The sequence below is a fragment of the Lampetra fluviatilis genome, chromosome 25 (assembly GCF_964198595.1).
Source record: "Lampetra fluviatilis chromosome 25, kcLamFluv1.1, whole genome shotgun sequence".
Classification (NCBI taxonomy): Eukaryota; Metazoa; Chordata; class Hyperoartia; order Petromyzontiformes; family Petromyzontidae; genus Lampetra; species Lampetra fluviatilis.
The window spans coordinates 9,840,142-9,908,284 of record NC_136299.1 but is presented as its reverse complement, the minus strand read 5'-3'; the positions used below and the strand labels follow the sequence as shown (position 1 = coordinate 9,908,284).

At 50.5% G+C, this 68,143-nt stretch overlaps 2 protein-coding genes across 3 annotated transcripts in view; one reads left to right on the top strand and one right to left on the bottom strand.

Annotated features, from left to right (window-relative positions):
- The first annotated feature begins 8,123 nt into the window (after window positions 1–8,123).
- DDX24 (DEAD-box helicase 24) lies at window positions 8,124–23,739 on the top strand. 2 transcript variants are annotated; one of them, XM_078868233.1, is made up of 12 exons: window positions 8,124–8,268; window positions 10,520–11,281; window positions 11,665–11,907; window positions 12,235–12,357; window positions 12,696–13,037; window positions 14,082–14,235; window positions 14,799–15,055; window positions 16,704–16,980; window positions 17,842–17,917; window positions 19,469–19,657; window positions 20,473–20,602; window positions 21,679–23,739. In XM_078868233.1, exons 2-12 carry the CDS (start codon window positions 10,525–10,527, stop codon window positions 21,999–22,001), a joined length of 2,871 nt encoding a protein of 956 aa, XP_078724359.1. In that variant the 5' UTR covers window positions 8,124–8,268; window positions 10,520–10,524; the 3' UTR covers window positions 22,002–23,739. The 2 variants fall into 2 exon arrangements, with proteins under 2 accessions (XP_078724359.1, XP_078724358.1); XM_078868232.1 differs by having other exon boundaries at window positions 12,693–13,037.
- Window positions 23,740–45,916: 22,177 nt separating this feature from the next.
- The window catches only part of CFAP70 (cilia and flagella associated protein 70), a 36,037-nt gene continuing 13,810 nt past the window's right edge, over window positions 45,917–68,143 (bottom strand). The window contains 11 exon segments of the mRNA XM_078868231.1: window positions 45,917–46,986; window positions 53,751–53,798; window positions 58,430–58,531; window positions 59,354–59,443; window positions 62,059–62,220; window positions 62,774–62,926; window positions 64,607–64,830; window positions 65,453–65,701; window positions 66,226–66,420; window positions 67,246–67,361; window positions 68,052–68,143. The exon segment at window positions 68,052–68,143 is cut by the window's right edge and continues 42 nt beyond it. Of these exon segments, the coding sequence (XP_078724357.1) occupies window positions 46,906–46,986; window positions 53,751–53,798; window positions 58,430–58,531; window positions 59,354–59,443; window positions 62,059–62,220; window positions 62,774–62,926; window positions 64,607–64,830; window positions 65,453–65,701; window positions 66,226–66,420; window positions 67,246–67,361; window positions 68,052–68,143 (1,512 nt within the window). The 3' untranslated portion in view covers window positions 45,917–46,905.

Genomic DNA, 68,143 nt, shown 5'->3' with positions numbered 1-68,143 from the left:
GCTAATTTTGAGGCTGAGTCGACCTAGGGGGGGGCATGAGTGAGGATGAAATTCCAGATAGGAATGTAGAATTGCAGCCACGGACATTCAAGTGCTGCCAAAACGTTCCGAGTAGAGTTGCCAACAGACCTAGAACAATAACAATAATCATCATGATGATGACACATGATACATAATTTATTATGGAACGGATGAGTGAGTGGAACACGCGATTTGCTTGCGTTAACTTACGGAATAATAAACATATTTGGTGCCAACGCCCAACAGGGACACGGCCAAGGGCGTGCAGGTGCCAGGCCTCAGTGAGGACGGTACAGACTGTGACCGTACAGAGGTTGTGTTGCCTGTACAAGCCCTGTGTCTGTGACCGTGGGTGTCTGTGTGTGTGTCTGTGTGTGTGTGTCTGGGCGTGGTGCTGGCCACCCACCCCCTCGTTCCTGTACCGTTCCGGCCTTCATAGGTGCTCGCTAACAGCACTTGCCCCTACAGTCTATTAAGGCTATACGGGGGGTCTTTGTCTTGTGTCTGGGGAGCGGTAGTGTAGCGGTTAGCGCGCTGCACTACGAACCTGGCTACCCGGGTTCGATTCCCGCTCACGGCAAACACCAGTGACGATTACCTAAAGCGGTTCCTGAGCCTCCCCTAGGTCGACTCAGCCTCAAATGAGTACCTGGTGTGATGTGTAAACATCAGCACTGGGGAGACAAAGGCGGTCCGGTCGTGGTGTTGGCCACTCGCCCACCCCCCACTTTTGGCCTTCATAGGCGCACGTGAAAGCTATATATGGCGGGCGAGGAGGGGGGGTGGAATCTTCATCTTTGCCTTTTGTAAACGTGAATGCGTCTCTCTCTCTCTCTGGCGTGACCATCCACTCGTCTACGCACGCAGCTCTCACCACTCGTCCGTGATTCTATCCGGGCCAATTCACCGCGTCCTCTGCGCGGACAAAGCGCGTCCCTCGCTAATGCGACTGTGTCCTAAGCGCCCGCGCGTGTAATCCCATAAGCGGCGCCACGGGGAAAGAAATCCGCGGAAGCTCCGTTCCGTTTTGTTTTTATTCTTTACTTAGTCAAACTATTTATTTTCATGACGTACGTGCAGTTCTTTCATGCGTCGATGTTTCTTGATGTCGAGTGAGGCTCGAACGACGCGTCGATCCATATCGATAAAGATCGATGGTTAGGCTCAGGGTACGTGCATCGAATCAACTGCGTAACATTGTGGCCGGTGCTCGTTATCAATCAACTGCTGGATATTCCGGCGGCTTCGGTCAAAGCCCAGATCACATCGCGTAAGACGCTATGAGTATTGCTGTATCCACAGTACCTACCTTTGCGTGCAATATGACAACATCCAGCCGCTGGAGGCCGCTACAATATTCGCAATGTAATGACACAAACATCGATTCTCAACAAACGAAAAAGTCGCGACCCCAAATTCCCGACAATCCCATTGATTCGCAAGGAGGGGATGGGCGCGAAACGTCACGCACTAAGCAAACGTGAGCGGAGAAACAGCACGAAATGAACTCGGATTTAATTTCCGGTCGCTAAGCCCCTTTTCATTCTGTGTTGTGTTCGTGTAAGTTGATCATGCGTCCATAGCACCTCAATTGCAAACTTTGCCATTGTCAACTTCATCCGTAACTTGATTCAATCTCGATTGAAAACTCATTTCTTTATAACTGAGTTCGTTGTCCTTCCCCCGCACCTCCGGCTCGCACGCATGGCTACGTACGGTGCGAAAGAAGTTCAACGTACAGATATACCCAGGTGCTTCCCACGGGCCCACAGTGTGATCTAACATCTGCAGTGCTTAAAATGACCCAGGTCCAGCTTGTAAGAGACACGTGATGCCTCAACGGGGTCTCTCCTGGTGAAGTATAACCTACTGGACTGTACGACGCGTAGAGGAAGGCTCCCTCCGATACCGGCATTAATTCAAGCAACTCTGAGTCTGCTGATGAGACACTGCATGTCGAAACCAGCTCCGACCTGTACGATCCGCAGTTCGCCAGCATTGATTCCAGCAACCCTGGCGCTGCTGATGAGACACCGCATTACAAAACTCGTTCGGGGTTTTGCTTATTTTGAAATCAATGCTGTTGATATGATACACTCCCAGAGGGCCGCGCGGCTGATCTGTTGTGTCAGGAATACTTTTTTGCATGTGAAGAGACGGTGATGTGAATACGACGAATTGTTGATTATTTTGAGTTTCTGCTACACTGTACATGTTTTTTTTTTAACCAGGGATGGCTCATGACTAAGTTGGTGGGATTAACAAAAATGTGATAAATATAATCCCAATAAATAATGCGTCTTTGGTCAATACAGCAGTGGGAGGAGGAGGGGGCGTCCATTGACCATACTTCACCACGCTAGTCAATGCGGGTTGGTGAAAGGTGAATTTAGCGGAGACCCAGGGCTGGTACAGATGATATTACTCGCCACTGATGTCAACACTCGTGTTGTAGTCGGGAATTGAACTCGGGCCGCCGAGTTCATGGAGCAGGGCGCTAACCACCGCACCGGCACTCGCTCCATCCCTCAAACCAGGCGCGTGCTTTGCTGTGCTGATGCATTCCCGTACCAACAATGCGTGCAATTAAATAAACATCCATGTATCGTTCGATGCACAAACCCATCCAGTGTCCTAACTCAAATCACAGACCTGGTGACTCTCGCCTGTGACCACGCCACCATGCGTCGCAGGTGCTATAGGCTCTGCTCCGAAGCAATGCTGTTGGGCAGCAGAAGAAAGCCATCGTTGTACTGTATCCTCAGACAGCTATGCTCCCCGGCGTTCACCAACCCGCACTGACCAGCGTGGTGAAGTATGGTCAGGGATTAATTTCTCATTTAATTTTTTTCTGCCCCCCCCCCACCACCACCACCCCATAACCATACGGACCACGCATCTTTGATAACAGTTGTTATAATGGAGGTCAAGATTCTGATGTATTTTTCCAGAGCTCAGTCCCGGACAGCTCCAGCTGATATTACATTCAAATAGACCCCCTCGCTCCCCACCCCTGACCTGCACTGTGTGGGGAGCCCCCCCCCCTCATCCAGCAGTGCAATGAGAAAGGCCTGCACATGCACACGTGGTACCGTATTCTGAACCACGTTCTTAAAAAAAAGTAATTCCACGTGGCCAAATATATTGAGTTTGGGACAAACAGCCAGACAGCATCATCATCAGCAGCAGCACCAGAGACACAAAACGTGGCCAGGTGGCATCGGCTCAGAGGGGAGCGAAATCCGCGGAAGTTTCGATCACAGCGCCGCGTGCACTGCAGCATAGTACGAGGGTGCTTCGAAAAGACATGTTCACACTTCTGCTGAGAATTTGCAACAATACCACAGATGATGTGCTGCCGCTGGGCTCTGGAGACCACCTGGAGAAGAATCCAGGCACGTGTTGACAATGATGGCGAATAAGTGTAGACTTCTTTGACTTTTTGAAGCTGTTAACATTACACTTGTTATCATCTTGACTTAAAGCTTTCGTGACTGCAGGAATTCATATTCTTTGGGTCTTTAGGTAAAAGTCACGTAGATAGGTTCAAAGAATATAAACAAAAATAAAAACTACAACGTTTCGATCGCAACACAAGCGTCCATCATCGGGAAGAAAAAAGAGGAACGCTTGTGTTGCGATCGAAACGTCGTCGTTTTTTTGTTATTTTCTTTGAACCTATCTACGTGACTTTACCGAAAGACCAAAACAAATATTTGTTATCATGTTACAGTGTGTTATTCGTTATTTTTCCATTAAAACAATAATCCCCATGTAAGTGTTAACATTTTTTGGAAGCGCCCTGTCTTCATTTGTCGAATTATTAAGATTGTAAGACCACTGCGGAAAGTTAAATGCTGCCCGAAGTCGTTTGCCGGTTTCAATAAAGTCATACAAATCTGGTTTCTCTCTCTCTGTCGAACACACACACCTGATTATAAGACGCGCCCCCAACTTTTGCTTTAAAATTTGGGGGGGGGGGGTGGTGGGGGGAGGAAGGTGCGTGATCAGTTGGAGAGTACGGTATAGAGAAATGCAACTCGGAGGCACCCATGCAAGTTGGTCTCCCCACGCCGTGGAGGTAGTGGAGGTTGTCTGAACTATACTTGGCCACGCTGGTCACCGCGGGTTGTTGAATAGCGAATGGGTGTTGGGAGGTGCATGGGAGGGTGGCCTTCATCCAGCAGCGGAGTGAGAATGGACGCCGGTTAATGTGGAATCGGCCTGAACTGGCCTGACCCGGATCTCGCCCGACCTTGTCGCTTTCGCGAAAGCTCAGCAGGTTTGAGCCCGGGAGAAGTGATTGCCCAACGCCGTTGCCGTTCTGCACAGGCTGATGCGCGGCCTCTGCAATGCCCCGCGTGTCACAAGTGCGATACGGTACAGAAACACATCCGCTGTTGTCCTAACGCGAAACTGTGCCCCCACGTCCCTGCCTCCTCCTCCTGTCTTCCCCAACCCCGCGCTGACCAGCGTGATGGGAGGTACGGTCAAACAACCCCCCACCCACCCACCCACGGCTGACTGACGTACGGCGCGAAAGAAGTTCAACGGTGCAGTGCGTACGACCGAGAGCGGCGTGGTGAGGTGCGCTCCGATCCAGCAGCGGGACGAACCAAAGGGGGTCGCTGTCCATTCCATCCTCATCATTCGCGACGTCTCAGTGATCGCGATGATGATGACGATGCACTTCATGGATTTTATTGTGGGAACGGCTTAATGAGCGCCTCCGAACGCAAACACAGCTCCTAATCAAGATGCGCGTGTTTACGCGAAACCCCCTACCCTACATTGACCGCGCCCACGAGTCGTGGAAGATGATGATGATGATGGGTTTGATACGGACGTGTGCAGTTTGTTTAATGCAAACTCCCGAGTGGGCAGGGTCCTGGGCTTGTCGGGACGGGCAAGGGTCACGGGGCAGCTGGCGTGGCGGTGCCAATGCACCCGGGGCAGGCACGGTGTGGGTGACTCTACAATATTTCTAGATTTGAAGCTTTCGTGACTGCAAGGATTCATACTCTTAGTTCTTTCGGTAAAGTCACGTAGGTAAAAAATGAAATTAAAATTTATAAAAAATAAAACAATAAAAATCAGTGTTATTGTTTTATTTTTTATCAATTTTAATTTCGTTTTTTACCTACGTGACTTTACCGAAAGAACTAAGAGTATGACTCTACAATAGTCCCACCAATCATTACACTGGTCAACACACTTTTTCTGACATAAGGTATTCCAACGGATTTAATGTAATTTTGGGGTGCTGATTCCAAATCTGGCATCAGTTGTTACCTATCACATCAGGTTTTTGAGATATCAAATATTGCATTTTCAATAAAAACTGCAGAAGAAAAATATTAAATAAATGTGAATATCTACATAAAATGATATTATAAACACACTATCCTAAAAATACAGCACCATATTTTAACACTAAAGCAGTCACTGACTCGCAACAACTTGCAATTTCGGGTAAAATCAATGAAAATGGGGTATGCCCGATAGCATAAATCAGCACCCTGAAATTAGTCTAAAATAGCTGCAAAAGTCCAGGCCAGAAAAAAATGTTTTTTTTGTTGACCAGTGTTATTATTATGGTATAAACAAAGCAATAACCCCCCCTCCCCACCCACAGAGTGATTTGACAGTACCCAACAATCTCAAGATCTGAATGGGAAACTCATCTGGCAACCATGCAAAATTTGTATCACACGCCCGCGCTCTGCTGATGTGACCCAGAAGGTCTGAAACCAGCCCAGAGTTTGCTTGCTTAAGCGAACCCGAGTGGATAATATTGGTCTGGGAAGCCAATACGCCGATGGACGACATTATTTTAACATTCCATTCCTATGTGGAGACAGAAGATAATTTTGCTTCTATCGGACTATAAAATGCACTTTTTTTAACCTCGTGCTTAACATAAAAAGTCGAGGCTGCGTCTTATAATCCGGTATGTGTGTACGCGTTACCCGATCTGTATATTTTTTATTCCATTTATGTGGAGACAGAAGGGATTTATGCTTCTATCGGACTATAAGACGCACCTTTACCCTCGTGCTTAACAGAAGCAGTTGGGGTTGCGTCTTATAATCCGGTCGGCGTGCACGCGTTACCCGATCTGTATAATCATATTGACGCCGGGAACAAGCTTTCGGGTGCGTCTTACTTTCCGGAGCGTCTTATAATCCGGTCGAATACAACATTTGTTTTTTTTTCCTTCGTCTTCTTCATGGACAACAACACATCTCCATTGTTCAATAACAATAATCCTCAGGAATGCAGTGGCAGCACGAGTCGCGGTTTTATGTTTACAACATTCATAGCAGAGCTCGTAAAGAACAATGCCTCGCTGCAGGTTGGCAGCCTAGCCGAAGGGGAAGTTGCACGCAGTCCCAACCTTGAGCTCCACTGCAATGCGTCTCTTCTCCTCCCAAGGTCCCTCCTGCCGTGCTACAGCCGCTTATGTAACACGGCCCTCGGCGCTGTTTCATGCGATACGACACCACGGATCAAATACACAAAGACAAAGATTAACCCCATCCCGCCCTCCAACAGCCGTATAGCCGGTAACAGACTTTGACTTAAAAATTTCGTGACCGCAGGAATTCATATTCTTTGGTTCTTTCGGTAAAGTCACGTAGATAGAAACATTGTTTTATTATAATAATTAAAACTAATAATTGTTATTATAAAGATTGTTTTCTAATAATAAAGTCACGTAGATAGAAAAAATATAGAGAAAAGTATTAAAACAATTCTATATACGTGACTTTACCGAAAGAACCAAAGAATACGGTAACAGACTGTTAGGGGCAAGTGCTGTTAGCCAGTAGCAGCACCTATGAAGGCCGGAACTGTGGAACACGAGTTGGGCTGGGTTGTGCCACCACGCATGACCGCCTTTGTCTCCCCAGTGGCGATGTTTACACACCGCACCAGGTACTCATTTGAGGCTGAGTCGACTTAGGGGAGGGGCAGCACCGGTTCAGATAATCGTCATCGGTGTTGGTGGCCGTGGGCGGGAATCGAACTCGGGTCGCCGGGTTCGGAGCGCAGCGCCCTAACCGCTCCACCACCGCTCCCCAACCCCCCACCACCACACTCATGACCCCCCCCCCAATTCCCTCTCCACTCATCCCCTTCCCCCCAACTTCCTCTCCCTCCTCCTTCCCCTCTCACCCCCTTTATTGTTGAAGGTTTTTATTTGTCTAAAAACAAAATATTGCATTTTTAACTCTTGTCTTTTAAGCTATTTCAACCAATTATTAAAATGACATTTATGTATCAATTAAATCAATTGTTTTAATTACCACGTATATTTATTTATCAATTAAAACAATTTTTTGTCGCGTGTAGAGCGGTCCGGTATGCCCTAGTGCAAGGGTGGGGGGGGGGGGCACCCGAAGTAAACATAAGTAATATTTAAAAATACTTTTTAAAAAACACGCTTTAATGGAATGTACCGCATGAGTAATGGCAGAACTCCACGACTTCAGAAAGTGGCCCAGAGGCTTGCCACAACGTAAGGGGCCATGGTCATTTACAGCCAACGTCATTTGAGCGTGGACAATTAGACCCAAGCCGAAACATAACATATAAAAAATTATGTTTACAAATATATATTTAATTTTTAATGATAGAATATAGTATTGTCATCAGTATGCCATAAGTCTACCAAGTTTGCAGTCGATACCACATTGGGAAGTGGGTTAAAATTGAGTTACAATATTTGAGGATACGACAAACAACAACAGAGTGAGTTAATAGAAAGCGTGTTAAAAGATTGATAAAATATTTTTTTTAATTTTAATGATAGAATATAGTATTGTCATCAGTAAGACATAAGTATACGAAGTGGGGTTGTAGCGGGTTCGCGAGGGTTTGTTTGACCATACTTCACTATTCTGGTCACATACCAAATGCACTGGGCGTGCCCCTAGTGACTCAGCCTCACCCCACGATATCCAAACCACGCCTACCTCACTCGAGTGACGTCAGTTACGCCGACCAATCGGAAGCGAGCTAAGATCCTCGGCCGGGTCGGACCACGCGGGCGCACGTCTCGACCAATGAGGCGCGTCGTCTTTGGCTAAGCCCGCCCACTGTCATGGCTGCGCGCAGGGCAACACGTGTGCGTCTCGTGTAGCCTTTGCTCGGCAGACGCGTTTCTCATTTAAACGTTGCGTTTGAGTCCCTTTATTATTATTATTATATACCCGACTTCCCGACCTCCAACCTCCTACCAAGGTAAGGTTCACCGCGAAGGTACGATGCTGGGGAACACAACTCACGCGCCCGCAAGCTTTGGGGTCGCGTGTACACCTATACACGTGCAGCTCAGAGGAGAGCTGAGCCTAATGAGAACCGGGTACAGTGTGGGGGAACTTGCATTTTGTACAGCCGAGAGGTGGACATAACGAGAAGCCGCGCGCGTGTGTGTGACCATAGTGGTGAATGTAATATGTATCGGTGGTCAAGTTCATTTCGGACCCGGGGCACTACGCGAACCGGTATTGGTACACCTCGCACGAGGGGATAAACTCCTGTTAACAGGGGGCGGTGTTTGAACTTTTACAGCTCGGAAGTGAGTCTACCCAGAACCCAGGGCAGTATGCGAGCCTATAACTCTAAAGATCAGCGGTTAACCTCCTTGGAAGTTGGGATGTGTGAACTTATTTCCGTACATCTTAGCGGCGAATCTAACGGGAATCGGAGTCAGTAGGTGAATTGTGAACTTCACCTAGACCAGGGGTCGGCAACCAAAATAACAAGAAGAGCCATTTTTTTCCAATTCGGTACAAAATTCAGTATTTCAAGAGCCGCAATGCATCTGAGTACATACTGTACATACGTACATATCGTCAAGAAGCAGCCCATAAAGAGCCGCATGCGGCTCCGGAGCCGTAGGTTGCCGACCCCTGACCTATACGGTACTTTTACAATATAATAGGACCTGGGAAGGTGGGTGAACCTATAAGCTACAGCTCAAGTGAAATTGTCTCCATGATCAAGCGAGTATTGGTGGGGGCGCTTATCCCCATTGACGATGGAAGCTCCACATTGCCATGGCCGAGACCAGGATATACGTCGAACGAACACGTCGTGATGTAGCCAAGCGGGTTTAATCGATAAGAGTCGTGTGTGCGATTAGTGGTTGTAACCTATAAGCCCGTGGTTAGCAAATTGTTAAGTGTGAAGCATTGTGTTCGAACGAGAGCTCTAGGTGGTGCTTATAATGTGATTTATTTATCGAGTTATTCAGAAGGGCCCTGCAGCGCAGGCGGAGTTTTACTTCCACAACTAACAAATTAATTACATTTATCTGAATTGTAAACTACAGAAAATGCATTTATAAAGTTTTACAGTTTGTCCATGGCTCTGCTGCATTGGGATGTTTGACCAATTCCATTCATCTGTGTTTGGCATCGGTGTGGGGAGAAAACCCCTAGACCAGGGGTCGGCAACCAAAATAACAAGAAGAGCCATTTCTTTCCAATTCGGTACAAAATTCAGTATTTCAAGAGCCGCAATGCATCTGAGTACATACTGTACACACGTACATATCGTCAAGAAGCAGCCCGCAAAGAGCCGCATGCGGCTCCGGAGCCGTAGGTTGCCGACCCCTGCCCTAGACCAATATCAGGGGTTACCTACTCAAAGCTCCTCACAGATACATGCATTAATCCATAACACAGTTTATGAATTCTGAACTAGAACACCTAATATGAGGTTTCAAATCGGAACATAAAAAAACAGAGATGCAAGTCGTAGAGTTAAAAATAACCCACAACATTTCCAATACCTCTAATAAGGCCGTCTCTTGAGTTGTTGATGTTACGGTCCTGTAGAAGTGACGGCGGTACATTAAAATTTCTCAATGCAGTAAGAGCGACATCCCCACAATGCAACTTTACATTTAACACGCAGCATACTGCACGCACCTGATTGGTGAAGATGTTTATCTGAGATTGTCGTAACTGAAAGTTCGAGAAACAACTAGGATTACCACGTGTGATTTTTTTTTAAAGCAGTGTCGCCACTACCACAGTCACTTTCCACGAACTAATTCCTCCACCCACGTTGAGGCTGACTGTTTCCTCATCCACGCTGCGTTCCACCCACCAGCAACACTGCAGCTCACAACAACACGCTCAAGCACACAGCTACCCACTCATTCATCCACTAATCAACCTACTCACACGCTCACCCACGCACACTAACCTACTCGCCACACTGCAGGTGATGACACTTCTCTACCGCCTCTGCCCTTGCTCTTCTCCACTTTCAACTTCCCTCCCGTGATTCTTTTTTCCAAAATTCCCCCAACCTCGCTCAATTCGACAAACGTATTAACTCTCGACTATTTACACCTCTGGCGGTGCTGTTTGTCGTTAGCTGTGTGGCGTTATCGGCCTTGGGCCTGCGCTTGGCGACCGCGATTACAAAAAAATATATATAAATTGACGGGTGCCGCTCACTCTGCTCGTCCGTTCCCCAGGCGCGATGAGGGGCGGTGGCGGCCGTGGCGGCCGTGGCGGGGGTGGCGGCCGCGGCGGAAGAGGCGGCCGCGGTGGACGAGGAGGAGGAGGCGGCGGCCTCTTCCGCGGACAGAGCCGCGGCGTGCGCGTCGTCGGGCAGTGGCAGCAAGTGACCCTTGACCCCGAGTTCCTGGCGAGCGGCGACCTGGACGGCTTCGTGTGCATGGAGGAGCTGCACGACTACACGATGGTGCGGCCCGAGGCGATCGAGAAGGAGGACCAGAGGAACAAGCGCAAGGCGGCGGCGGAGGCGGCGGCGGCAGGTGCTGCGGCCCGACCGAGCCCGGCTAAGAAACCGAGAAAGGACACGGACTCTGAGCCGGCCGAATCGGCGGATGATGACGGCACCGCCGGCGGCGGCGACGACGACGCCGACGCCGCCGCGATTCGTAAAGAGGCCAGGAAGAAGAAGAATAAGAAGGAGGAGGAGGGGAACAAAAAGACGAAGAAATCGAGTAAGAAAAAAAAGAAGTGGATGGAGTTGGAAGCCGCTTTGGAGAAGGAGGCGGCCGAGTCCGGCGTGGACGTTGGGTACGACGCGGGCGACGACGATGAGGGCAACGACGGTGATGAGGCCATCGAGGAGATGGAGCCCCTGGGTGGCGAAGAGAAGGATGAGGGCGGCACCAGCGGAAGCGGCAAGAAGTTGAAGAAGAACGAGAAGAAAAAGAAGAAGAAGAAGATCGTGGAGGGTGCCGCAAAGCAAGCGCCGGCGAGCGAAGGTAGTGGCCGTTTCGTTTGTCTTGGCAGAACTCTGGTGTCGCCTTCATTGGTTTTGTAAAAAAGTTAACTGGAATTTCCTTCTATTTTATCCCGATTCCGCTTTTCCGTATCACCTCGTGAAACTTAACATGCAATCGGATCTCCTGTCATGATAAAGAGCGTCCAACAGCAGTGGATACGGACAGAGCTTCCTCTGAAGATCTCTTCTAAGTGGCCTCTGGTCCACACGGTCGTGGGCAGCACCTTCCCACCACCTTCACATGACGGTCATGCCTGTAACTTAAATTCTCCGAGATGGAATTGAACAAATGTATGCGCGGAGTAAAACTTTGTACCGGGCCGTCTCCGCCCTCCCCTACCTCCTCTTTCTCCTTCGTCGCAGGCGGCCCCAAGAAGGCGACGAGCGGCGCCAAGAAGCGCCCGTGGACGACCGTCGCGCTGGACGGCGAGGCGCTGGAGGGGGGCGTCGCCGCCGACGTGTCCGCGTGGGAGGGCCTCTACGTGCCGGAGCCCGTGCTGTGCGCGCTCGCCGAGATGGGTTACACGGCGCCCACCGCCATCCAGGCGCTCGTGCTGCCCGCAGCCATCCGGGACCGGCGCGACGTGCTGGGGGCCGCTGAGACTGGTGCGCAATTGCGCGTGTTTGTGTGTGCGCACGTTGAACACGCACGCGCTCGTGCGCGGGTTGAATCTAGATCGGTAAACCCATTTCTGTAAAACTGCTTTTTTGTGCTTATTTTGTCACCCTTCCTCCGTATCTCCGATTCGCGTGGATGGCTGTGTACGGTGCGAAAGACGTTCTACAAACGTACTTGCCCCGACAACCTGTTGAAGGCTTTCGGGGTCGGAGGGTGGGATCTTTGTTTTTGTGTGCGCCGTTGCTCGTTGTGTGAGAGTGGGGAGGGGGGGTTTCCGCCGCTCGCGCTGCAGCCTCATCTTCCTCTCTCCCCAGGCAGCGGCAAAACCCTCGCCTTCGGAATTCCCATGATCCAGCGAATCCTTGAGTGGAGGGAGAGCCGCGAGGCGGAGCAGGCAGACGACGGCGCCGAGGGAGAGACGGGCAACTCGCACGAAGGTAACCCGCAGAGAGAGGGAGAGACGGGTGACTGGAGGTCGCCTGTGATGTCATATATCTAAATGCCTGCGTTCATATTGAGTTCGTATTGTAACGAAGCATCTCGTGCAAATTCGAGAAAATTGTTCAATCCCATCGTTGACACCTTCAGGAGTGCTCTTTGTTGCTGGCCGCTTGGCGCTTTAAGCCTTTGGTTCTGTACTCGGTAACCGAATGTTTTATATTTTTATTACAATTCTGCTGGAATAAGTCTATTGACTTCACTTGACCATGCTTCCAAAGCGCCCCAGATTTAATATCTCGGGAAAATTCTAACCAACTTCTTCATCCCCAAGGAGACCAAGTCGCAGAAGACGACAACGTTGCCGACGACAACAACGACGTTGCCGACGACAACAACGACGTTGCTGACGACGACGACGACGTTGACGACGACGACGACGCTGCCTTCGGCCCGGAGACGGGCGTGCTCGACTCGCAGGGCCGAGGCTGCGTCCGCGTCGTCGACGACATCCCCCTCGACTTCGACCCGACCTCGGACTCTGGCGCGCCGGGGGCCGTCACCTCGAAGCGCGAGGCCTGGCAGCCACGGAAGCCGCTGCTCGGTCTCGTGGTGACGCCCACGAGGGAGCTGGCGGTGCAGGTGAAGCAGCACCTGGACGCCGCGGCACGGCACACAGGTACGCTCGCCTGATCACGTTGGAGGTAAAAAAAGATAAAACCTATATACAGGGTGCTTAAAAATAAACATGTGAACACTTGCGAGAATTTACAACAATGCCACGGGAAATGTGCCTCTGGGCTCTGGAGACCACCTGGAGAAGATTCCAGGCACGTGCTGACAATGATGGTGAACAAGTGGAGACTCTTTTGAAGTTATTGACATGCATTTGTTATCATGTTACAGTGTATTACTCGTTTTTATTCCATTAAAAATGATAGTCCCATGTAAGTGTTAAAGTTTTTTGAAGCACTCTGTGGAGATAACATCACCGGCCCCCCCCCCCCACCGATGTAAGTATGGCTTTGAGTCCTCCCTCGCACCACGTTTTTCTGTCCCTGCGCGTTGTACAGGTCTCTTGATACCACGATAAAAACATAAAAATTATCATTAATAACTTTTTGGGTTAGATCGTCCGGGAGGGATAGTGCCAATGTTTAGCTATACTTTCTGCCACCAGACAAGGCCAATCAAAGTTTGTCGCGTGTGGGCAGATGTGCCGATTGATTTGAAAAGTAAGGAAAAAGATTCTGACTTTTTTTTAGGGTCTGCGGGGTGCCAAGAGGTTATCGTTGAAAATCGGCATTGGATCCTACGCGACGATCTAATTCAAAATAAACGAATTCTGAATCACAACATTGGACGTGGAAGCCGGAATGAACAGGGCCATAACCCTGGTATTCGCGTCAGATATTTCTTCTTCTCCAGCTCTTGCCACTGGATGGCAGACGTATTGCGCGGCCGAGGCCGGCGGTGGCGCCCTTACACAGCGGCGCATTGAAACGCAGCGAGATGTCATTTGTTTTTTGCGTATTTATTTTGTCCATCTGAGAGTGGTAAAAATTGTTGACATTCATCGAATTGCAATGAAAGCTGCAATATATAACGGCCGTACTGATTATGGCACTGCGTGGTAACGTGTTGAACGGCGCGCGAACCGCATCTAATCAACATTATGCCCCCCGTCATACCCCCCACTGCGTGTGGCGCCATGCCCCCCCAGGGATCTGCACGGCCGTGGTGGTGGGCGGCATGGCCCAGCAGAAGCAGCAGCGAGTGCTGAGCCGTCACCCGGAGGTGGTGGTGGCCACGCCCGGGCGCCTCTGGGAGCTCATCCGCGAGGGGCACCCGCACCTCACCCACATGCGCTCGCTCAGGTGAGCACCAGCGGGGCGGGGGGGGGATGACTGTGTTAACTCTGTCAACCGAGCCACCTGTGACACCTGTAGCATCGCGGTTTACCTGCACCGCCCACAGTAACCGCACCAGCCTTACCAACTCCACCCACGTCACTCGGATTACCCCCTCGTCCCGCCACTCCAATAACTCTACCCTCCCCCACGCTCACCTACTACACCACAAAGAACTCGAGTCGCAGGGTTCGTAGCACTGCGCGCCAACCGCTACACTACCGCTCACCATTTACACCCACGCGCACATGGACAAAGATCCCCCGTATAGCCTTCACAGAATGTTGGGGCAAGTGCTGTTAGCCAGTAGCACCTATGAAGACCGGCACGGCACACGAGGGGGTGGGTGGCCAGCACCACGCCGCAACCACCTTTGTCTCCCCAGTGGCGACGTTTACACACTGCACCAGGTACTCATTTGAGGCTGAGTCTGGTTGTCGTCCGCGAGCGGGAATCGAACTCGGGATCGCCGGGTTCCGTCAGCGCAGCGCGCTAACCGCTACGCCGCCGGCTCCCCCGCGCACTGCCAGGTGCCTGGTGGTGGACGAGGCCGACCGCATGGTGGAGCGCGGTCACTTTGCCGAGCTCTCTCAACTGCTGGAGCTGCTCGCCGGCACGGAGTTCAACGCGCGCCGCCAGACCTTCGTGTTCTCGGCGACGCTGACGCTCGCCGGCGCCGCCGGGAAGCGGCCGCTGCCCTTCAAGAAGGGCAAGAAGCAGGCGGCGCCGTCGCAGCAAGACGCCGGCGGGAAGCTCGAGATGCTGATTCAGCGCATCGGCATCCGAGGTGACACCTCAGCCCTAACACTTTACACTTGGCACGTAACCATTACCCCTAGCACATGACCATTACCCCTAGCAACTAACCATTACCCCTAGCACGTAACCATTACCCCTAGCACCTGACCATTACCCCTAGCACATGACCATTACCGCTAGCACCTAACCATTACCCCTAGCACATGACCATTACCGCTAGCACATGACCATTACCCCTAGCACCTAACCATTACCCCTAGCACATGACCATTACCGCTAGCACCTAACCATTACCCCTAGCAACTAACCATTACCCCTAGCACCTAACCATTACCCCTAGCAACTAACCATTACCCCTAGCAACTAACCATTACCCCTAGCACCTAACCATTACCCCTAGCACATGACCATTACCGCTAGCACATGACCATTACCCCTAGCACATGACCATTACCCCTAGCACATAACCATTACTGCTAGCACATGACCATTACCCCTAGCACATGACCATTACCCCTAGCACATAACCATTACTGCTAGCACATAACCATTACTGCTAGCACATGACCATTACCGCTAGCACCTAACCATTACCCCTAGCACCTAACCATTACCCCTAGCACCTAACCATTACCCCTAGCACATGACCATTACCCCTAGCACATGACCATTACCCCTAGCACATAACCATTACCCCTAGCACCTAACCATTACCGCTAGCACATAACCATTACCCCTAGCACCTAACCATTACCCCTAGCACATGACCATTACCCCTAGCACCTAACCATTACCCCTAGCACATAACCATTACCCCTAGCACATGACCATTACCCCTAGCACATAACCATTACCCCTAGCACCTAACCATTACCCCTAGCACATAACCATTACCCCTAGCACCTAACCATTACCCCTAGCACCTAACCATTACCCCTAGCACCTAACCATTACCCCTAGCACCTAACCATTACCCCTAGCACCTAACCATTACCCCTAGCACATGACCATTACCCCTAGCACCTAACCATTACCCCTAGCACATGACCATTACCCCTAGCACATGACCATTACCGCTAGCACCTAACCATTACCCCTAGCACCTAACCATTACCCCTAGCAACTAACAATTACCCCTAGCAACTAACCATTACCCCTAGCAACTAACCATTACCCCTAGCAACTAACACTTACCCCTAGCACCTAACCATTACCCCTAGCACCTAACCATTACCCCTAGCAACTAACCATTACCCCTAGCACCTAACCATTACCCCTAGCAACTAACCATTACCCCTAGCACCTAACCATTACCCCTAGCACCTAACCATTACCCCTAGCAACTAACCATTACCCCTAGCACGTAACCATTACCCCTAGCAACTAACCATTACCCCTAGCAACTAACCATTACCCCTAGCAACTAACCATTACCCCTAGCACCTAACCATTACCCCTAGCACCTAACCATTACCCCTAGCAACTAACCATTACCCCTAGCACCTAACCATTACCCCTAACCCCTTACTGCTAACACATAACCTTTTCCCATAACCCTTACTCCTAACCCTTACCCCTAACACACGACCCTTACCCCTACCACCTAACTCTTAACCCTTACCCCCTAACACCTAACCCTTACCCCCAAACACACAACCCTTACCCCCTGACCCCAGGCAAGCCGAAGGTGGTGGACCTGACGCGGCGCGAGGCGACGGCGGAGACGCTGATGGAGTCGCGCGTGCACTGCGACACCGACGACAAGGACCACTACCTCTACTACTTCCTGCTGCGCCACCCGGGTCGCACCATGGTGTTCGCCAACAGCATCGAGTGCGTGAAGCGCCTCGCCGGGCTGCTGGGCGCCCTCGCCTGCGAGGCGCTGCCGCTGCACGCCAACATGCACCAGAAGCAGCGGCTCAAGAACCTCGAGAGGTTCGCCGAGCGACAGAGGTGAGACGCGGGAGGGCGGGGGGGGGCGGGGGGGCAACACCGGCGGTGGGGTAGGTAGTAGTGGCGGTGGTCGTGCGGTTGGTCGGTGGCGATGGTGGAGCGCCGGGCGGTTAGATGCGCAGCAAGATGGCGCTGTAGGGGGCGCGGGTGGTGCGTCGGGCTTGGTCATCTTGGTCAGTCGGGCCGTGGCATCTGCTGGGTCTGCCCTGTGACCTCCTGCCGGTGGGCGTTCGATGCGTCACGTGGCCTTAATGTGCACGTAGCCTGGCACAGATGCCGTGGTGTCGTCACCGCCACTTAGTGGCGAATGGCGGTTGTTGTTGCTCTTTATAGAAGTGGTGGTGGTAGTGGCGGCAGTGGTGATGTACTATGTTGAACTTTGTTCGAACCGTACGTAGCCAAAACGTGCTTTTCGGAAGTGCAGAAAATGGTGGTGGTGGTGGTGGTGGCGATGTGACAGTGTTGGTGGTGGTTGAAACGAAGACTTCGTCGCGAATCCCAAGCCATGAGCCGTGCACCACCTTGTGCCGTGTGTGGCGCCGTGAAAGCCTCCTGCGGGATTTCCTTATGGGAAATTCTGCGATTTTTCTCTCGATGCCTCTGCGTCCGGCGATGCCCACGTGAAACTCTATTTTCGCTTGACGAGGATTTAAGTTCGATTCGCGTGCCCTCGGGTGGCAAATCCAGCAGCGGATAGATCACGGCCTATGATGACGAAGGTGGTGATGTGGTGGCATCGTCCAAACGATGCATGATGTGTGTCCTCGTGAACAGCACTTGCCCCAACAGCCTGTTAAGGCTGTACGGGGGGATCTTTGTGGTATTTTTTCCCCCACGTACTAAGTGCGTTCTCGTTTGCAGCTGCGTGCTGCTGACCACAGACGTCGCGGCCCGTGGGTTGGACATCCCGAACGTGGAAAACGTCATCCACTACCAGGTGCGCGGCGCTGCCCGTCCGTCCGTCCACGTCCACTTGGGGCGGATTTCACGCAGCAGCGAATAGACCACCGCTCACGACTGCTGATCGTGATGAAAACGCATTTCTGTTTGCAAATCAAACTATAAACCATTTTTTTCTATTTTTAAATCCTTTATATTAAGTTTGCATGCTTGCTTGCTTTCGTGCTTGCTTGCTTGCGTACTTGCTTGCTTACGACCGTGCAAATCTTTCGGTCGTTTTTAACCCACTTCCCGTGATCCAATCGAGCTGACATTTTCCACACAGACTCGTTGTGCCAGACAATTAATGTTCGTGAAAAATTCCCAAAATTTTACACTTTTTAGGCAAAAAAAAAATATTTTACATATATTCAAAAAGAACTCATTCATCGCTTTGGCTGAACGTCACAGTATAAGAGCCCAGAGCGTAACCCCTCCACAGGCCGTGGCGGAGTAGCGCAGTTGGTAGCGCCCTCGCTTCCCATGCCAAAGGTCGCGGGATCGATCCCCGCATCCTCCACAGGCAAATATATTTTTAAATCCTTTATATTAAGTTCGCTGCCACGCATATAAAGGATTTATAGTGAAAAACTTTGTTTTTACGGGTTATACTTATACCAGGCAAGGCCCACTGAGCTATGTAGCTCTCAGAAGCGACCTGGTCACAAATGATAGCTCAACGAAAGTGGTTCATCACGTGAACATTTATCGCAGCCGAATTCTCTAAACACACAAGAGAATACTTTACTCACCCAGCTTAATAACCATTGCTACAATCTGCATTATAGACTACAAGTACACTCACCAAACTTAATAACCAGGCTACAGTCTACATTATAGATTGCCAGTATACTCACTCCGATTTAGAACCAGGCTACAGTCTACATTAGTGTTTTTTATTATTTTCATTATTTTTATTCACTTTATTTTTATTATAATGTTTCTATCTACGTGACTTTACCGAAAGAACCAAAGAATATGTGGAGGGAAAAACCGGAGGACCCAGAAAAAAGTTCACGCAAAAGAGCGTGCAAACTTCAGATATACAGGCTCCCGGGTTGGGATCGAACCCACGACCTCCTGCGTACCAGGCGAGGTAGTTAACATCTCCTAGCCACCGTGGTGCAAATGCATCCAGCGTGCTTCTCACCGTCCTCCTGTCACCCTGAATGGTCGCAGGCGGTCTTGCCGCTCTTCGCTCTGCCTCTTGAGTTTGAGTCATCCATCATGTTGAACGCGAAGAATCCAAAATGTATCTTTTGGCTGCCTTCAAACACCTCGTGCTAATGTTGAGTGCATGGTCTGTGCCACCTCCTCCCACCCCTCCCTTGTCTTTTCGCATCCCAATTGTCATCTTTGTCTTCATCGTTCTCATCATCGCCATCTTGCCACTGTCGCCATTGTTATTGTTATCATTATTGTCATCGTGGTTTTCCCCGTATTTTCACCGTCGTTTTCTTCGTCACCGTCGTCATTATTTCCATTATCGTTACCATCATCACCTTCGTGGCCACCACCGCGATGGTCGTCGTCGTGGTTCCATCGTCAGCTGCCGCGCACGTCCGAGACGTACGTGCACCGGAGCGGGCGCACGGCGCGCGCCACGCGGGAGGGCCTCAGCCTCATCCTCGTGGGCCCCGGCGACGTGCCGGCCTACCGCAAGATCTGCCGTACGCTCCGCGGGGACAAGGAGCTGCCCTGCTTCCCCGTGGACCCCCACAACCTCACCGCCGTCAAGGTGAGCGTCGTACAACAGAGGTGTGGCCGGTGGGGGGGGGGGGGGGCTGTGACCACCTGGAACGCTCTCGTTACACTTTTAAATCATCTGTATTGAAAACTCAGTTCTTTAGAACTGCTTTCTGTGTTTAGTTTATCCTTCCGCCGCGCCTCTGATTATGTACAGTAACATACAGACATAGTGTTGCTGATGGGGGTGAGAGTGATCGGGATTGGGGAGAGGGCGGGTAGTGGTGAGCGTGGCGAGGGTGGTGGGGGAGACATGGTGACGGTCGTGGTGTTGGTAGTGACGTTTATGGTGGAGGCTGTTTGTTTCTGATGGCAGTGATTGTGCCGTTGATGGCAGTCTTGGCAGTAGTTATGCACATGATGGTAGTGGTGGTGGCGACAGGACTGATCATGTTGGTGATGGTTATGGGGGGAGCGGTAGTGTAATGTTGCAATGTTGCGCAATGAATTCGGCAACTCGAGTTCGATTCCCGCTCAGGGCCAACACCGGGGCTGATTATCTGAACTGATTTTGGGCCTCCCTGAGGTAGACTCATCCTCAAATGAGTACCCGGTGCAGTGTGTAAACATCGCCACTTGGGAGACGAAGGCTGCTGGGCGTGGTGCTGCCCACCCACCCCCTCGTTTGCCGTGCCGGCCTTCATAGGTGCTCACAAACGGGGGATAGTTGTCTTCGGTGATGATTGTGTCACGGGTTGATGGTTTGGCTGTTTGCGGTCCCGCTGACTGATGTTGATCGCACCGCCGATGGCTCCGCGCGTTGCTGACCGTGACCCCGTGACCTCTCCGCGTGCGTGCGCGCTGCAGGCCCGCGTGGCGCTGGCACGCGGCATCGAGAAGGAGCTGTACCACCACAGCCGCGCGCAGCATCACAACTCGTGGTTCCAGAAGGCGGCGGACGCCATGGACATCGAGCTGGAGGACGACATGCTCATGGGTGAGCCCTCGCGCCGTTACAGCGCCCGATCACGTGGCTCCTCTGCCCCCGTGGAGATATCCTCCGCTCGCTCGAGCGACCACCGCGCACGCGTCGCCTCCGTGGGCAGCCGACTAGAGGTCACGCGTCGAGCCAACTCGAGTCGGGTCGGATTTGACCCCTAGGATTCGAGATGATGGACAAACTTCCATCGTCGTCGCCGTTGTTGTTATCATCGCGGCCACTCGCGTTGTCGCGCGAGTTGAGCAGTTCTTTCGCAGAAATACCTACGAGTAAAAAGGCCGCCTTGCTGATAAGAATGTTACGTCGTCAGATTAAAAGTAATAACACGTAAGCTTTCGCAACCAATATCATCCATAATATAGTTTTTTTGGGGTTAGATCGCGTGAATATAAATGTGTCGTTAACCACATTTATCTTCACAAATCCACAACATTTACAATTCGTTAACGTTGTGGATTTCCTCGCCAACACACCGGTTAGTGCTGTACTCGTAACGAATTGGCACGTTCTGTTCACGTGACGGGTGGTGGTGGGTTTAACAACACATTTATATTCACGCGATCTAACCCAAAAACGCCTCGATTATGATGAAAGTATGAAATGGAATGCTCCTTCCACCTCCGGCGGCGATATTGGTGGCGGCACGTTTGGCTCCCCGGCTTGCTTCCACTCGGCCGAAATTCTGTTGTCGTGAATTCAGGCGAATCCCGTGCAACAAAATCGTCGTCCCAGACGACTTCAGGCTTCAGCCCCCGAGACCAGAGGTCGCAACCGGGTACCCGATACCCGTACCCTACCCGATACCCGGCTACCCGGGTACGGGTACCCGTTTGCGACCCTGGTGCGGCCGGGTACGGGTAGGCCGTGAGTCACTGATGAGTAACCGTTTGTCACTCATTTCGGGTAGGGTACGGGTAGGGAACGGTTACCCGTACCCGGCCAGGTACGGGTACGGGTACCCATTTGCGACCCTGGTGCGGCCGGGTATGGGTAAGGAATCAAAACCCGTTTGCGACCTCTGCCCGAGACTCGGGGCTGGACTTGAGCTCAGCCGCGTTTCTCCTCTCCTGCAGGCGGCGCCCGCTCCGAGGACAGCGAACGTCAGCGCCAGTGGCGCCTGCAGTCGTTGAGGAAGCAGCTGGCGCACCTGCTGGCGCAGCCCGTGTTCCGCGCCACCAGCAAGACGCGCTACCCCACGCAGTTCGGGGCGCTGGCGACGCCACCCGCGGCCACCGCGGACGGACGGGTCCCGGCGTCGGCCATCGCGGCGCTGCGCGACGGGAGGGTCGGCAGGAGGAAGCCGGCGAAGGGGAAGCAGAAGCAGAAAAAGAAGCCGCAGGCGCCCGGACACTGGGGGGGGGCGGGTTTGGCGGATCAACGGCAGCCCTGCTGCTAGCTGCCGTGAACGTGGCGTCGACCTGCCCGGGTGTGAGCGCCCCGAGCAAGGAGCCCCTCCTGTGAGCGGGGGAATACACTCGAGACTCGGTTGAAGCTGTCCGATGGAAAGGGGTCGCGTGGACCGAGAGGTTTTTTTTAGAAGGAACTCGAGAGAGGCTGCTTCGTGACGCCGTCTGTTGCGTGCAACAGCAGCAGCTTGGCTGCTCGAGTTGCCAATGGGAAATGTTTTTGCCTTGTGACATAAAACCAATCGTAAAAGTAATACCAATAGTTCTGTAATATGAAAGCCCAGTAATACCGATGGCCCAATAATACCACAGCGCATCATAACAATAGCGCACTAATACCAAGAACCCAATAACACCGATGGTGCAATAATACCAGTAGAACAATAATACAAGTTGTACAATTTAGAATGTAATTTGGGTAGGGGGGGGTGGTGTGAGTGGGAAACTTTAAAATGTAAGCATTTCACTTCCCCGTGTTGGCCTCCCTTTCTACCTTTGCGTTGTTCCAAGTCGCTAAATAGTTTATCTGCCCTCGATGGTCTCAGCCCATGTCCAAATCGCCCAGAATGCACCCCATCTTGTCCGATCCCGAGAGCCTGGGTGGGTGGTCGCGGTGTACAACAAGGTGCTGTATGCTGCTGCTGGGGGCTTCGTTGTGTTCAGCAGAGGGCGTTGCAGCAAAATCCATTGTTTTACTGTGCTCAGCGCCCATATCGCTCCCCTACTTTGACCAACCCACAACGATGCCCCCCTTATCCGGCAGTGGATCGTGATAATCCACTTTGTTTAGCTATAATTTGTGATAGCCAGGTCGCTTCTGTGAAAGAGCTATATATAGCTCGGTGGGACCTTACCTGGTAAAAAAATTTTTTAAGTTGAACAGTGCAGTTGAAATGGCTGCGTGATGCTAATTAATCCCTTTTGTGGTGATGTGATGCTGGCCACGGTTTCCCTGTTGGCGGAGGTGCAGGGAAACGGTGGCGGACCGTTCGAAAATAGGCAAACGGTCGTTGTTGACACTCCCACGAAGGGAAAACCTCTTCGTTAATCTGTCACCCCCGTTCAAGAGGAAGTTCGTGGGATGAACAGCGGCAGGCGTTGCCCGTGTTTTCGCCGCTAGAGGGCGATGGCGGTCTCTACTGGTCACCGGCGAGCCGCGTGCGTTGTGTTGTACAAACGTTGAACGTCTTTCGCGCATCGTACGTAGCTAATCGGAGGTCCGGGGAGGCTTTGCTAATATCGGAAGGAAGAGAGCGTTCCAGACGGCCACAGAAGCGGATTCGAATGCACCGCGCGACCGTTTTTACTCCCAACCATTGCCCTTAAAAGTCGAACCACGTCCATCGCGCCATTCACAAACGCCTGCCAGTCACGTCTGGTTGAACGGCAGCATTTGTTTAACAAGTCCAGACTTCGGCCGATGAGTCCCAGAAAGTTGAAACCACCAGTTCCAGAGTGTTTGCTTGCTCAAGCAATTCATGCTTGATAATGTTGGGATGGGCAAACCGATAATGGTTTGGTGGACTGAAGCACATGTTTCATTTCGATGTGACGAGATCGAAGGCAGTTGTGCTTGCGCGTGCGACTAGTCATTGTTTGATCCCAACCGAAATGATTGGCCCTGAAGGTAAGACGATCACAATTGTTATTTCTCACGCTGGTTTTCGCACCGTTAGCCGGCGTTTGCGGCGATTGTTTTATTTCGGCGCGCGTACACGTTTGTTGAATGTGGAGCAAATATAATTGTTTTCTCTTACATGAATTTATGTACGGGTTTTCTTTTCTTCCCCGGGGTGTTTTGTCATTGTGACGATGGCCGATAGGGTGGTTTTTTTTTACTTGTTTTTTTTACTTATTTTTTTTTTACCTAGTTTTTTTACTTAATTTTTTTACTTGGCTTTTTTTACTTAGTTTTTTTTCACGAATGTGAATGCAGCGCCTCCAGTGGCTGCCGAGGCCACCGTCAAACGCTCCTTTCTCCTTCCCCCCCCCCTCGCGCTGCCCGATTCCTCGAGTTCTGCTTCCCAATCGTCTCATTTCCCAAGTTGTTTATACAAGGTAGGAGCAACAGTTCCACACTGCCCACCAGGGATTATTTGTCTGTGGTTAGATCGCGTAAAAATGTGTCGTTAAACCCGCCACCACCCAACACAGCCAACTAGTAAGGGTTGTCACGTAAACAGGACGTGCCAATTCGTCACAAGTACAGCACTAGTGTGTAGTGTATAGTGTAGTGTATAGTGTAGTATACTAGTACAGCACTAGTGTATAGTAGTGTATAGTGTAGTGTACTAGTACAGCACTAACCGGTGTGTTGGAGAGCCAAGCCACAGCATTTACAATCTGAGTGCGACGTTTCGCCAGTAATTACAACCAGCTTCATCAGGCGACAGCCAGATTTGTGGAGAAGTCAGCCTGTTTTGTTCCTTATATATAGAGGCGTAGATGTGGTGACCACGATTCTGCGCTCTTGCGTAAAGTGGGGGGGGGGGGGATTTGGCATGTTCTGTTGACGTGACAACCCTTACTACTTGGCTGTGTCGGGTGGTGGCGGGTTTAACGACACATTTTTACGCGATCTGGATGATATTGGTCGCGAAAGCCAGCCACGTGTTAAAGAAATTCAAAACGCAGCGCCACTAATTATTTCGAGATAGTTTATTTTTTATTTTCTTTCACAAAGGACCAACACGGCTGTGAAATTTTGTAAAGAAACATTTTTTTTATTGTTCATATATATAAAAAAACGATATTGGTATTTTTTTTTTAGACACATGCCACCCAACATTCCTTCCCGCAGTACAATCCGGCTGTGTCACATCCCCCCCACCCCCCGGGGGTCTCCCTTGTCCCTGAGAAGTTCCTCTGCCTCCGACACAATCCTCACACCGTGAGACGCGAACGGTTTAATGACGACGAACTACGCCAACACAAACACTGCACATGCATCCCTTGCACTCGAAATACATTTTAGAAATTCTGGCTGTAGAGGGACAACATTTTACGCAATTCGGCCAGACTTGTTTCTCAAATGTTCGGGCCTCGATGCTGACACGGTGCCATGGTTCGCACGTTCGAGAGGTCACGGGTTCAGTCTCCAGGCGCGGCAGTTCAAATCATTGGCAAATGTCTCGATTCCTTCCCCAGTCCACCGCACTGCGGTCAACCCAGCCGGCTAAAAGGGTACATCACACACACCGATCGAGCGGCAGGTCACGTGCGGTGGCGGGTAAAGCGTGGGTACTCCCATCTCTCTTCCGAGACGTCCGGACAACGTTCAATCAGAAGAAGAGTAGGCCAAATACGCTCATTGGGGGAACTCCCCTTCTCGTGGACGTCACTTGAGACAGCAGTGGCGTGAGCGGGACGATTCAGGAGAGGGATGCTCATTTACCCGTGTGGCTACTGACCCCCGGCGATGATCAGGCAGTGTCAATGAAATGCTTTTGGTGCGTCCACGTGGACTCTGATTCTGTCCCACGACGGCCTGAATGATATCCAGGCGATTCTCCTGAACGTGTGTGTGTGGTGTGTGTGCAGTGTGTGCGGTGTGTGTGGTGTATGTGTGTGTGGTTGGTGTGATGTATGTGGTGTGTGGTGTGTGTGTGTATGTGGTGTGTGTGTGTGGCGTGTGGTGTGTCTGTGGTGTGTGTGTGGTGTGTGTGTGGTGGTGTGTGTGGTGTGTGCGGTGTGATGTGTGGTGCGTGGTGTATGTGTTGTGTGTGTGGTGTGTGTTACTTTAGCAAGTCAAAGCACGTGTACAACCCGCGGGAAATGCCGTTCGCGAAGCGTTCATAAATATTGTGCTCATTGTGACGTGGAAGTGCATTTACATCTATTCTCTAGCAGTGTATACACACGCACACACTTAGTAAGGTGTGGAGATCTGAGCAATAAATCATCCCTCCACGCACATGTATGTTAACATTAACAATACAATTATTAAGGCTTTACATTATTGTATTATATATATAAAAAAAAACAACGTTTTGTGCCTGAATCGCTTGTAAAAATAATATATACATATTTTAGATCGACATTTAACCATCACGTTCGATCGTATAACATTAACAATGAATATGCACAACGAAAAGGGTGATCCGTTTATAGATACCTCACCGGTTTCTCACGACCCGCCTTCACTTCCTTCCCAATGTGCCGATAGGACTCTGTGAGATTGATGGGCCTTCGTGTCTTTCGAGGGTTTAAACAACACAAAATATCGACCAGGTGTACGTTTTGAGATTGGTGGGTGACGCGTGCCAGAGGCTTGCAAGTAAAATCGTCCTTTCCTGAATACGTTCCTCCAAACTGGTTTGAGTGTGGTCTCTGTAAACGGATCGCCCTGTAGAACACACGACACACACACACACGACACACACATACGACACACATGACACACACACGACACACACACGACACACACACAAGACACGACACACACACGACACACACACACATGACACACACACATGACACACACACACGACACACACGCTGCGTGCACTTACGCAGCACGTGGCCACACAAACAAAAACCTCGTCCAGCCCAGTTTAGTCTCGGTTGGAGTTTTCTCCGGACTATTTTTTTTAAAATACATTCTTAAATCACAGCCAGTATGTCAATCCACTGCTAGAGGAAGGCCTCTCCGTTGCCCGTCGATCACGGATAGGGGGGGGGGGGTGGGAGGTTTAGGTGGTTTCTTCATCACAGGAGGAGGAGGGGGTGTGTGAGGAGGAAGCGCCGGGGTAGGGACGCGACGTCTGAAGGACTCAAACCCTTCACGAACTGGAGACGGGACGGAGAGACATAACGTGGGCACATTGTGGGCAGCAGCGAGGTGAGAAGGACAGGGGAGAGAGATGACAGAGAGATGAGAGCGAGAGTTCCCACACATACAGAGCTGATATTGAGCCAATAATTTAGCTGGAACGCGCCAGTGAGTCGAGTACTGTGGAGAGTAATGCACAGCCAGAGGCGTTCGACTCTAAACACTCAACGGCGCAGACGATGATCACTCCCCCCCTCCATCTCCAAGCCAGTACCTGACGATTTGGCAAGACAGGGCGAGGTGAATGGGATCTGCCACGAGGACGTGGTCAAGGGTGGGAGGTCGGCGCTCTACGAAATAGATTGCACTCCCTGTTGGTGACTCGTGTGAAGGCTGAAAGAAGAAATATTGATATCGGTGCGTCGCGGGCTACGACACGTGCATCGGAAACGTGGACGCAGCCGAAGAAAGGGGAAACAGTTTAACACGCGGCAGGCTTTCTCGATCAATATCCATACTAGAGGTTTGGGGTTCGATCGCGTGAATGTATAAATGTGTCGTTAAATCCGCCACCACCCGACACAGCCAACTAGTAAGGGGTTGTCACGTAAACAGAACGTGGCAATTCGTCACTAGTACAGCACTAGTGTGTAGTGTATAGTAGTGGTGTATAGTGTAGTGTATAGCGAGTATACTAGTACAGCACTAGTGCATAGTAGTGTATAATGTAGTGTATAGTGTAGTATACTAGTACAGCACTAGTGTATAGTAGTGTATAATGTAGTGTATAGTGTAGTATACTAGTACAGCACTAGTGTATAGTGTAGAGTAGTGTATAGTGTAGTGTACTAGTACAGCACTAACCGGTGTGTTGGAGAGGCAAGCCACAACATTTACAATCTGAGTACGACGTTTCGCCAATAATTGCAACTAGCTTCATCAGGCGACAGCCAGACTTGTGGAACAGTCCACCTGTTTCGTTCCTTATATAGAGGCGTAGATGTGGTGGCCAATTCGTTACTGGTACAGCACACCGGTGTGTTGGAGAGTAACGAATTGGCATGTTCTGTGCACGTGACAAACCTTACTAATTATCTGTGTCGCGTGGGTGGCGAGTTTAGCGACACATTTATATATTTACGCGATCTAACTCCCCCCAAAAAAACCGACCTGTATTATAAAGAGGTGAACCAAAAGCTGAAAAGTGCGCAAAGAAGCACGGAGAGATTGCACGCTGAGAACGACAACGAGACACGGAGAGAGGAAAGCAGCGTTATAGAGACATCACATTTGACTGCTCTAAAAAAAACAAGCAAAGTGGTCTTGGACAGGACGCAGCATGGCAAGCAGGGACGACGGCTGAGGGTCGAGACTGGTGACGGAAGGGTGGCAGCACAAAGGAAGAAGCAAACCCCGTCGAGGTGGAAGTATGAGATCAGCTCGTGTCGCGGGAGCGAGACGGGTTTCGGCCATCGAAGGTCCAACGTGATAAGGCGATGGGCACGTGGGGATGCCTTCATCCAGCAGTGAATACACCATGGCCGATGATGAACAGAAGTCAAGCGATATTCAATCGTGGTGCAACGGGTTGTGTCCATTGTATGGTTATAGTGCAACCCTTAAATTGTCTAACACTTGGAAGCGCAAGTTAACCAATATCTAGCGTTACTAACATGGCCCATGTCTTGTATCTTGCAACAATGCTGATTGCGTATGATGCAATCGGAATCTTACACAAAGCAGCCCTTCCATATGTGTGTGGAGGTCACGCATTAAGGACCTGGGTGGTAAGTTGCGCATCAGAAGCAAAGTGATGATTACGCTGTTTTGATGATGCTTATACGACGACGTTGTTGATGATGAGATGCTGCTGCTAATGATGATGATATTGCTAGCAACGGTGTTGATGAATGTTGATGATGCTGCTGTTGATGTAGCTGCTACTGACGATGACTTGAAGATAACGATACTATCGATTCTGCTGACGGTGTTGCTACGACACTCTATGTACATATAAATTACCAAAGTTTCGCTTTTCTCTCGGTTACAAAAATATATATGTATATTTAAACGTGTTAGTCTCCACTCTCTGAAACATCACCCCGCGCAAACGTCAGCGACACCAGCGCTTCGATAACGACACCTCTGGGCACTTGCGGTAGACACGACCGCGCTTCGCTCTCACAGGAGCTCATCAGCTGAGCCACGCCAATCAACAGACTGCCAGGGCACGTCCCGATTGCTGTAGGCGAGAAGGCCCCTCTTCTTCCAGACTCTTGCCTGTGTTTCTTCCTTCCTTTTGAACGTGAGAGGCACTATCCGCTCAATGTCATGGATATAACGGGGCCTCTCAACATCGTTCAGGACAGCAAGGTGCTGCAGTCTGCGTTGGATGATCGCGCCCGTGCTGCTGCTGCTGGCTGCATGCCGCTGGAGAGCTTCTCCGATGTATTTTTTTGGGGTGGGGGGCGGAGGGGGGGGGCTGGTCGTGGCCGCGTGTTCTTCTGCACGATGTCCGAAGTTGCGTTTTATGTGCTGGGTTAAGTTTAGCTCCGGAAGAATCGTCCCCATTTACGATTTATTTTAGCGATGCGTCCGAACAAATTTGGACAGCTCCCCCCCGCCACCCCCAAATCATCGAATCATCGCAGGTGCCAAACAATAACAATAATGGTCCTCTTGCGCAATAAACGGTGTCCTCTACACGTGAGTGACGAGAAGACCGACGGTTTGGAAAGTGCCATTCTCAGAGAGAGAGAGTGCTGTGGGTACGATGGGGGGGGGGGGGGTATCTCCAAGAGACGCAACGTGGGCGCAGCCGCGACACGTGCTTGAGAAGCATCCTCCCCGTGGAGCAGATCCGCCACGTGCTCATCCCGAAATAAATCAGTCACGGATTACAGCATCGTGCTGCTAAAGAAGCGTCACAGGTGCGTGTCGGTGCTGGCTGCACGTAATCTGTTCTAAAGCGCCACCGCAGTGTGTGTGTGTGTCCACGTGTGTGTGTGTGCCCATTAGAACAGGACTTGTGCCGTGACCCCCTGTGACCTCTTGCCGCCGAGCCTTCGACAATTCGCGTGGCCTCAAAGTGCACGTAGCCAGCCCAATAGCGCCTTAAGGACTGGGCACCGTTGTTGTTGTCGTTGTTGTTGTTTGATAGTTCCTGCTCACGCCGTGTACGCATTCGGGTCGAGGCGAGCCACGAGCGCATATGACGACGGGAACGGCAGCGCGGGTTTCGTCGGAATCGGCTTCCACACGATGGGCTTCACGGGGCTCGCTTGCAAAAGCCCCGCCGCCTTCAGCCCGGCCATCCCTTCCCCGTGCAGCAGCATAGGTTCGATTCCCCGCTCGGTCGTGCCCTGCAGGGTTCGCGCCTCGAAGCGCGTCCAAAAGTCGTAGGCGGACATCAGTCGCGACGCCGCCGCCGCCGCCGCGGTTGGCGAAGCGGGGCCGATGTGCCCGACGTGGCCGAGCTGCGGTGCTGGCAGGGAGCCGAGGTACCGCGCTGGGGCTGGGTAGTAGGAAGCGGCGGCCGCGTAGCACGAGGCGCAGGGAGAGGCCCCGCTCGCGTCTCCCGCGTACGAGGCGGCACCGCAGTACGGCCGAGTCGGGGGGTGCGCGGCGCACGCTGCTGCTGCTGCTGCCGCTACGGCGGCTGCGGCGGCGTCCGCGCAAGACGGCGGCCCCTGCAGGAAGCTCAGGTGGCCCTTCGACATCTGCACGAGCGGCTCCATTCCCTGGAGGAGGAGCAGCTGCTGCTGCTGCTGCGGCGACTGTCGTTGCTGTGGCGGCAGCGGTGGCAGTGGTGGTAGCGGGGGAAGTAGTGGTTGTTGTTGTTGTTGGTGGTGGTGCTGCTGTTGCTGTTGTTGTCCAACTCCAGCGCGCGTCGCGAACTGTCGCGTCGCGTCGCGCATCATCGCCCGGATTCGGTGGTCACCCGGCGCGACGAGCGACGCGCCGAGGGCGCCTCCTCTCTCGCCGCGAGGTCTCTTCTCGGCCGGCTCCGGCTCCTTCCAGAAGGACGCGGGCAGCTGTCGCTTCCTGAGCGGCACGTTCTGCTGCTGCTGCTGTTGCTGCTGCTGTTGTTGCTGTTGTTGCTGTTGCTGCTGCGCGGCGCCGAGGGCGCGGAACGCCACGGGCGCGGCCCCCGTGGCCCTGCGCGAGGGGTCGTGGTGGGAGATGGGAGGCCTCGAACGAGCAGCTAGCGGTGCCGACAAAGACATCCTCTGGTCCCCACGATCCGCCGCCGTTGCGGTTGCCCTCCTCCCCCTCCTCCTCGTCGTCTCTTCCTCGTCGTCTTCGTCGTCGTCGTCGTCTTCGCGGTCTTCATCCTCCTCGGCCGAGAAGCGAGGCGGTTGCTTCAGCCTGGCGCAGGCAGCGGACGCGCCGGGGAAGGGACTCGGGATGAGAGCGAACGCGTTCGACTCCCCGTCGCTGCTCTCCGCCGACGATGAGAGCGCCGAGCAGGCGGGGAGCGAGGCGGAGCGAGGGTCGCCTCCGCACGGCGTCGGATGCCGCCCGGAGACTGCGCCCGAGGCAGAGGACGACGACGAAGACGACGACGAGGAGGATGACGAGAGGGTGCCCCCCGCGGAGGTAGCTCCAGATCCGGAGCCCGACGCTCCGTAGATCGCGCGCTTCTGCGAGAAGCGCTTGAGCTGCTTCTGCAGATACTTGCGGTGATCCACGGATCGCTTGCACGGCGTCGACTTGTCAAGCGCAGCCTTGATGTCGCTCGAGGCGAGGTTCACGAAGTTCAGGAGCGTCTTCACGTCGCTGTCACCGCCGCACTGAAGCGCCATGGCTCGGCCTGCTGGAACCGCGGGTGGCTCGTGGCGGTCGCCCCCCCACTCCCCCGGCCAAGAGCAAAGCGCTATCGTCGACGGACAGAGGCAGTGGATGTTGAAGTTCCCGTTCCGATTGAGAGTTTGGAGGAGTCACGAAGGCGCGCGGTGACCGCCGGAGTGAGCGGGTCGTGGGTGGCGAAACGCGACGCGTGATTTATCGCTGTGCTCGCTGTGCCCCCCCCCCTCCCCCACCCCCCACCACCCCCCACCACCTATCTCGCCGTTCGTCTCACGCAGACTGCGCCGGTGCTCTCAGCGAGCCGAGACGAGTGTCGTTGCATTGCGAACTTCTCGCAAGGGACATCTCTCCTAAATGCGCGAAGGCACTAAACGCGGCTACGTCATCGCTCTGCGGACTTGAAACACTCGCAACGACGTCGTAACTAATAAGCAAAACAATCGGGAGGAGGATGGGGGGTGGGGTGGGGGTGGTTAATTCTAAATCGATTAGGAAGAGCGAGGAGGCCGGCGGCGAAGGAGACGGAGCGAGCAGGGCAAGTGGAGCTCCGCGCGCAAGTGAACACAACGCGCGTGCGTGCGCGCGCGACCCGAGTTGATTTCTCTGCGGTGTCGCGCGCGCGCGCGCGGGCACGCGACCCCCCCCCCCCCACTGCCCTCCCCCCACCACCCCCCTGGTGATCACGGCACGCACGCACGCGCGCGCGCGCGCGCACAAAGTTTGCCGTGGGTCGGGGGGTGCGGGAGGGTTGGGTGGGTGGCTGCTGCTGGTGGTGGTGGTGGTGGGGGGTAGGGGTTAGGGTGGTGGTGGGGGGTGATGGAGGAGCGTGGTGCGATTTGGCAGTGTGATGTTGACGGAGCGTGTCAAGGACCGCCAGATATGACGCTCACGATAACCGTGCGTAGCATAAAGTAGTTGCAGTATGAGAATTATGATGATAACGATCATCATCAACGTGACGATCATACATGTTCGTTATTTATCATCATAAACTAGACACCATGTGCTGCATAACAGCATCATAAACTAGATGTCTGCATTATTATCACCATCAGAATCGTCATTATACGCCACGCACACTCAGCATAAACCGGGCACAATCATTCTGCGTTTTGCGACGTCACAAACTCGGTAGCACCATCAGCACAAACAGCACCCATACCGCCTTTACGACCACCACCACCACCACCAACCACTACCACCAACACTGCAGCCAACAACAATCCAAAGCGCCACGACCACCCAAGTTCAAGTAGATTCTGTTTAACCAGGTCGCAACTCCAAGAGGCCAGGATCGGGATTATCATTTGTCGAGATTGACCACTGCCACCACTGCCACCACTGCCGAATCTCATCTCACCTCTCCCACCACTTGGCCCCGACCGCTCCCTCTAGAATTGCGACTCCCTCCCCACACCTCTCCCGCACCTCTCAGCGACGATCTTTAAGCCACGAGACGCCTTCTGTTCTCCGTCGCGCGCTTTTGGATGCGCTTCTGCGGCCGTCTGGAACGCTCTTCCTTCCGATATTAGGAAGCCACTGGAGTTATGCGCACTTTTAAATCATCATCTAGATTTACAAACTCATTTCTTTGAAACTGCGTTTGGGTTTAGTTTGTTGTCCTTCCCCTGCACCTCCAATTAGCACGTTTGGCTACGTACGGTGCGAAAGAAGTTCAACATACACGCAACATGCATTACTCAGCTCCCTGCATTACCGGAGTCATCTTCTGATACCCGAGAATAAACCGAGATTCGGTCCCGAATCCTTCCTCTTCGGTTCTACTAGCGCGGGAGGCGTTTCATCATCATCAGCAGCAGGAGCAGCAGTATCATCATCAGCAGCAGTATCATCAGCAGCAGCAGTATCATCAGCAGCAGATTCATCATCATAATCAGCAGCACGCAGCATCATCAGCAGCAGCAGTATCACCATCAGCAGCAGCAGTATCATCATCATCAGCGGTATAATCAGCAGCAGCATCATCATCATGAGGAGCAGCAGAATCATGATCAGGAGCACCAATTTGAGCAGCAGTTGCATGATCAACACCGTTTGTTATCATCGTGAAAACTCCGTTATCTTAATTTTCATGGAAAAAAAAACATTATTGCAGCAGCAATCCTACGTTATATACATAATCATGATCATCATAATATTTCAAATGAGTGTAAAAATCATGTTTCATCACCACCGCCATCAATCATCTCAGCACGACCATCAACTTCAGCGCGCATCACGACACGCGATTCTCCAAACCCACTGGCAAGCAGCCGCCATGCCACATTTCCATCGTCAACAAAAAGCAAACCAAGAACACTGGGCAAATTCAACGGTTCAGGCCATGCTCCTTCGTCAGACTTAAACAGAGGGAATCCGATGGGACGTGCATCGCTTGGAAGGTGGGTGGTGAGAGTGATGGGAGGTGGATAAGGGTGCAGGAGCGAGTGCAGGGTTGAGAGCAAGTGATACGACGAGAAAATAAGTGGAAAAGTAGAGACGAGAGGATGGAGAAGGGAGATAGAGGGGAGAGAGAAGGGAGAGGAGGGAAGGGAGAGGGAAAAGAGAGAGAAGGGAGAGAAAAGAGAGAAGAAATAAAACGTGAAGAATATGATAATTGTTTTTTTACCCTTTAATCTGGCAACAAAACTGACACCTTTTTTGCCAGATGAAAGAGTAAAAAAACAATTATCATATTTTGTTACTGGCAAATGAGGCTCCAATGGTGTAAACGTGAAGAAGTGGGGAACTAAGAGAGAGAATAGAGAAGACTTTTGACTTTTAAACAACTTTTATTTCCGCCAGCAGCAACAGCACTGGAGGCGATTTCGATTCGAAATACACGAAGTCACCAGCAACACAAATGAAAATAAACGCTACAAATCCACGCGCTGTGGCGCTAAATGCACCGCGCACAACACGAAAGAAAAGTCACGTGGCGGTGGTGGTGGTGTTCATCGCGCACGCCTGGTGACGAGCGAGCGCTTCAGAAGGTGAACACGAGGGTGCCGTATAGAGAAGAGAGAGGAGAGCGAATGAGAGTGAATAGAGAGGAGAGGGACAGAGGAGTGAAGCGACGATGGGAAGAGACGAGGAGAGAGGGGGAGAGAGGAAAGCGTGCAGAACGATAGAGAGCGAGCGAGAGAGTGAGCGAGAGAGTGAGCGAAAGAGTGAGCGAGAGAGTGAGCGAGAGGTGGGGGTTTTACATAAAGCTAAGTAAAAAAAAAATTACGAAATGATGAACGAAGCAAAGTGCCGAATACACCGAGCATCTTCTTGTTTCCACTGATCGTTAAAAAAGAGAGTGAGCGAGAGAGTGAGAGCGTGAGCGAGAGGGGGGGGTTACATAAAGCAAAGTAAAAAAAAAAATTACGAAATGATGAACGAAGCAAAGTGCCGACTACACCGAGCATCTTCTTGTTTCCACTGATCGTAAAAAAGGGAGAGAGAGAGAGAGGTGGGGGTTTACATAAAGCAAAGTTTAAAAATGTAAAAAAAAAATTACGAAATGAACGAAGCAAAGTGCCGACTACACCGAGCATCTTCTTGTTTCCTGTGATCGTAAAAAAAAGGGAGAGAGAGAGAGGTGGGGGTTTACATAAAGCAAAGTTTAAAAATGTAAAAAAAAAATTACGAAATGAACGAAGCAAAGTGCCGACTACACCGAGCATCTTCTTGTTTCCAGTGATCGTAAAAAAGAAGGGAGAGAGAGAAAGAGGTGGGGGTTTACATAAAGCAAAGTTTAAAAATGTAAAAAAAAAATTACGAAATGAACGAAGCAAAGTGCCGACTACACCGAGCATCTTCTTGTTTCCACTGATCGTAAAAAAAAGGGAGGGAGAGAGAGGTGGGGGTTTACATAAAGCAAAGTAAAAAAATGTAAAAAAAAAAATTACGAAATGACGAACGAAGCAAAGTGCCGACTACACCGAGCATCTTCTTGTTTCCTGTGATCGTAAAAAACAAGGGAGAGAGAGAGAGGTGGGGGTTTACATAAAGCAAAGTTTAAAAATGTAAAAAAAAAATTACGAAATGAACGAAGCAAAGTGCCGACTACACCGAGCATCTTCGTGTTTCCTGTGATCGTAAAAAAAAAGGGAGAGAGAGAGAGGTGGGGGTTTACATAAAGCAAAGTTTAAAAATGTAAAAAAAAAATTACGAAATGATGAACGAAGCAAAGTGCCGACTACACCGAGCATCTTCTTGTTTCCACTGATCGTAAAAAAAGAGAGAGGGAGACGGCGTGGAGTGATATCGTAGCGCTGCTACCCTGGACGTGCCGTTCGTTCCGTCTCCCAGCCAACGCGACGCGCGGAGCGAGGGTTTGCACCACGGTGGCTGCGGGTCTCTTAGGTGGTCGAATCGAAAGGGGAATTCTTGAGGATGCGACAAGTTGCCTTGGCAACTGCGTCGCGAGAGAGAAAAAAAAGAGGGCGAGAGAGCGAGAGAGAGAGCGAGAGAGAGAGAGGGCGCAGCGAGACAAACAAAAAAAACCTCAAAAACGAAACAAAAAGGCCTTGAACAAACCCCACTCCTTCTGTGCCTGTGCAACACATACTCCACTGCTGGATGAAGGCTTAACCGACACGCTGCGTTAGTCATAGGAGGTGGGGTGGGGTGGGGGTTGTGACCATACTTCACCCGACTGGTTAAGTGTGTATTCATTTTAATTTTGTACCTACGTGACTTTACCGAAAAAAACCTAAGAATATGGTTAAGTGTGTGTTGTCAGTCATAGGAGGTGGGGGGGGGGTGACCATACTTCACCAGACTGGTTAAGTGTGTGTCGTCAGTCATAGGAGGTGGGGGGGGGGGGTGACCATACTTCACCAGACTGGTTAAGTGTGTGTCGTCAGTCATAGGAGGTGGGGAGGGGGTTGACCATACTTCACCAGACTGGTTAAGTGTGTGTCGTCAGTCATAGGAGGTGGGGGGGGGGGGAGGTTGACCATACTTCACCATCTTCGTTAAGTGTGTGTATCGGCGAAGCGCAGCCTAAATAAATGGTACAAACGAAACCGCGTGACCAACTTGGTGTGGAGGGGAGGGGGAGGGGGGCTTGATCCAGCAGTGGACAGAGAATGGCTGGAATTAATTTATTTTAAATTTGCGATTGTGACCACCAAACTCGCGTCGGCCGAGCAATCACAGAGATCGCAGCGTTCGCCATCGGTCACATCGCTGCGGCTGTCGTGCAAACTTTATTGAACAGCAGAGTTGATCAATTAAGCAATTAAACACTCCAGCGGTCTTTCCCCCACCCACCCACCCACCCCACCCACCCAGCTCCTCCCCGGAGTGTTTTCGATGATTTTTTTTTAGAGGCAGTCAACTCCGTACGCCTGAACAGCGCCGCATAAACACCGCCACTGTTTCTCGAGTCGCGAATCCTTTGAGTGGCCAGCTCTCCCTCCCCTCCCTCCCCACACTCTCTCTCTTCCTCCCTCCCTCTCCCTCCCTCTCCCCACACTCTCTCCCTCTCTTGTTTCCTCTCCCTCGCTCTCTCATCTCTCTTCTCTTTTCAGGTCAAAACGTCAAAGGCGATGGAGGTGGGGGGGGAGCTCGCGAGCGGCCGCAGTAGGAAGGAGAGAGCTGGGGGGGGGAAGAATTGGGGGAAGAGAGAGGGTGAAAAAGGAGAGTGGGGAGAGAGAGAGAGCAGAGGGGAGGACAGAGGAGCAGGAGAGAGTGGGGGGAGAGGGGAGGAGGAGGAGAGGGGAGGAGAGAGAGTGTGTGTGGGGGGGGGGGTCCCGCAAATAACCATGGTACTTGCGGCAGTGCGCACAAAAATCTTGTCTTTATGTTTGCTTCCCAATTGAGTAGCACAATGGACTGAATTGCCCGCTGGAAAACCATTACAATAGCATAGAGACTCGCGCGCGCAAGCCGCGTTTGTAATCAAACAGCCCCGCACGGGAGGAAGGGGGGGGGGTGATGTGAGAGTGAGAGAGCTGAGCCTCTCATACACACACACGCACACACGCGTATACATAGAGACTCGCAGATTAAAAGACTTCGGGGACACACAGACTCACACATCGAGAGCTTTAACATACTCAGACACGCACAGATATATATACAAACGTGGACTTACAGGCACGGGCATTTCGTACAGGCTAACATAGACGTATGGGTTTACAGACACAGACATTCATACAAAAACAACTCATGAAGGCGTACAGATATACAGGGTGCTTCAAAAAAATGTTGACAATTCTGAGAATTTGCAACAAAAACCACAAGAAATGTGCCGCCTCCGAGCTCTGGAGACCACCTGGAGAAGATTCCAGGCCACGCGTTGACAACGATGGCGAACAAGTGGAAACTCTGACTTGTTGAAGCTATTAACATTCGACATTTGTTATCATGTTACAGAGTATTATTTATTATCCGTTCTTTTTCCATTAAAAACGACAGTCCCATATAAGTGTTGACAGTTTTTTTTAAGCACCCTGTATACGCATACGGGAACACACATAAACATACGGACGTATATTTTTGGATACAAATTCAGCAGCCAGGCGTTGAGCGGTGCTCCTAACAATCACCCGAGCTCTGCAGTCCTCTATATATCCGGGTGCTTTCAGACGATCAACACGTGGATGGAAACTTGGGTGCCCGGAGAAAACTCAACTGCTTCTTGTGTTCAGTTTGTTGGCTACGTACAGCACGGAAGACGTTCAACATCCAGCGGTGCACACAAGTAATAGATGATATTAGTCCGCACCTTCCTGTACCGACTTCTGCTTATAGCGAGCCAGGGTATGACACCACCTCCACCTCCTCCTCGCCGTCCACGGGGAAGGGAGATTTACGCCATCAGTTGGTGATCCACCTACCCTCGCTGCAGCCTCCACACTGCTGGATTGTAGCAGGCAGCAACGTGTATAGCCACCACCACCACCGCACGGTTGGCCTCTGTAGATGCCACGTGAAAAAGGCACGTGATGCAGTGGAAATCGATGCAGTCATTCAAGCTCTCATAAACCGAAGTCAGACGAGGAGGCATTCTTTCCGCAAAAGTTATTGACGGCGACAGACCCAGTAAACACGAAACGTTGGGCCAACGTTGCCTTAACGGTCCATGTTTACTGGCGAGGTTCAGATACCGATCGCCACTGATGTGAAACCGGGCTGGGAATTCCACTCAGGTCGCCAGTTTAGCGCTATGACTCGTTCTAGGGTTAAAGTTAGGTATAGTGCAATGGCTAGTTTTAGGGTTGATGTGAGGTCTAGTGCAATGGTTAGCGCTGTGGCTAGTTTTAGGGTTGATGTGAGCTCTAGTGCAATGGTTAGCGCTGTGGCTAGTTTTAGGGTTGATGTGAGCTCTAGTGCAATGGTTAGCGCTATGGCTAGTTTTAGGGTTGATGTGAGGTCTAGTGCAATGGTTAGCGCTATGGCTAGTTTTAGGGTTAAAGTTAGGTATAGTGCAATGGCTAGTTTTAGGGTTGATGTGAGGTCTAGTGCAATGGTTAGCACTATGGCTAGTTTTAGGGTTGATGTGAGGTCTAGTGCAATGGTTAGCGCTATGGCTAGTTTTAGGGTTGATGTGAGGTCTAGTGCAATGGTTAGCGCTATGGCTAGTTTTAGGGTTGTTGTGAGGTCTAGTGCAATGGTTAGCGCTATGGCTAGTTTTAGGGTTGATGTGAGGTCTAGTGCAATGGTTAGCACTATGGCTAGTTTTAGGGTTGATGTGAGGTCTAGTGCAATGGTTAGCACTATGGCTAGTTTTAGGGTTAAAGTTGGGAATATTGCAATGGTTAGCTCGAATGCGGACGCTGGCGTCATTGCGAGTGATTGGGCTTTAATACAACCGCATGTGCCGTCTTAGCATTGGTGTTCGGATTGTTGTTGGGACTACGAATTGTAAATGCTAGTGCTGTGGATTGTTAGGGCTAGTGCCAGTATTCGTGCTATGGATTGTCAGGGCTCGTGTCAGTGCTAATGTTAGAGCAAGTGTCAGAGCCAGTGCTGCGTATAGACGGGGCTAGTGTCAGTGCTGATGGGGCTGGCGTGCGTGTTGACGTTCGCGTCCATGCGAGTGAGCCACAGAGCGGAGAGCCGAGGGACAAGTAGCAGGAGGCGCGGGGAGGAGGAGGAGGAGGAGGCGGACCGCGGTGGGAGGCACAAAGGGCACCGAGTCGGACAGGGCGCGCTGGAGGGAGGCCTCGGGAGGAGTGCCGAGGGCATTTTTTCCTCTCTGAGTCGCGGGTCTCCATGGAGGCGGGCCGCGTCGCACAAAGACACCGATCGAGCACACTCCACTTCCGTCGCCATGAGCGCGGCCAGAACGCAGGAAAGCAGCCGTGAGCAGAGGCGTGGGGAGAGAGGCCAGAGGGGAGGAGGAGGGAGGGAGAAGTTGGGGGGGGAGAAGAGGATGGTGATGATGATGGTGATGATGCATGTCAGGAGTGTAGAGATGATGATTGATGACTGATCATGACCCATGAACAGAGAGAGAGAGATATACTCCTTTATGTTGTAACAGGGAACGAACGTGAGAATGAGGGAGCACAGGGAAGAGATGTGGAAGATGATGATGATGGTGACGACGACGAGAGAGTGATGCAGGCCAGCAGCAGTAGCAGTGAGGATGATGGATGGTGATGATGATGTTGATCACAAGAGGCCGACCACCAACGTCGAACTCGCGGGAGGAGGCGACTCACAAGGTCTAAAAACACACACGCATGGACAAAGATAGAGATCCCCCGTGTAGCCTTGAGCAGACTGTTGGGACAAGGGGGCTGTTAGCAAGCACCGATGGAAGCCAACACCGGCGCACGGGGAGCGTGGTGTGGCTAGCACCACCACCAGGCTGGATGTTCACACGCCGCAACTCGGGACTCATTTAAGGCTGAGTCGACCTGGCGGGAGATCATGACCGGCTCAGACAATCTTCACTGCTGTTGGTGGCTGTGAGCGGGAATCGAACGCGGGTCGCCGGGTTCGTAGCGCAGGGTGGTAATCCGCTCCACTATCGCTCCGCACAAAGACAAAGATGCACCGTATAGCATTAACAGACTGTTGGGGCAAGTGCTGTTAGCGAGTAGCACCTATGAAGGCTGGTACGGCACACGAGGGGGTAGGTGACCAACACCACGTCCCGCCGCCTTTGTCTCCCCAGTGGCGATGTTTACACACCGCACCAGGTACTCATTTGAGGCTGAGTTGACCTAGGGGAGGCCCAGGATCGGCTCAGATAATCGTCACAGGTGTTGGTGGCTGTGAGCCGGAATTGAACTCGGGTCGCCGGGATTCGTAGAGCGTAGTGCGCTAACTACTGCGCCACTACTCCCGCCACACACACGAACACGAACACGTGGTGTGTCTGCCCCAGTTGTAACGGGAATATCTCTGCCTCCACAAACATCACGCGAGACGCATTTAAAAAGCATCACACCTGTGCGGACCCAGAAATACGGGTGATTTGTGTGCCGGCTCGACTGTGTTCCAGCGTTCAGTCATTCACTCGCTCATTCACCCACTCACTCATTGTATTCACGCGCTAATTTAACAATATTACATTAAACTCACAAAATATTTCACTTGCTCACGCAATCCCTCACTCACTTGCTCACTAACCGTGTTATTTACTAGCCCTCTCACACACTCAGTAATTACCAATCTCTCACTCACTTGCTCACTAACCGTGTTATTTACTAGCCCTCTCACACACTCAGTAATTACCAAAATCTCAGTCGTCAAAGTTTTCACTCACCACCTTACTTACTCAGCCACTCGCTCACTCACTCACTCACTCAAATTTTCCCGAACTCGCCAAATCTTTTTCACCGATGCATTCACGTGATTTTTCACTCCCGTCATCCAATCTTACTCCTTCAATATTTTATTCACTCGTTCACTCAATCATTAAATCACCGACAAACTCACTCAATCTCTTACTCATTCACTCTTCAAATGTTCATAGTCACTCACTCAATCTTTCACGAAGCAAACCTCTCACTCACCCGTCCACCCAACCCAGCCATTCAACCAGAGCCACTCATGTCGTTTCACTCCTGCCGCCTGTCATTACGGCAGAGACACGCGTTGACGGTGCGCGTGCGAGAGTGCACGCCGACAACCGCACACCGATGAGCTGATAACCCTCACCCAAGAGGTGCTCAGACACCCACGCCTGCCATCGGAGGCTTTGTGATCGTTCACGTTAGCGAGCACCTGTGGCGGCCAACACGAGCCACAAGGGGGGGGGAGGGTGGTGTGACCAGGGCTTATGCCCGTTTAACTCTGTCTCTCCCAGTACACATTTAAGGCTGAGTGGACCAAGGGGTCGACTGGCATTATTAGAGATTTTTGTAAGAGTTCATAACCGAAGTAAATAGGCACTATTGGAACCTCATTTGCCAGAAGAAAAAATATGATAATTGATTTTTTACCCTTTTATCTGGCAACAAAACTGACACCTTTTTTTACAAGGAGTCATGTTTGCATAGACCACAATACCTGCAGTCAGAGTTATGTTTTTTGTTTGCATTACGACTGCAGGTATTGTGGTCTATGCAAACATGACTCCTTGTAAAAAAGGTGTCAGTTTTGTTGCCAGATAAAAGGGTAAAAACACAATTATCATAAATAGGCACTGTTAAAGAGATTTGTGTTAGTCGTTTGCACGAAACATTTGGCCGGTTTTCAATAGGACGAGTCCCGAATAACACCTCAACATTATACCACGAGTTCGTTCATATTGGATCGTGTTTATAAGAGTCACAGTGCCCACCCCCTTCGTTACGGACAGGCAGACGGCAGAGCTAAAGCATAAATGCTTTCATGTTTAGTTGAAAGGCATTGGGAAAAATTAATATAATTAACATTATTTTAAATGTTACAAAACATTTCTGTGCATTTTTTCGTGGGAGGATATTTGGCCATAATTGTTTACGGGCCAGAGCAGAAATTAGTGCCACGTAAGGTAGCAAAACGTTAATGCTGCCGATGTATTTACACGGCTAATGAGAGTGACATCGCCTTGATGATCCCACTCGCTTGAAATGGTTATCACATAACTCACCGTTATTGGTCACATCCAGAAATTGGAACCGCGAAGGTTGTGCCAGCTCAAGTGAAATATCTGATAGGAGCTCGTGGACTGTAAACCACACCACGCTGGTCAGTGCGGGTTGGCGAAGGCGGCAAGCATAGTCGTGGGACCATCGTGCAGGAGATTTTGTCTGCACTGCCCATTGTTTTACAAAACGTATTCATCAAGATCACTTAGTTTCAGTCGAGATCTCCGTTAATGTTGGCCGCAGCTTCACTAACACGAGTGTGATAAAACGAATAAAAAATTACTTGCAATTAAAAGCAAATCCTTGCTAGGGGCCGCCGACCCATAGTTACTTTGAGGTCGGTTAAAATGTGTACCGCTTTATTGCAAGCCTTCAGTGTGGTTATCCAACGAATAGATTTGTTCACGCGATGGCAATGCGGAATTTCCACCGCTACGTTCCATCAGCGAGGACGCACACCGCACCAACGCTAGTTTTGCTGCGTATGGAGACAATGTAACTTGATGATCGGACGAAGGTGGAGATTAATAACACTCATCATTTGTTTTCGATCGAGCGCCCTGCGCGCCAGGGCATCTCAGAGCGCTTTACACGCGAACCCATAAAAATATCTCCGTTAATACAGAAATCATTTCGTCAGCAGAGCGGGAGCAAGCGGCGGGAATCCGGCGGTGTCAAGCAGCAACGCCAATGATTGACACCATTGATGCTCAACATTTAGCGCCATGTGCGCGTGGCATTCCGCAGGGCTCGCCTTACGCGTTGGGCGCAAGCAATGAAAAAAAACCAAAAAAAACACGCACACACGCACGCACACACTCAAAGATAAAGACAAAGATCCCCCGTATAGCCTTAACATACTGTAGGGGCAAGTGCTGTTAGCGAGCACCTATGAAGGCCGGCACGGCACACGAGGGGGTAGGTGGCCAACACCACGCCCGGCCGCCTTTGTCTCCCTAGCGGCGATGTTTACACATCGCACTAGGTACTCATTTTAGGCTGAGTCGACATAGGGGAGGCCCGGGACCGGTTCAGATAATCGTCACTGGTGTTGGCCGTGAGCGGGAATCGAACTCTGGTCGCCAGGTGCACAGCGCAGCGCGCTAACCGCTACACTATCGCACGCACACACACACGCACACACACACACACGCACGCGCGCACTCACGCGCACACACGCACAGGCACACACACACGCACACACACACACGCACAGGCACACACACACGCACACACACACACAGGCACACACACACGCACACACACGCACACACACACACGCACAGGCACACACACGCACACACACACACGCACAGGCACACACACACGCACACACACACACGCACGCGCGCACTCACGCGCACACGCGCACACGCGGCGGTGCGACAGCGCAAAGTAAAAAAAAACCCATCAAGATATTAAAAGCTGATCTGGCTCTGGGAAGCGGAGAGGGACATCAGGGCCATTAGCAGGGGTCCGGTGTCGGGACAAATTTAGTCGGGGTGAGATCAGTGAGAAGACGATCGCATGAAGTCACAGCCCTGCTTCGGGTCTCTTTGTAAACATTCCTTTGCTGCCGTTGTGCGAAATCTGCTCTGGCCGGCGAGGCATGCGCCCACTAACTCAATTAAGCATCTCATCGCGCACACACGGGTCACTGACCTATCCGCGTCGAGTTCGAGTGTTCTCCACTGCTATTCGCATGTGTGGGAGTCCAGGCGGATGAAGCCGGAGTCTTTGCCAGCACATACCGTGCAACATCCCGAAGCTGTTTTGGGAAGAAAAAAAATTGGATCTGCCATAACCAGTCACGTGTATTGTTTATGCCCGTTCTCGAAGCGCACTTGAGATAGTTTTTTGTTTGTTTGTTTTGTTTCAATAAGTGAAAGGTAAAGGTACAGCCCTGCAATGACCAGTTCACGTGGGTGCAAGTGGAAGGGGTCCACTAGAAAGAGCTCAAGAGATGTGGGGGCCCCCCACACTTTAGCCCGGCATGCGCGCCATGGCGATCCACTTAACTGTTTTTCACCAATTTAAACTACTAGTTAAGATACAGGCAGTGGGAGGGATTTAATCGGCTTCTTTGTGTCGTACGGCTGATGTAGACGCAGAGCAACAACTACAATTTCATATTCAGGTGGTCAAGCACAGACAACCGCGTCAGGAGTAGCAGAGTTTATCGCTCCGATTTCTCCTTCGAATTTGTGGATCGGGGTATTGCGTCGTTATATGTTGTATGCTATGTTCTGGATGACCACAGTCGCACGTCTGCCATGGTTTGTACGGATGCGTTTTAGGGTGGACCATGAGCTTCCTGGAACATCAAAACCAGGGATCTTTTAGGATTTAATGAACTTGCACCATTGTTTTCACTGCCACGTCGGGAGTTAAGAGTCGAACAGACAGCCTCTGGATTGCAAGTCCAGTGTGCTAACCATTACATCACGGCAGCATGGTCATCCTTGATACCACTCACTGGGTTTTAATTCAGCCATAGGAGAAATAATAATATAAAAATTCGTATAAATGTAACTTTTCATTTTTCAAAATGGAATTATTCTCTACAGCCTACTGGTGTCGGTGGACCGATCAATGCTTTGTTTCAGGGGTGCCACGGTGGCGAGATGTTCACTACCTCACTTGGTATACAGGAGGTCGTGGGTTCGATCCTGACCCTGATTCCTGTAGTATATTTGGAGTTTGCATGTTCTTCCCGTGGTCGCATGGATTTTTCTCCGGGTCCTCTGGTATTTTCCTCGACATTTAGAAACATGCATTGAGTATTTGGCTGCTATAAATTTCCATGTGATAAGCCACTTCGTTAAGCAATCCTTTGTGGCCAAGGAAGCTTCTCTCTATATATATGAGTGGGCCTTACCTGGTAAAAATGTTTTTAATTCAGTGTTTAGTCTCATCCTTGCCACGGCTGTCTGCAGTCGGATGGGTTTAATCACGGACAGAACATGTTTCTCTTTTGGCGAGAAAGATACGAACGCCGCTGAGATGGAGTGGTGATATCAGCTTGCGTGCAGGTGCCAGACGCTTACGACGCAAGCCGTGAAGTAAGGCGACGGCGTGGGGAGTGCTTCATCCAGCAGTGGATTGATCATGGCTGGTGCTGTCGATGATGAGTTTGTCTCACACTCACTGAACCATAAAAACATGCATTTGAAAACCGATATAACTTGTTTTAATGCATACATTTTTCTCCACTTACACGTTTCCTTAATTTGCCGCATGAAATAAAAAGGCATTCGCTTGAACAGAAAAACAAAATAAAAATTGGAAACCTGGAAACTATTATTCATTTTAAAGAACGAATGTTTATTGTCAATAGAGTACATCGACGTGGCTGCAAAGCTGGAGCGTGACACTGCTCGCTATTCGAGGCTGCGAGCTCGTGTTTCACTTGTTGGCCGCTGTGTTCAACTCCAGCGCAGCGACTCTTGCTACCACCAGCTGCTCTCAGTGATGGATGCTGCACGAGCAGGAGATGACGAAACTATAAACCCTAGAAACAAAACGCGGCCAAAAGCTAAAAGTCCATACGCTGCAAATGGGAAGAGATGCAAGCGGTTTTGGAGCGGAGTGCGAAAGCTCGATCAATGTTAGCACATCCCTAACCATAACTGACTATCCGACGAGTTGCTAATACTAGCCCTCCCTCTGACCATAATAATATCCTTACCGCTATCCAACCAGCCACCAGTACTAGTCCTACCCCTAACCTTTATCCTTACCGCTAAACTAAGCAACCAACCACGAGTACTAGCTCTGCTACGAACCCTAACCAACTAGCTAACCAGCCACCGGCACTAGCTCTATCCCTACGTCTAACCATAGCTTTACATCTGACTAGCCAATCAGTAACTAAAAACTATCCCACCCCAAACCCTAATCAACAGGACAGTATAGAGCCCTCCCTCTGGCCCTAACAATATCCTTACACCTAACCCGCTAGCCAACCTACCACTACTACGAGCCGCACTCCTAACCCCAACTGACTAGCCAAACGTCCACTAGTACCAGCCATCTCACTACCCTCAATCCCACCTTCAGCATTCTATCGAAACAATTTTTCACGTTCTGCCCGCCGTTCAGTTTCAGTGTTGGCATCACGTGGTGGGCGAACTGCCGCCGTTTAAACGCGCACGAGGCGCGTGTGTGAGCGTGTGTGAGCGTGTGTGTGTGTGCGTGTGTATGCGTTTGTGAGCGTGTGTGTGCGTGCGCACGCCGCTTTACGATCACTTGGCAAACGCGGCGGTGGCGCGCGGGCAACCGCGGAGCTCAGAAGGACGGGTTCCCGAACCCTGCCAGCTGCTGCCCCTCGTGGATTTCGCTCAAGAGCAGCTCGTCCTGCAGGTTGAGCTGCAATGCAAACGCACAGACAAGCGAGCGGGGCCCGACAGGTCAAAACGGACATCGTCCCCCGTACGGCGGTATTCCCGTTCACCAATGAAGAGGGCCAAATGATCCAACTCTTGGGGCCGGTGCGGGCGAAAAGTGAGACGCGGGCGAGTGCACAGCGTGCCGCGGCGTCACGGGACCCGCTGTCTCGTTAAGAGCGGGGGGGGGGGGAAGGGGGAGTTCTCGCAGTAAAATCCGAGACCCACTGACATGAAGTCACTGTGGAAATAGCACGTGCCCAAAAAGGCTGACACGGAGCGGGCTATAATGGTGATTTGAGTTGGGGACGTGATGGCGTTGGGGCGTTGTGGGGGGGGGGTGGGGTGAGAAAAAGGTTAAGGAGAGCAGGCTAAGCGCTTGGTGGTGGTGGCAGTGCTAACAGTTGTGGTGGTGGTCGCGGTGGCATTGGGTTAATCGCTGCCTGGCCCAGTGCGGATTATACGAGGGCGCTTGGGACACGCGATAGCCAACACATTGCGCTCGTCACTCACATGCTTCCGGGCTGCAAAGTCGGCAACGCGCACACCCCGTAAATCACACACGTGCTTGTGTTACTTTGGTTAATTAAAGACTCACCTCAAAGTGGAAAGTATACGTTCTAAATCGTCGAATGCACCGACACGGATTAACGCTCATGCAGAAAGAAAAGAAAATTGTAATGCTATGGCAAGGGCAAATTTGCAGGCATTTGCCTGGAAATCGGACTGCGCGTATAATCGGAGGGGCGATTGAGTTATCCCAGTGACTAGAAGAGGCAAAAGCACGTTACAACAAGCTCGTGGGCCTCGCCGGGTGTACATTACGCGCTCAATTCATGCCGCTCATCGATAACGAGGAAATGTGCACATACAAGTACGGGCCTTTTTATAATTCCACTGCTGGATGAAGGTCCTTCCCGCACCGCGCGAGCCACGGGAGTTGTTTGATCATTACCTCCCACGCTGGGCAGTGCAGATAGCGATAGCAGAGAGCACAGACACTGGGACAGAGTACAGCGCAACAATGGATTATGCTGCACTGCCCTCTGCTGAGACAGCAGCCCCCCAGCCCCCTACAACACCTGGATTATGCGTGGGTGTCACCCGTTCAAGCACTATGCAGGCTCCACAGCTGCTTAGTTTCTGACACCGAACCATGTGCGTTCTGGGTGATGTGATGATATGCAAACGGCAAACATTATTGACCAAATGAAGCTGGTTGGAGGATGCCCTGCAGAGATGGCACAAACCAGCTGAGAGCCTAATTGAGTCTCTTTATGAAGCGAAACCTGGGGGATAACACAGCGAGACATTACACACGCACACAGACAACACAGTGCAACAACTTTGCCACAGTAATCCATCAGCTTTGGTCCGGAGCTGGCTGTGACCTTGTTACGAACGTCCCCCATCGACGGCGCTTGCACGCGAATGGTTTGCGCGCGCACGCACACAGCCGATCTGGTGACCTCCGGCTCTACTCCCGTCAGCCGCTCAGTCCGGCTGTTAGAGCTCGCGCCAACAGCGACCGCATTCCGCGCACCGCTGTCGTTCCGCACCTATCCGGGGAAGCATTCTTCTCCTCTAGCGCCAGCCTCGACGCCAACGTAGGGCGTGCACGTGCCCTGTCCTGTCTGCCGCTGCCATCGCGGTGCTAAAGGAAACCGCCAGTGCCCGCCCTTTGACCTTTTGTATCTCATCGCCGAGGTGCGGACGTGCGCGCGGCCGAGCGGGGATTGTCGTGGCACGCGCGTCTCCCGTTCTAAGAGTGGATGGACGAGGGACGTTGAGGGTTTTGTCAGGGAATGTGGGGAAAAAAGACACGCAGCGCTTAGCGTGCGAGCTGTGGACTGAATTTCGATTTAAAGCTTTCGTGACTGCAGGGATTCATCTTCTTGGTTCTTTCGGTAAAGTCACGTAGAAGGGAAGTAATAAAATAATAAAAATAAAACATAATAAAATAATTCTCACGACGTTTCGGCCACAACGCAAGCAGCCGTCCTCAGGTGAGAACCAGGTCTGTCGGGGAGACAGCGTCTGAATGAAACAGCACCACGCTTGGAGCGTATATTTAAGCTGGGTTGGAAGGGGGGAAGGGCGCCATGACAAAAGAAGTAGTACTAATCACATACCTGCATTCCCATAAATATGCTAAATTCCTCTTGATATGCAAATTATTTTGTCAAGGCGTCCTTCCCCCCTTCCAACCCAGCTTAAATATACGCTCCAAGCGTGGTGTTGTTTCATTCAGACGTTGTCTCCCCGACAGACCTGGTCTTCACCTGTGGACTGACTTCAGACAATTTTGGGGACGTGTGGATGTGCACGGTGTCCACAGTGATCTCCTCACCAAATCGAATAAGTGACGTTTGATGAGGTAGCCAGGAGGCTTAGAGGTCAGAGCGCTGAGCAAGCACTGCTGAGATCCTGGGTTCAAATCCTGGAAAGCCGCCTGTCATTAAAGGACAGGGAGCATGGTACGTTTGGAATACCACTGGGAGCCATAAAGAGACAGAAATAGAAACACGTGGATCAGAGAAAATGTGCAATTAAGTGACGTTGTATTAATTCACCATTGGAACCTCATTTGCCAGTAGCAAAATATGATAATTGTTTTTTTTACCCTTTTATCTGGCAACAAAACTGACACCTTTTTTTTACAAGGAGTCATGTTTGCATTCACCACAATACCTGCAGTCGGAATGCAAACAAAAAAAAACATAACTCTGATAATGTATGCACTGTCCGTGCAGCGGCTCGATGGGCTCTTTGTGTTGCGAGACAATGGGATGGCGACGGCATGGGGAGTCCATCATCCAGCAGTGGATAGATGATAAATAATGATGAAGACGACGACTTCTGTGTCATCCACTGCCTTCCTCCCTCTGCCTCCCGAAACGCTTGCCTCTATACCGGCCTCTATGCCTACTTCTATGCCTGTCTTTGGGGCCGTTCATAAATGACGTCACGCGATTTTGGACGATTTTTGACCCCCCCCCCCCTAGTCACACGGCGTCACAAAAAGTCAGCTCTGCCCCCCTCCCCCCCCAAAAAAAAAACATGCTACAAAATTTTGATTAAAAGCTTTCGTGACTGCAGGGATTCATATTCTTGGTTCTTTCGGAGATTTTTATTATTGTATTAGTTCCCTTCTACGTGACTTTACCGAAAGAACCAACAATGTGCTACAAATCGCTTTAAACTATTGTCATTGTAGTGCGTATTTAATGTGGCGCTGCACTCTGATGTTGTAGGAGAAAACATTTATTTAAAAGTCTATTTAATTAAGTAGAACGTGTTGTCTATCTTTATTTAAAGTTGCGCATTTTGATGTGACGTCACATTTCTCAACTCCCCCCCCCTCGTCACACATCATCGCAAATGTCTGAACTCCCCCTCCCCCACTAGGTGCATGACGTCATTTATGGACGGCCCCTTTATGCTTGTCTCAATAACCTACCTCGATGCCGAGTGCTATATCTTCATGCCTGTATGCTCGTGTTGAAAGTCTATCTCTAAGACTGCCGCTATGAATTTCGATTTAAAGCTTTCGTGACTGCAGGGATTCATCTTCTTGGTTCTTTCGGTAAAGTCACGTAGAAGGGAAGTAATAAAATAATAAAAAGAAAACATAATAATATATTATTTTATCATGTTTTATTTTTATTATTTCATTACTTCCCTTCTACGTGACTTTAGCGAAAGAACCAAGAAGATGACTGCCGCTATGCTCGTGTCTAAGTCTATCTCTAAGCCGGTTTCTACGCCTGCCTTGCCCACCTGCCCTCCTCTGCCCGTCTCCACGCAAGTGCCCGTGTGGTCGGCGCCTCGGACAGGCTTGCCGTGCCTGAAAGGGCTCTCTCCCCTGGCAGTGAGAAGGACAAACAGACACATTATGGCGTCCGTGGCGGGCGAATGGATTTCAGATGATGTAATTATACATAATTAAGCAGCATGGGCAGAATGCGTTTCCGGGGTGCCGTTGCCAAGCGGTCCAGGCATTTGGTGCGCAGGAGGCAAAGGGAGGAGGAGACGGAGGAGGGCGAGGGGTGGCGTGTGGTGTGCATGCGTGTGTGTGTCTGTGTGTGTGTGGGGGGAGCGGTGGTGGAGCGGTTAGCGCGCTGCGCTGTGAACCCGGCGACCTGAGTTCGATTCGCGCTGACGGCTAACACCGGTGAGGATTATCTGAACCGGTCCTGGGCCTCCCCTAGGTCGACTCAGCCTCAAATGAGTACCTAGTGCGGTGTGTAAACATCGCCACTGGGGAGACAAAGGCGGTCGGGCGTGGTGCTGGCTACCCACCCCCTCGTGTACCGTTCCGGCCTTCATAGGTACTACTCGCTAACAGTACTTGCCCCTACAGTCTGTTAAGGCTATCCGGGGGATCTTGGTCTTTGGGGGGAGGGAGGCGGTAATGTAGCGGTTAGCGCACGTCACTACGAACCCGGTGTCCCGAGTTCGATTCTCGCTCACGGCCAACACCAGTGACGAATATCTGAACCGGTCCTGAGCCTCCCTTAGGTCGACTCAGCCTCAAATACGTACCTAGTGCGGTGTGTAAACATCGCCACTGGGGAGACAAATGCGGTGCGGCGTGGTTCTGGCCACCCACCCCCCTTGTGTACTGTGCCGGCCTTCATAGTTGCTCGCTAACAGCACTTGCTCTAAAAGTCAGTAGTGGTTTCAGGCACGGCGGGAGGACACGGGAGCAGGAGGACGTGGAGTGGCGTGCGGTGCTTGCGTGTGTGTGGAGAGCCGGCGGGAGGACACGGGAGGACCCTCTAGATTTGAAGCTTTCGTGACTGCAAGGATTCATATTCTTAGGTTTTTTACGGTAAAGTCACGTAGGTAAAAAAACCAAATTAATAAAAGTAAAATAAAATAAAAAATCACGACTTTTCGGAGGCAACACAAGCTTCGTCTTCAGGTGGAACCGTCACAGCACGCTTGCTGTAATCAAGTAAATGAGAGATTCCAATGGATACTACCCCGTATATATATATTTTTATTTAACTTTTATTAATATAGATTTTTTTACCTACGTGACTTTACCGAAAAAACCTAAGAATATGGGAGGACCCTCTATCGTGGCGGGCGGGCGGGCGGGCGGGCGCGAGCGTGCAGCACAAAGAGGGGCGGCCGTGCCACGAGCAGGGTGGGTCACTGTGGGTCTCGGCCGCTCGGTGGTCTCGGGGGACCGGTGGGGAGGGGCTGCTACTGTCGGGTGAGCAGCCGTTGCAGGACGGGTGGGGAGGATGACGGGAATGGAATTATATGGGGCCACCTTGAAGCGGAACGATCATCGCGTTCACCGTGATTATCTTCACCATGAGCAACTGCTGATCCAGTGCTGGATGAAGGCCTCCCCATGCCGACCACCCTTCACAGTTCTGCGACACCACAATCCATTTCGCTAATGTCCATGAACCGATGCCATTGCTCCGTCTCCGCAGTGATCACCTCCTTGGGCGTGCGTTCTCTAGTCACTTTAAGATGTTTTCTTGTTCATCTTTTTGTTTGTTGTGGTTGCACCCGATTCAAGAGCCGAATGGCTAACAGGGCTATAAGTGAAAACATAAATAAATAAACTCTCCTTTGTAATTTTTCGTCAGCAGTCTCGTCCATCGGTCCCAACAGCCTACATAGGCTACACACGGATGTCGTGACCTTTGCTCTCCACGTGTGGACATTTACTTTTCAAGTTCAAGTTTCTACGTCGATATGGCGAAGACTCGGGCTCCGAATGTAGAAAAACTCACTGGAGCAGTTACGTTCGTCTTATAAGACTTGATGTGCCGGTATGCAGAGCCGGGTCGGGGTCCCATCTGCTGCTGCATTTAGCTCATCAGCATACGTGAACCCATGGGACCCCATTCATGTGGTCAACCAATGCCCTTCACATATCCACATTGGTGCAGCCATCTCTGTGATTAAAGCTGTTTCCCTAACTTCACCCCAGCACTGCACTGAACAGACAACACTGCCCGCTTCCGCGCAGCACTCTTACCCTGCGATGGGCAAAGTAAAACGCGTCGAATAGGTAAATGGACGAATGCTCAATTTTCAAGCTAATGCAGGAGGAGGGGGGCCTGACTGACAGCTTTCAGTGTGGCCAGATTAGTGGACCCCGATTTAAAGGGCGCGGAGGCTGGGCGGCTTCAGGGGTGGCGGTCCCATCTCAAATGTCCAAAGTTAACCCATTCCCAGCACGAGCTGTGCGACAAGGGCCGCAATGCAGAAATGCAAACACAGGGACTGAGCGGAGGCCTTTGGGGGGGAAAAACACAGCACGCACTCTCATCCCCTCCGCTCAGCCAGGTGCCACGAGATCCCACGGTAATGTTCGCAAACAGCGGTACTTCACTCCACCGCTGAGGAACGATAAACATTCGCATCGTGCGAAGCCGCGAACAAATCTACAGAGTAACGCTCCTTTAGGAGCCAACCGTTTTGGAGCTCCCCAGAGGTACGGCCAATCAACGTCCACAGTGGAAGCAGCTGCTTTAAAAGGACGACTACGCGGTGGGTTTCATCAGGAGATCATCGTTGTTTGACTGAGGATTTTATTTTCTCTCCATCGAATGACCTCCACAGGTCAGTGTGGACGGCAGCTGTCTTCCCCACCCAGCATCCGACCAAGCCCCCCCACCCCATTCCATCTCCCAAACCCTCAACCGTCCACTGGGTTGTGGAAGGCAGTGGCAGAGGCACCATGTCACAGGTGGGCGAGTCGACAAGGGAGCTCACCTTGACGGCGTACTTGTACGACTGCTCCGCCTCCAGCTGCCGCCCCGTCTTCGCGGACAGACAGATGGACGAACGGACGGACAGACACACGGAGAGGGAAAGACAGACAGCGGCGGTGGTGGCGGACAGGCAGTCGGTACGTGCGTGGGTGCGTGCATGCGCATTTTTTTTTGGTAAAAAAAAAAGAGAAAGAAAAAAATTAAACACAGTAACAGAACATCAGTAAGCTCTTTTCCCACCAAAACAAAACACAACCCCGCGTTGTTTCGGTCTCTGTGAAGGTCCGGCCATAGAGTGTTTATTCAGCGAGCCAATACAAAAAGCGAGGAAAGGGAGGCGTGCGAGAGTAGTGGGATGGGGGGTAGGGGTAAAGGGGGGGGGGGGGGAGAAAAAAGAAGGCCGAAAAAAAAAGAAAAGAAATAGGAAGGGGCTTTTATTTTTGCCGTGCGGTCGGCGATGGGGTTGGGACTGGGGTCCTCCCTCATTGAGCCCTGACACAGTGGCGGTGACATGGTTGTAGGGCTGCCGTGGTAATGCTTTGGCAGCTGCTGACAGAGCCAGAATGGACAGACGCACCCGCGGTGTAAATGACTCCCACCCTAAACAGCTCTTTAAAAAAACTAAAAGGAGAGGCCTTCCCAACGCTCAGCACCCCCCCCCCAACTTTCTCCCCCTACCCCCCAGATTTCTAGCCTCTATCCCAAACCAGCGCTGTGCGTCTCGTTCACCCCACCCCCTCCTCCTCCATCCCCCACGTCTTCCCGTCTCCCCGTCTCGTCATCCCTCCTCCAGCTAGCCCCCTCGCTAGCGTCGCCCACAGCTGTACGTGAGTAGCACCCACCCCTCCCACCCCCCTCCATAGGTGAACAGCACAAAGGGCGCGATTCAGCTGGACGGCTCATTCAACGTTTTGCCTCTCGCTTGTTAATTGGTGCCAATTAGATTTGGTGAACAACCTAATTACAATTATGGGGTGCGACGGTGAGTTCGTTTAGAGAGGGTGGCGATGCAATCTCGTGTTTGGGATGTTTTGGTATTTGTCTTTGAAAAAATATTTACGTTTGTGCTTTAGTAATTTGAATTATGTCAGCAAGATATAAACAAGCCGGGGCTTTATTAGTGCAAGGCTAATGTGCAGCACTTGTGTTTATATACTCGCTAAGTGAGAGTGCATGTTTAATAAACGCACACAACCTTTTTATTGCTTATCCTTTGTTGACATCTGTACACACTGCATTAGGCTTAATTTGCTGTTAATTTGAACTAATAAACTAATATAAATTGATCTGCAATGCTTGTTAGCATCTGAATGGCATAATATAAACAGTAAAGGAAAATAAACTCCACGTGCTATTCATAACAAAAATTAAGATACATCCAGTTGTAGGATAAAAAATCAAATCCTGGCCAGGTTCAATTCAACTCCATTATCAATCATCATCCCTTTGTGGTTGGAAAAATGAGAACCACCTGTTCAGACTGCACCTCATCGTGTAAAGTCAACAGTCATTATAATATTAGGATAAGACGAGCCTTGCCATAGTAATATGGAATCTCCACCTCTGGTCCAAGGATGGCCACAAAATGAAAACAACAAATATTTTAAATATACTTTAAGGCCAAAGTCACACAAGGAGCTTTGAGCTTTCGTTCGAACAATGTATCTGATTTGTGAAATGTGTGCATTAGAAACGGTGTATAATTATTATTAGTGCACTAGCGATGTCACTGCCGTATAACCACTGAATCTCTTCATGCAATGGCACTGCAGGGACATGCGATTCAGCTGGACGGCTCATGAAAGTCACATAAAAGTCACGTGAAAGTCACTCAATTTTCATTCACGAAGCTTCATGCTCACGTTGGCAAGTCTGAGACACGCAGCCTGGGTGCGTGGCTGTAAGGCAGAACTATTTGTAGTTTTGGGTTGTGCCTGCCTTCAACACAAGAATAGGACATCTTTTTCTTGCTCATAGTCCTTCTACCCAGACAGAGATAGATCGCGTGTCGGTACATAGCTGTTGTGGTTCCAATGTCTTGATGTGGCCAATTACAGTGAATTATGTGATAACGATTTAAAATGAATGGCCGTATACATACATTGGAACTACTAAAGCTCTGCTATCTGAATTGGCACCGAAATATCTGCTCTGGACCATGGACTATGAGGACCAAATAGGACTTTCAAAAACTTTTGGCGGGTCACACTTTAAAACACGCTTCGGTCATTTTCGAAGCACGCGTTCAAACGCTGTACCCCTTTGCCCGATCGCTCGTGCTTTGTAAATGGCCTCTTGTTCAATAAAAAAAACAATTATATTCGAAACGGTATTTTTTCAAAGCTCGGAAATATTCCTCTCCAGTACCCCAACGAGTGCAGGCTATGATGCTCGCCGCGTCGGCAGCATGTAATTTGCGTGCTGTTTTTTGAAGTGGCAGGCACCATGTGGCCACGATGCCGTACGAAATAGAGTCGCGTCTTGCCTGCCGGCCCGAAACGTTCCGTACCCCACCCCCACCCCCTCCCCTCCCCGCCACCCCTTTGCTTTTAGGCAGCGAGCGTTTCGGCAACGGGGCGCGGCGATGGCATTGAAAAGCGTCGCGGTGAACGCCGGGCGCGTCGCTTTATTCTCATTAATCTGGCTCTGAGAAGTGGGCCTGGCGACAACGTGTGAGCCGGGCCTGCCCTCGGGCGCGGGGAGTTGGGAGGGCGGTGGGGGAGGGAGTCAGGGCAACCCGTGGGGTCCTAGCGGTGGGGTTACGGGGAGGGGGCAGGCGGTGGAGAAGAGATGTGCTCGGCACACAATGGCCAACTACCATCTGAGAAAGAGAGAGAAAAAAAATCCTTGGCCGAATACACATTATACTAGAGAAAGGTAAAGGTGTAGCCCTGCAATTACTTGCTCACATCACTGCTGGCGGAAGGGCCTTAACTAAAGGAAGCTCAAGAAAGTGCTTCGAAAGGGTACTTGGCCTACTCTCCCACTTCAGAATTAATCAATTAATCCTCAGATCTCAGGAACCAAGAAGGACTGATCCTAGATATTTGAATGGGAGATTGTCTGGGGACAATAAGTGTTGCAGGCTTGGGCTGCGAGGTGGCCAGGTGATGGCAGTACAGTAATGCACTTTTTGAATGTATTCGTGTGGAGATTTGAGGGTAACCCTCTTATCGTATGCATGATGGGTTTTCTCTGGGTAGTCCAATTTCCTTCCTCAAACTCTCATTAATGGTTTTGGCCAAACATCCCAATGCAGCAAGGGGCTCATGAAAACGAGTCTCTAGATTCGTTGTGGGGTTTTTTCCGAGACAATGGCATTACTATTATAGTCGGAGACAATTTTATAATTGGAGATTTGAGCCATGACTCAACCCCAGAACACCACAGGAGACATCACACGGACTTTGAAATGCCCGTGTCAGATCAGAAGGTGGTCTTCAGTGATAACAGCGCCCGGCAGCATATCCCGGGCAGGCTAGAGCAATCAGACCATCAACCCCGTGCAAATTGGCTCACTGGCGAGTGAGCTAACTGCTGGGCTCCTGCAAATTCTTCACCCCCGTACCATCATCACCAGCACTCCCACAGCCTAGAGCCCTCGTTTATTCATTCATCCCCCAAATAAACCCCATGGTGCCGAGGCCTCCAGAGCCAGCGAGCGGTAGGGCAGGGGCCAGCGCTCGGTGAGAAAGCGACGGCCGTGCAGCGCACGGGGAGGGGCGGCACGGGGACCCCCGACCACGCTGTTGACAGACGCCCGAGGAAGTGGCCTAATCCCATTTGACGGAGGCGGGAAAACGCGGAGCAGGACCACCACCGCCGCTGATCGCGGGAGAGGAGGAAGCTACCTGTCCTCCCGCCTCACTCACCTCCCGTTATCGTCGTCGTTGCGGTGCACACGTGCAAATTTTTTACAGATGGTCGTTTGTGTCGATGCACAAGATGCACTTGGGAGTATAATGAAAACAAATGTTGACGAGAGTGAGGGAGGGAGAAATAGCTAAATGTTTGGCTGTGTAGGCAGACATGCAGGCAGATAGATGGACTGGCAAGTAGACAGACAGAAAGACATATGGGCAAAGAGAAAGCCGAATTGACAGGAAAACAAAAAAATTCCCCTCTCAAAATGGGTCTTCAGACTCAGCAAGGCTCTCTTTAGAAATCAAAGCAAATGTTTTATATCTATAGAAAGATTCATGTAGAGAGGCACAGAGACTAAAGCCAACAAAGGCTGATAAAGATTGAGGGAAGCGACCGACAGATGACCGGAGATCATCGGGGCAATTAGAGGCATCGCACGGGGAGATCGTAAAATGCAGGGCGAGTGACCGGCACAGCGGAGAGCGGGGCGGCTCACAACGGAGGTTTTGGTCGCGTGCACAGTGGCGTCATGGGGGCGCCTGGGGTTGAATCTTGGCAGCGTCAGGGTCCAATCCCACCCCAGGGCCATTTAATGAGGCCAATTAGGCACCATCAATCTGACAAGTCCACGCCATACTGCGTTTACTTCTCGAGCCAACTCGAGTCTGCGGCTCCGAGGTTTAAGAAAAAAAATTGAATGCATTTCATAAGTTGAATTAACTTTAGTACAATAAAGCATGGTCAAATAACCTCCCCTCCCCCACCGCGACCCGCATGGCATAGTTTACTGAAAGAGCCACAGAAGTAGGAGCTCACCTGTAGACACACGAGCGCCAGGTAGGCCCACACCTCCGCATTGCTGTTGTTGAGGAAGTTGGCCTCAGCCAGGGCGTCCTCCGCCTCGGTCAGTTCTCCCAGCTGCCAGCGGCACACGAGGGGGAACCACCAAGTCAAATTTCCCGGCACAACGTAAAGGGCATGGGAATTATAATGTCCCTTTTCTGTTGGTACATCTGAGCTGCGCTGGAGCAGGACCGTCAGTACAGGTTATTTTTTCAATCATACTGGGGAAACTCTGGCCTCACAAGACATATGAATCGGGCTCGGGGGAAAAGTAGGGTCAGGGAGAAATCATTTTCATTTTATGCTCATTAATTGTGCGTAACGTTGGTGGCATCGATTGGGTTTTGCGGCAGAAAAACAACAAGCTGCCGATTCCTGAACCGCATCAGCTGGCCCGGCATGGCTCCGTCACGGTTCAGTTGGACATTGGAAAAGGGATAGCAGTGGTATAAAACTAAAAACGAAACTATTTTTTATTTCACCAGGTAAGGCCCACTGAGCTGTATAGCTCTTTTTCAGAAGCGACCTGGCCACAAATGATAGCTCAACAGTGGCTTATCGTTTAGCCAAATACTCTAAAGCACGTTGATTCTAAATGTGCAGAAGAAAACCAGAGGACCCGGAGAAAAATTCATGCAACCGCAGGGAGAACGGGCAAACTCCAAATATGCAGGTGTCAGGGTCGGGATCAAACCCACGACCTCCTGCATACCAGGCAAGCTTGTTAGCATCTTGTCACCGTGGCGTTCAATAATTGCCGAAGACAGAGCCCTGTGGCATAGAAGAGTCGATCTCGCGGTCTGTGATCGGATCGAGGCAGGAAGGAAGGACGGGTTATTGCAGCGTATATCAGATTAATGTAAAGAGTTGCCAAGAAGCGTAAAAGTTGTGGCTGACCCTGTAGCAGGAGATGGCGACACCCAGCCAAGACAAGCAGGACGGAGACAGCTTGCAGGCACGGAGATACGCTTCTTTGGCCTCCTCAAACTGTGAAACAAACAATACCGACAAAGTGAGTCACCCAGGCCTCGCACATGTACATCTGCAGCCCTTTTTTCAATCCACTGCTGGATAAGGCCCTCGTCACGCCGTGTGAGTCGTGGGATTTGTTTTAACCATACTCCATCCTGCCGGTCAATGTGGGTTGGTGAAGGCAGGGAGTGTAGCTGTGTTCGCATACTACAGTAGAACAATGGATTTGTACAAAGCTTCTCATATACCCCCCCCCAACCAAAACGTAGAGACTATAAATGGTAATATATCGGTAGAATATTAGGAAAATATCGTAAATTAGCATTTCATAATTTTGTACCTAATATTTGTGTAAGCACGCTACATTATATTAATCATGAAGAAATCCACAGGCAAGGGTGCGTTTAAATGCGAATGCCAAACATTCAACCAGGCCCTCCAGACCAATGTATTTAGCAGCATTGTTTGTATTTCTAAATTTGAAGCTTTCGTGACTGCAAGGATTCATACTCTTTGGTTTTTTCGGTAAAGTCACGTAGGTAAAAAATAAATAACTCACTTGATACAGTAAATCTGGCTGTGACGGTCCCACCTGATGATGGAGACTTGTGTTGCCTCCGAAACGTTGTGATTTATTATTTTATTTGTATTATTATTTCTATAAAGCAGTATGTATTATTTATTTATTTATTACCTACGCGACTTTACCGAAAAAACCTAAGAGTACAGAATTGTTTAGTCAGATAGAGACGGTCATAAGTTACAACCTCGTGATGGACAAACCCTGGATACTTCAGTTTGACGAAATAATGCTACTTTATAACTCATAATAGACCAAGACAGCGCATAATCATTTTATATTGTATTATACCTAACTCAGTACACGTCATGCACCATTTATAATATTTATAGAGCTTCACTGCTTTACTCAACACTTTTTTCAAACAAGAGTTGTTTTTAGCAAGGTCAAGGGTATATCAATAAGTTAGCAGCATTTTGAAATAAACCAAACATTTCTAATTGGTCGCTGCTCATAAAAACCACTCTGCATTAAATGCATAAACACAGCGGTTACTTAGTCGAGGTGGCAACACTAATTCAGTAGCAAGTGGGGGCAGCTACGGGCGGCAGTGCGCGCATCTTCGCAGGACCATAAAACCCCAAGCCATCATTAACAACCGTACATCCATAGGCATGCAAGCGACGTGCGACCGGGTGACCCGGCTCTTCCGCAGCCCGGTTACGGTTACCACGTCGCCAGCGCGCCCGGGGTCGGCTTGCCGAGGCCACGGGATGGGGGGGGGGGGCGGTGGAGATGGCTGCGGGACATCGGGACCGGCGTGCGATCACCCTGATCACCCCTCTCGGTTTCGAGTGACATCACATGCCTGGCCGCCGGGCAAGCGCGCTATTTCTGGGGGGATGGCCTCATCGGGGGATACGCTTTCCTAGCCTTCTAAAGGCAGTCGTATCCACGGATATATAAAACCCGGATAAACATTCGCGGGAATGTTAACGACGGACGCCCCGCGGTAAACAGTTTTGCGATTCAAAAATCAGATGTTCGTGCCGCCGTGATAAGTGGGGGTGCAGGCTCAGGCTTAATCTCGTCATACTGCCGCGGCGGGTTGAATGGGACAATGTCGCTTCGGTCACCTTGCCACGGGAGTTGTGCAAAAATGGGGGTAAAAAAAAAATCCACATTAAGTCGCCATCCGCGGAGATGACAACGGCGGCGTCAATGCGAAAGCACGCGCGGATTTATACGTTAATGTAAGGAATGTTTTTATACAGCGCCAAGGGAAGGGTTGTAATCTACGTTGCATGACAAAGGGGGGAACTGTGCGTTGGTCGCATTGCCCGCGAGGTGCCCCACGCTTTGCACGCGCCGTCCTAAAGGGGGGCTCACTCTCAGAACGAGCTAATCACCTCTGAGTGGACTCACTTTGCACCGTGCTCCAATTAAAATCAAACACATTCTGTGAATGATGAAATAACTCATCACAATAGAAAAATAAGTGCAGGCTGGAATGGCCACACTACCAACTCTTATGAACTGGTGGTCTACACAATAATTCAGCCGTACTTTCAGCGACATTAAGTCAGTGGTTTAGACAAGGCTGACAGCATTATACATGCAATGTGGTGGTCACATGACACGCACACAATGCATAATGGGAGTCATGCCTTCTTATTCTTTGTGAGCAGCGTGCCTTTGCTTGTTATTATTTCCATATTCTGCTTTGTTAGCAAGGAGAGGCAAAGGAGCAAGCCAGCAGCAAAGGGCAGTGGGCGGAACGATAATGGGTGGGTGAGCTGTGCCCCATCACCAGGGGTGCTACGGTGGCAAGATATTTACTACCTCGCCTGGTGTACAAGAGGTTGTGGGTTCGATCCCAACCTTGACGCCTGTTCTCTCCGTGGTTGCGTGGATTTTTCTTCGGGTCCTCCGAGTTTTCCCTCCACATTTCGAACGCGTGTTTAGAATATTTGGCTGCGATAAATTCCCACATGATGACAAGCCACTTCTTTGAGCTATCATTGTGATAGCCAGGTCGCTTCGAAAAAATATCTATTTCGCTCAGTGGGCCTTTCCTGGTGAAATAAAAAAATGTTAGTTAGTTAAGTACCTGTGTGTCTCGCGTGTAGATGGAGGCCAGGCGCATGAGCACGGCGCGCGTGTCCGACGCGTCGCTCGTAAAGCTCAGCGTGCGCTGGTAATGATCCTTGGCCTCGCCCACTCGCCCCGTCAACAAGCACACGTGACCCAGTTGGGCCCAGCCGTCAGGGTCCTGTGGAGGGACCACAGCGTGAGTTGGTCAGAGGGGTTGAGAGAGAGGGGTGCGGGGAAAGAGACAATGGCCACTCACGGCGATGTCACGCAAGTTTAAAAGTTCCTCGGGCGCTTTCCCTCCCTCGGCTGCCACTCTGTTGTTAGTCTCGACCAATGGGCATCATCATCCATTCTTCTCGCGACGTGTCCTGCCCAAACTCACTTACTTTTATGAACATTCACTAAGTGTCTGATTTGTATTTGTTCAGTGATTTACGTTTTTCCTGTCCGTGTCTCTCAATCCCCAGCATGCTTTTCTCTATGCTTCTTTATACACATGAGCTTTTGTTTCCCCTTTCTGCATCTCAGATGATCCCAATTGGCCTCAAATGGCTTTTTGTGTTCAGTTTGCTGTCCTTCGCCGCACCTCCGATGAGCACGGTTGGCTACGTACGGTGCGAAAGAAGTTCAGCAACATACACCAACATACGACAGATTCCGACAGCTGCGATGAGAGAACTTAAACAGCCAAACCCAGCGTCGGAGCTAAACGGGACGTGTTTCAACATCACCTGGTGGTCTAACCGCACGGCGTCACGAAGCGCCACCTCTGCCTCCTTCACCTCCCCGCGCAGCATGAGCAGTCGCGCCAGCGCCGTACAGTAGCGTCCGCTCTCCCGCCCGCCGGCACTCACCAGTTCCAGCGCCAAGGCACGCTCCGCGAGCTGGAACAGAATCAGAATATTTATTTATACTGGAGGAATCCGATGAGCTGTGAAGCTTTCTCACAGAAGTCCAGTCGGGGCACGGGATCAGAACGTTACAACAACAAACAAAACAAAAATACGATAGGAGTGCACGGTATAGGAAAGGTAAACACATCACTTAAAAAAATATACAAATATAAATAAACTATTTTATCTTACCAGGTAAAGCCCACTGAGCTATTAGCTTCTTTTCAGAAGCGACCTAGCCACAAATGATAGCTGAGCGAAGTTGCTTATCACGTGGAAATTTATAGCAGCAAAATAATCTAAACGCATGTTTCTAAATGCGTTTAGATTGTTTAACGGTAAGAAGAGCACAATAATGACAACGCAAAAGGTGACTTATCAATATGAGATGAACGTGAGAGTTTTATTCGAAGAAATCATGATGGCATTTATAAACGGAATCACCCTGTAAATAGCAAAATAGTTATAGTTGAAAACAGTGGACGCAATTCCAACTCACTTGCCGCTTTTGTGATTGCCGACAGTACTGGGAATTTTCAGTTGCGGTGTGAATGAGTGCATTGCAGAAGGCACACGACTTTGCGTGGTGTGAAATAGCGTGGAAACCTTCCAGCTTGTAATACAAAAAAACAATTAACAGCAGCAATTGCCCGGAATGTTGGTGAAATGTTCCCGCACCTTCGATTAGTTCAGTTGGCTACGTACGGTGAGAAAGAAGTTAAACTTACATACAGCAAAACGGAAGAATGTGATCGTAGGATTCTTCCCATCCACCATGCCTTGCATGCCACGTGTCATCACCATAATAAATACAATTCGATTGACAGGCTCCTGTCAATCCACTCATGGATGAGGGCCTCCCCAAGTTGGTCAGTGCTGGTTGGTGAAGCGGGAGGACAGGAGAGGGGGGTGTGGGGGAAGAGACCCAGGACTGGTTCGGATATCATAAGCATTGATTTTTGCTATCCAAAGCTTGGAATTAAACTGAGGTAGCAAGGTTGATACCTCAGTGGGTTAATGACTGCATTAACCACTACACCACTGCTCCCCTTCATCATCACACTGGGTGTATAATACACATGCTTTATTGTTCTGATACGTTTTTCATCATTTATAGAGAGTCACAGATGTGTCTAGAATGGTGACAAAACATTTCTTCTTTAGGAACATTGGTTGCTTTTCAGTATTAAGTTAAGTTTTCCAAAAATGATCCTACTGCCTCTTTATATAATTATTCGTAGGTAAATATTACCATATTCATTTTAGGCAATTCACTTAAAAAACTAAAACGACTATAATTATGAATGATTATATTATGACACTGATTACAATCATCATGTTATTAATGATGAGGATGATAATGATGATGTCGATGACGATGACAACTATGATGGTGACCACAATAATGATTGACAGCGATGATGATTTCGATTTAAAGCTTTCGTGACTGCAGGGATTCATCTTCTTGGTTCTTTCGATAAAGTCACGTAGAATGGAAATAATAAAATAAAGAAAACATTACATTATATTATTTTATGTTTTATTTATTATTATTTTATTATTTCCATTCTACGTGACTTTACCGAAAGAACCAAGAAAAAAAAAAGCGATGATGATATTAAAGATGACAATAACGATGGCTGTAACATTAATGATGCTGAAAATGGTAACCTGGATAGCGCCAGCATCCAGGAGAAAGCAAGCTGCCTCCATAAAAATGGAGCTGGTAGAAGCCGCTGCTGGGGTGGAAGCAGAAGCCGTAGGTTTCGGAGCTCCCGCTCCTATCTCCCGCACCACTGCCACTTCTGCCAGCTCCTGCTCGCTGCCACACGTGGTCGGAGCAGCGTGTGTGGCGCTCGACTCTCGACCGGGAGGCATGCCCACGCTGCCCTCTGCTGGACGAGAGTCAGTTTTTAGAGGGCCTGTCACGGTCATTCAATTACTCAACCTGTCTACAGCGACGTCCTCCTGCAATAGAATCTTTACTTATCTTCGTCCCGAGAACTCCCACCGCTTGTTAGGACTCATTAATATAGTATAGCCAATATTGTTGCCTTGTGCCTCAGGGGCTTCATGTGGACAAGCCCTTCCTGTCACCACGCAGTATGTCACCTTCATAAGGATTGTGAAAGTTACACGAATCAACCAACAGTGAATTGCTCCTGCGATGCAAGCTCCCCTCGAGTAAAACATCGTTGGAACTGATAATTGTTTTTTTACCCTCTTATCTGGCAACAAAACTGACATCTTTTTTTACAAGGAGTCATGTTTGCATAGACCACAATACCTGCAGTCGTAATACAAACAAAAAACATATCTCTGATAATGTATGCACTGTCCTTGAAGTTGATTGGTCCACACCCGAGACAGCTTTCCTTAGAGCCTAGTCTCATATGGTGTTGGACCAGATGACGCCAAAAGGCGCGTTGAAACTGCGGAGGGAAACGCAAGCAATCGGTGCCACCGGAATAGGGGGGTGGAATAGAGGGGGCGGCTCAAGGCCAGGCTGCTCGGCACCTGCGGCGATGACCGGCGTGTTTCCATCGGTTGCGCTGGCCCCGCCGTTGGCTTTGTCATCGTTGAAGTCGTCTCGCCCCGCGTTTGTGCCACCGGCTGCGGTGGCCGCGGTGGTGGCTTCTTCGTCGGCTGCGCCTCCAACGCCGCTCAGCTTGGTGTTGCCGGGGTCGAGCGACGGGGTCCGTGTGAGGAGGCTGGTGGCAGAGCTGTGCCCTCGCAACGGCTCCATCGGCCCCTGCGGCTCCTCCTCTGTGCCACGGGAACATTGTTCGAGTTCATTTTTGGTTATTAAACAAGTGACGTGACGTGGCTGCGTAAAGCCACATTTTAAATGAAGTTCCTTCATTGTCTGAAGAGTCAGACCATGTCGAACTGGAGACATAATTGAGAGAAATTAATTGGGAAATGGTTGGCGTCAGGGAGGTGAGAAGAAGTAGTGTGAACTCCATACTTCAGAAAAGTGGTAACATTTTCAATCACAGAGGAGGAGTTGCCAGTAATTATGAGAGTGTGATTCTTCGTATCTCCAGAAATCAAACCTTCAGCTAAGATTGGAAAATTGCATCAGATAGAGTTGCCCAGCACATTGACATTCTGAAACGACTACAACAGAAGGACAATTTAAGTTTGAGCTCCTTCATTCACACAACGGTCATTCATCGAAAATGTTTTTATTGAAAACTAAAAAGTGTGTACCATTATTTGTCACTCGTGTTAGGCCGTAGCTGCAAACATTTCTCAGTGCCATCAATGTAAAATTGAGAATGTCTCACGTGGGACGTTGACAGAGGTGCCCTCGAGCAGTGCAGTTTCATCGTCAGCTGGAAGGCGGCTTGACTCCTGCACATGCGGCGTCTCTCCTCTTCCTCCCATCCTCACCATCATCACAGATGCAGAACTCTGCCGCTGAGCCTCCAAGAATGCCTTGTCCGCACGGATGTCATTTCCTTGTCCCTCGTAAAACAGCCCTGTTGTTGAAAGTAACGTAAACATGAGGTGGCCGGGTAATTCAGGAAGCTCATATCATGTCAGAGCGCTGAGAAGGCAATGCTGAGATCTTGGGTTAGAATTTTTGGTTTAAGCAGTGAGTTAATGCTCCCATCCTGGTCAACAATGGCTGCACAAAACAATAACCATATTAAATTAGATTTTTCACTTGATTTGTATTATTTTAGCTCTGAGGATTAACATTTTCAAGTTTGATTGTTAAATGATAAATACTTCTTGAAGGGGATATAAAGGTGTACCTCTAGTTTAGTAAATTAAGATACCTATTTTAATGACACAAAGAACGCGATGACAATGAACGTGTTGGTGACGATGATAATGACGGTGACAATGATTGCAGCAATGATATCGTTGACGGATAATAATGGCGAGAAAAATTATTCCAACGATGCCGATGACGACGATGGTGGCAATGAAGATGATCGTGACAACGCCGACTACAATGATGACAGCTGTGACAATTATATTAACAATCATGATGACAAGGCCAGGGGGAAAGTGATTGAGAATAGGGTCACCTAGACCTCGTAGCCAGCCCTGGAACCTTTTTTTTCCCAACCGCCCATCCCCTCCACCCACCGCCACCATCCACTTAACCACAAAATGTTCCCCCCTCGTGTGAGCACACACCATAGAGGAAGAGTCACGAGCCCAGAGGACACAATCCACAGATCGTCTCCGACCGAGTGTTCTCTCGCCTGTAACCGTCGGATTTCCAATAGGTCAAATAAAAAATAAAATAAAATGATGATAGCAATGACGATCGTGCTACGATGGTTCCTCACCGAGCATGGTCCAGGCCAGAGAGCTGCTCGCGTGGACGCAGGTGGCGTTCTCAAAGAGAGTCTCTGCCTCGTCATACCCCTCATTCTTGTTGCACATCACGCCGCACATCACTAAGCTGCCGAGACGACGAGACGAGACACAGGCGGAGGAGCATGCACACAGCTGCATCACTCTATTCAGTGAGCGGGCTGCCGCCAAGATTTCAACCACATCATCAGTTTGTTTACTTTTATTCGGTATTTAGGTTTACTTAGTGGTATCGACAATTGTTTTATTGATATTTTCCTCACCGAGTTAACACTTGGAAGCACTTAAAAAAATGTAAACAAACGTAAGCAACCTTTTTACACCGTCTGAAAACTGTTGCCAATAATCAAAATATAACATTTTATTTTCACGTTCATACGAACACATTTATCTGAATATAAACATTTGAACAATTTCATTACCTTAAACAGACGCTATTAATACATTGCACAACTACTAACGAAGCACATAAGCCGGGCTTAAGTTATCACTGGTTAGACAGCAGTAGGCACGCAACTAGTAGCCACAGCCATAGTGAGTGGTATACTGGATGTGATGTGCCGGGTGCATACAGATTTTCCGCGTCGCCAACCCAGACAGACCCCAATTCGAATGAAGCCCTGCTCATGGCCATGCTATCCATGCAGTAGTCGTAATATCACGGAGTGACAATGCCTTCACATCCCACTTAAGATAAAACCAGAGCAAACTGTGAGGAAACGGAAATAACTTGCAGCATCTCATCCCACAGGCCGAAGTCCAACCCAGGCGAGCGAACCTGTCCAGGTGTCTTTGGTCGAGTGCCACGGCATCGTGGAAGCACTCCTCGGCTTTGATGGAATCACCGGAGCGCAGGCAGAACGCGCCGTA

Excerpts from the sequence above, each read along its gene's own strand:
- DDX24 (XM_078868232.1), top strand. The coding sequence starts at position 10,525 with ATGAGGGGCGGTGGCGGCCGTGGCGGCCGTGGCGGGGGTGGCGGCCGC. Across the intron at positions 11,282-11,664 it reads GCAAGCGCCGGCGAGCGAAG|GCGGCCCCAAGAAGGCGACG; the intron begins GTAGTGGCCGTT and ends CCTTCGTCGCAG. Across the intron at positions 17,918-19,468 it reads AAAACGTCATCCACTACCAG|CTGCCGCGCACGTCCGAGAC; the intron begins GTGCGCGGCGCT and ends TTCCATCGTCAG.